Source organism: Malania oleifera, chromosome 6, assembly GCF_029873635.1.
Source record: "Malania oleifera isolate guangnan ecotype guangnan chromosome 6, ASM2987363v1, whole genome shotgun sequence".
NCBI classification, from domain to species: domain Eukaryota; kingdom Viridiplantae; phylum Streptophyta; class Magnoliopsida; order Santalales; family Ximeniaceae; genus Malania; species Malania oleifera.
The window spans coordinates 95,497,466-95,569,554 of record NC_080422.1 but is presented as its reverse complement, the minus strand read 5'-3'; the positions used below and the strand labels follow the sequence as shown (position 1 = coordinate 95,569,554).

The 72,089-nt window shown below is 37.6% G+C and overlaps 2 protein-coding genes and 1 long non-coding RNA gene across 3 annotated transcripts in view; 1 reads left to right on the top strand and 2 right to left on the bottom strand.

The window, feature by feature from the left end:
* Positions 1-28,153: 28,153 nt before the first annotated feature.
* On the bottom strand, positions 28,154-65,779 carry LOC131158831 (protein tesmin/TSO1-like CXC 5). The gene is made up of 8 exons (XM_058113738.1): positions 65,010-65,779; positions 63,751-63,858; positions 59,790-59,967; positions 49,589-49,948; positions 49,172-49,275; positions 48,999-49,093; positions 29,202-29,618; positions 28,154-28,622 (listed from the first exon to the last, which is right to left on the bottom strand). The coding sequence occupies exons 1-8, from the start codon at positions 65,294-65,296 to the stop codon at positions 28,360-28,362; spliced, it is 1,812 nt and encodes a 603-aa protein (XP_057969721.1). The 5' UTR covers positions 65,297-65,779; the 3' UTR covers positions 28,154-28,359.
* On the top strand, positions 38,861-40,527 carry LOC131158832 (uncharacterized). Its single transcript, XR_009137523.1, has 2 exons — positions 38,861-39,092; positions 39,172-40,527. It is a non-coding gene; the product is annotated as an uncharacterized LOC131158832 (long non-coding RNA).
* Positions 65,780-67,219: 1,440 nt separating the features above from the next.
* The window catches only part of LOC131158829 (uncharacterized), a 7,919-nt gene continuing 3,049 nt past the window's right edge, over positions 67,220-72,089 (bottom strand). Inside the window, exons 2-3 of the mRNA XM_058113737.1 lie at positions 68,240-68,534; positions 67,220-68,038 (exon numbers count right to left, since the gene is read on the bottom strand). Of these exons, the coding sequence (XP_057969720.1) occupies positions 67,426-68,038; positions 68,240-68,534 (908 nt within the window). The 3' untranslated portion in view covers positions 67,220-67,425. The remainder of the gene's footprint in view (positions 68,039-68,239; positions 68,535-72,089) is intronic.

Genomic DNA, 72,089 nt, shown 5'->3' with positions numbered 1-72,089 from the left:
TGCCACAAGGAAACCTGATTTTCTACCCTGTGATTGATAGGTGAAGCCTCATCAATCACTGTCTTTCCTACCAAGGTGTATAACCCATTCTTTGGCACCCCTTTCATCACTACCAGTGAACCTCTACAAACTCTTAGGCTACCTCCTTCAGATTTAAACGTGTACCCTGTCTTATCTAAGCTACCCAAAGAAATCAAGTTTTTCTTCAGCTCAGGTATGTACCTAACATCTCTTAGCAATCTTTCCATCCCATCATGCATTAGAAGTCTCACAATCCCAATACCCTGTATTTTACATGAGTTATTGTTTCCTAGGATAACATGACCTCTTTCTAAGCACGTAAAAGACTCAAACCAATTTTTCAATGGACACATGTGGAAGGAACATCCTAAATCTAATATCCATTCTTTTCCCAAATCTGTATCAGAGACATTCAACACTTCCACACTATCATAGCTATCTAAAACTACAGCTGCCTTACCCTTTGATTTAGAGGTGGTGGCATTTGCACCATTTTTCCTCCTAGGGCAGTCCCTCCTAAAATGTCCTTCCTTGTGACATGCAAAACACTTTAGTGCCTTGCTCTTAGACTTTGATTTAGACCTCTTGTATTTTCCTTTCTTGTTCCTCTTTTTAGACCTACCTCTCACATTTAACCCTTCCCCTGACCCTGATTTAGACTCAAACTTAGTGTGCAATTCCCTAGAGTGCAAAACAGCTTGCACATCTTCTAAAGTCAGCCCCTCTCTCCCATACATTATAGTTTCTTTAATATGGTCATATGTGGAATCAAGAGAACTCAATAAAAGAATTTCCTGGTCTTCTTCATCTATACTAATATCAATATTAGCAAAATCCAAAAGAATTTTATTTAATTCATCTAAATGTTCATCAATCGATGTTCCAGGGGTCATTCTAAAGGTGTAGAGTCTAGTCTTCTTATGGAGTCTATTTGCTAGGGATTTTATCATGTACAAACTTTCTAGTTTTGACCACACTCCAACTGCCGTATCCTCATTGGCAACTTCCCTAAGAACTTTGTCTCCTAAGGGCAAGATAATGGCACTATGTGCCTTTTGGAGGATTTCGGGTTTCACTTTATCGACAGAGGGAAAACTTGGTTTCCCTTCTTCTGAAGTGGAACCCCATTTCTTTTCTTCAAAAAGAGCCTTTTCAAGCCCCTGCTGTACCAAGATGGCACGCATCTTAATCCTCCATAAACCAAAGTCATTTTTCCCAGTGAATTTTTCTATTTCAAACCTAGCGGTCCCCATCACATAGTCAGGCTCTGATACCACTTGTAGTGTGTATAACCAGCTGATTGCTAATTCCAGTTTTCATATTTCAATCAATTATAAGCAAGCCACAATAATAATCTGAATTTGTCCAAGCATCAACCACAATTACACCTAAACTTAAACCTATTTATTTTAACGCGTGTGTGTGTGCTAAGCCTGATTAAGAAAAATATATGTTTACCAAATAATATTCAACAAAGCACAAACATGTCACAAGCACAATCCACAAGAACACATTTACGTGGTTCGGTCCAAAAATTGGCCTACATCCACGGTAAAAACTCACCGCCAGAGACACTATATTAAATCCGGTGGAAATAAATATACATACACAGATTTACCCCTTCTTGGCTTTCCAATCTCCTCTAGAAATCAGCCCAAGAATTATCCAAGAAACCCCCTTTTTTGCACCTGCGAAGAACCATAGGTTTCTCCCTATATTCCTCCCTGACTTCCCTACAAGAAATCCTCCCAAGAAACTAAATTTGTGCATTACCTTCACTTACCCTTGTGTGCACATCCAATGGAGGTTGGAGATCCTCCCAAGGCTGACCCTTTTCCTGCCGGCTCCTTCTCTCCCGTGCACCTCTCACTCTCCCATGCGGCTGAAAGAACTCTCGCAGCAGGTGCTCTCTCTCAACTGGGAAAGACTCGCAAATGGGCAATGGAAGACTCCTGCGCTCGGGTGAAGAAGAAGACTCTCACGATTGAAGAAAAGGAAAACGCCTCCCCTCTCAGTTCTGAAGCTGCAAACAGAAATCCCGAAGACCCTCCTTCTGCGCTGCTGTCAAAACAGAAGTGTAAATCCCAATCCCCTGCCCCCCTGCTGTTTTTCATTTCATTTACAATTAATTACACATGAAATTACATCCATGCCCCCAACTAACAATGAGTGAAACACAACAGCCATTAGATCTAAGGAAGAAATGGATGGCCTGGATCTGTCCCAGATCAAGCTTGACACTCCTACAATACCAATTAAAAAATAATTCATTATATCAATTAAAAAATAATTCATGATATCAATTTAAAAAATTAGGGAGAAACAAAACATAGCATGAGTAATGAGTCATATGACTCCCCCTGAATTTAATACATTCAGATTTGATACCAATTATGTTTTTAAAATTATCATCCCATGTTTCAAACATTGATTCATATTGTGTATGTGTTCATGGATACTAATATCAAATACCTATATCATATCAATGTCATAACATGCTCATGGATATAATTATGCTTGCCATGTTCAATTTTATTTGATATATTCATGAATACCAGTATACTTTATAGATATCAATGCTAATGTCACATTATTCACAGCTCATGAATACTAAATTATTTAGATGCAAATTTTTCCATTTATCCAAGTGATCCATCATAAGCATACATGGTCAAGAATTAATTTCATATTCATATATCAATATCATATCAAAATTTATGCTTCTTAATTATGCTTAATAATTTCATGCTCAAATTTTCAATATATAGTGAGCCACAAATTATCAATATTTTCATTGTCTTTAGAGATTTCAAGATACCAATTTCAAGATATACACATGTAGCATATAGCATATCATATAAGCAAGGAATATATCATTATATTGTACTACACTTTTTCTTAGATTGTTCTTATGTTGCTCAAATATATTTCATATTAAACTTCTTTAAAAGTTTTACCTTTAGTCAGTCAGCTGAGCTTATGGTCAGTCGGCTGACCTTTGTTTTCTTTTAAAGTTTGTTTCTTTCACAATTTTTCTGTCAAACTCTCTTCTTTATCAAAATACTCATGCAATAAGCTAATTTGCTTTAGATATTCTTTTCTTTTGATTTCATATGAACACCCAAACTTTATATATCTTAATACTTTCTAATCTTAAGGCTTGTATGATTCATTCATTGATTAATGCCAACAATGTTATTTTTGTTTTTCTTTGTTTCAATAAGATAAGCATTAATAAGCTTGAATAATTTTATCCTTATTCTCTATTTCAGTTTTGTTCAATATCCTTATATGATTTTTCATAGATTTGATATCAATTGAAGGATTTAGTCATAGTATTTCATCTGGTATCCATACTTTCTTGGGTCCGTATGGTTTAACAAAAGATGTTTCTTTTACTTTCCATACTTGTTTAGTTTTTACACCATTTCTCTTTAATGAACATTCAAACTTTATATGTCCCTTTTTCTTACATAGGTAGCTTGTGGTGTGAGTGTAAGAATTTGAAGAAGTGCTAGCATAATTTTTTTATGCTTTTATAAAGTATCCCATGTAAAGATTATTTTTCCTTTTATTTTCAAGTCCATTGAATCCTATGTCTTCTTTATTTAAAGACATTCTTTGTGAGTCAATCATTTTGTCAAAATTTTCTTTTCCTTTAGTGAAATTGTAAATGATTTTGACTTGATCCTCAATTTCTTTCTTAAGATCATAAATTTATGAATTTTGTATACTTTTGCCCTTTTCTTGATTTTGAGATATTTTGCTGATTTTATTCTCTAACTCAAAAATATATAGATCTTTCTCATTTTCCATAGAAGATTGGGATCTTAAGTCTCCTAATTCTTTCATCAACTTTTCATTCTTGTTTTCTAATATCTTGATTTTCAAATCTTTTTCTTTTTCAGCAAGATTTTTAGATTTTAACTCATTTATCACAACTTCATAATTATTTTCTATTTTCTTAATTTTTGAATCTTTTTCTCTCTCCACAAGTTTAAGGGATTCTAACTCTTTCATCACTCATTCATTCTTGTTTTTCAATGATGTGTATTGTTTAGTTACTTTAACTAACATCTTATGCACTTTGAATAAATCTTTTTGTAACTCTTCATAAGATGACATGCTTTCATCATTAGATTCATTAGATGAATCACTACTATAACCATTGTCGCAATGTCCCGAACCCGTTAGAAACCATTGGCAAATGGGTGCGGCTGCGAACTAGGAAAAATGAATGTGAATTTTGAAAAAGTATTTTTCGGGGAAAAACAATGTGTGATGGAGTCGCCACTAACCCTTTGGAGTGCAATTAGAACACTTGATTGCTGCACCGTTAGGGGTAGAATCTGTCTGTGTTACTAGAGTTGGGCTTGGGAGTACAGTTACGCGAGGGGAAGGTATTAGCACCCCCTATGCGTCCATTCTTACGAACGGTACCAAATTAATCGAAAGTAAATTACTCCTTTGACAAATTAATCGGTACCAAAATTTATTATCCCAAAATAAATTTGATAAGCCTTAAAAAAGTACTCCTTTCCAAAAATCAAAGAAAATGCACAAAATAGATACTATATAGGTACTCCCTCAAAACCGGGGTAATCCAAAACTATGAAGAGTCCATGCCCTTTGTTGCAATCATCGGGAAGGAAAAATTAAGAAAATAAGGTACAAAATACTCTCTCGGATCTTGAAATCTCATAGGATTTTTTTAAGTAGGAAAAATAATATTCCGGGAGGTTTGTTTTTGGAATTTGTTCAGGATGAAAATGATTTGCTGGGCCTAGAAAGTTTTTTTTTGTGATTTTTGGTGATTTTTCAATATTTTTTCCGAACCTCAAAAAAGCACAAATAAAATTGAGACAAAAACCATGGAAGTCAAAGTTTTGAAAATATTTTTTGGAATTTTTGTGATTTTTCTGTTTTTGTGGATTTTGGTGCATTTTGGAATTATTCAAGTAGAAATGACGCAAACTGAACCAGCTTAGTCGCGATTTAGAGAACTCAACTGGTTCGAGGAAAAGAACTAGAAAGGTCAACCTGTTTAGGGTCTGGTCAAGACCAAATCAAAATGTGGTTCCCATAGCGCACATGTGTTAGCGCGCATTTTAGTGGGGGCATGGAATGTGTGTAAATGTGTATGGGTGTATGTTGTATGCACGGGTATATGTAAGTGTGGGAATGTATGCATGAATGAAAAATGTGCTCATGTGAGTCTGTACATGCATGTGCATGCATGTATGTGTGTGAGTGTTAGAATGTATGCATAAATGAAGATGTGCTTGTGTGAGTGTGTACATGCATGTGCATGCATGTATGTGTGCGAGTGTGTGAGTTTGTAGGAATTAGTGTAAGTGTGTGAATTTGTATGAATGAGTGTGGTCATGCATGTGCACGTTTGTGCGAATTTTTATGAATAAGTGTGGACATGCATATGCACGTGTGTGAGAATGTGTTGTATGCAAACATGTTTACGCATGTGAGGGTGTACATGCATGTGCATGCGTGTGTGTGTTTGTATGAATGAGTGTGGACATGCATAAATGAAAGTGTACGTGTGTGGGGGGTGTATATGCATGCATGGATGGAAATGTACTTGTGTGAGCGCGTACATACAGGTGTATATATGAGGGTGTGACCTCCAGCATTTTCTGGAGGTGCAGATCCTGTAGTCACTGAAAATTGGATGTAGGAGATTGAAAAGGTGTTGGAAGTATTGCAGTGTACGGAGGAGCAGAGGGTCCTCTTCGCCACTTATAAACTGACAGGGGAGGCCGAGCGATAGTGGACTGCTGTGATACTCTTGGAGCAGCAGAGGACGACGCTGATAGCTATGACATGGGACCGATTTAAAGAATTATTCTTTGATAGACACTTTCCAGCCACTATTAGAAAGGCCAAAGTGGAAGAGTTCCTAAATCTAAAGCAGTGACAGCAGTCAGTCTAGCAGTATGCGGCGAGGTTCATAGAGTTGTCCCGCTTCGCCACGTATGTTGTTCCTGATGAAATAAAGAAGGCAAAACAGTTTGAAAGAGGATTGAAGCGTGGAATATACAAGCAAGTAGTAGTGTTGAAGATACATGATTTTGCTGAGTTGGTTGACAGAGCAGCATTGGCTGAGCCTAGTGAGCGGATGGATACAGAGGAGCAGGGACAAAAGAAGAGATCTACGCCTTTAGGCTTCTAGAAAGGATCTAGGCAGGGTTAGTGGAGGAGAGGAAACTATGGTAGAGGACAGAGGCGGGAGACTAAAGGTTGTGAGTTTCAGGCAGTGCAAAATTTCCCTGTCTATCAGACTTGTGGAAAGAGACACTTGGGAGAGTGTCGAGTAAGGAGAGTCGTCTGCTATCATTGCGGTACATAAGGACAGCTGGTGCGATATTTCCCTACACCACCTAGTACTGCTTCTGCTCCCAGACCTTACTTAGGAGGCTATCAGGCGTCCCATGGAGGCTAGCAAAGGATTGTAGCTCCGACGAGGGTCTATGCTTTGACACCTAGAGGTGCCGAAATCGCACGCGACATCATGACAGGTACCTTTAATGTTTTACCATATCAAGTAATTATTTATTTGATTCAGGTGCTACCCACTCTTTTTTGTGTACGACCTATGTTAAATTGTCCGGAAATGAGACCCAGTTATTAGATGTAGAGTTGTCGGTTGTTATTCCAACAGGTTCAGTGGTGCAATGTCGTAGGGTGCTCTAGGGTTATCCGATAGAAATTCAGGGGAGAGTACTGCCAATTGACCTTATTGAGCTTAATATGCATGAATTCAATGTAATACTGGGTATGGATTGGCTGGCAGCTATCTACGCTAATATTGATTGTCGTCTAAAAGAAGTGATTTTCAGACCACTAGGGAAGCAAAAATTCAGATTTGTGGGATCGTAGGTGAGTTCCTCACCACAATTAGTGTCAGCCATGCAGGAGATAAGATTACTCTTGGATGGTTGTCAGGGCTTTATGGCCTTTGTAAAGGAGGTGTCATAAAATGAGTTGAAGCTTGGTAATACACCAGCGGTGAAGGAATTTACAGACGTTTTTCTAAAAGATCTACCTGGGTTGCCTCCTAACTGCGAGGTAGATTTCGTTATTGATCTACTTCCCGGGACGGCACCGATCTCTAAAGCCCCTTACCAAATGGCTCCAGCAGAATTGGGATAATTAAAGGATCAGCTACAAGATTTATTGAATAAAGGGTTTATCAAACCTAGCATTTTTCCCTGGGGAGCACCAGTGTTGTTCGTAAAGAAGAAAAATGGGTCTATGAGGATATGTATTGATTATAGGAAGATAAACAAGGTAACCATTAAGAGTAGGTATCCTCTACCCCTCATAGATGACTTATTTGATTAGCTTTAGGGCACACTGGTCTATTCCAAGATAGATCTCAAGTCAGGCTATCATCAAGTGAAAGTAAAAGTAGAAGATGTCTCGAAGACAACTTTTAGGACCAGGAATGATCATTATGAATTTCTAGTTATGCCATTTGGTCTGACGAATGCTCCTGCTATATTCATGGATTTGATGAATAGAATCTTTCATCAATATTTAGACCAGTTCGTTATAGTTTTCATTGATGACATACTGGTATATTCGAGAAGCTTTGAGGATCATGAAACGCACTTACAACTAGTACTTCAGATGCTTAGGGAAAAGAAATTGTATGCCAAGTTTGGAAAATGTGAATTTTGGCTAGAGAAAGTGTCGTTTCTGGGGCATGTTAATGCAGGGGATGGTATATCAATGGATCTCAGTAAGATTGAGGTAGTGTTGAATTGGGCCAGGCCGAAGAACGTTTAGGAAATTAGGAGTTTCTTGGGACTAGCGGGTTATTACTGTCGGTTTGTAGAGGGGTTTTTAGCTTTATCAAGACCTCTCACGCGTCTGACTAGAAAGAATGTTAGGTTTGAATGGGATGAGGATTGCGAGCAGTGCTTCCAGGAATTGAAGCAGAGGCTTGTCACTGCACCAGTGTTAATCATTCTGTTAGGGGGTGATGGTTATGTTATTTACAATGACGAGTCTTTGAAAGTGCTCGGCTGTGTATTGATGCAGTATGGTTGAGTTGTAGCTTATGCCTCTCGACAGTTGAAAGATTATGAAAAGAACGACCTTACCCACGATCTTGAATTGGCTACAGTGGTATAAGCGTTAAAAATTTGGAGGCAAGTACGGAGAAAAATGTGAAATATTTTCTAACCATAAAAGTTTAAAGTATTTTTTCATGCAAAATGAGTTAAATATGTGGCAAAGAAGATGGTTAGAGCTTATCAAGGACTATGACTGCATCATCAGCTACCACTTAGGTAAGGTTAATGTGGTGGCTGATGCATTGAGTCGAAAATCAGGGGATGCAGCTCAGTTAGCAGTAGTAATTCAGCATCCAATTATGATGGACTTGGAGAGACTCGACATTGAGCTGGTAGTGGGTGATCACCAGGCATTTATTACCAACCTGGTGGTGCAGCCTACTCTACAGGAAAGGATTAAGACCGCTCAGAGAGATGACGTAGAATTAGCTGAGTTGATAGCTAAGGTGTATGATGGAAAGGGAGAGGAATTCATTGTTTCTGATGACGGGGCCTTGAGGTTTTGTTCTAGGTTGTGCGTGCCTGCAGATATGGGCATCAGGAGGACGATCTTTAAGGAGGCTCACAGGTCTTTGTACACGGTTCATCCATGCAGTACTAAAATGTATATGGATCTGCAAAAGTCTTACTGGTGGAGCGCCATGAAGAGGGAAATTGCCAAGTTTGTGCAGCAGTGTCTGACATGCCAACAGGTAAAAGCTAAGCACTAGAGGCCGACAGACTAGTTGTAGTCACTTTACATTCTAGAGTGGAAGTGGGATAATGTATCTATGGACTTCGTGATGGGTTTACCATCGGCACCGCATAGTCAGAATGCTATTTGGGTGGTCGTTGATAAATTGACGAAGACTGCTCACTTCATTCCTATTAAAGTCAACTACTCCATGGACAGACTGGCGAAATTATATATTCAGGAGATGGTACAATCACATGGTGTGCCAGTGTTTATAGTATCAGACCGAGACCCACGTTTCACGTCGCGATTTTGGAGAAGCTTGTAGGAGGCTCTAGGGTCTTAGTTATCTTACAGCACGATATTTCATCCTTAGACGAATAGCCAGACTAAGAGGGCAATTCAGATATTAGAAGATATGCTACAGGTGTACATTCTGGATTTTGGGGTAGTTGAACCCAGTATATGCCACTAGTAGAGTTTGCATACAATAACAACTATCAGGCTAGCATCGGCATGGCACCTTATGAAGTGCTCTATGGTAGGAGGTGTCGTTCTCCTCTATACTGGGATAAGATAGGTGAGAGGTGAGTGTTGGTACCAGAAATAGTACATCAAGCTTACAACAAAATCTGGCTTATTAAAGAAAGAACATGTGTAGCTCAAATTCGGAAGAAGAGCTACGGCGATACTCGCCGCCGGAAGTTGGAGACCATGTGTTTCTGAAGATAGCGCCATTGAAGGGAGTTATGAGATTTGGAATGAAGGGTAAGCTTAGCCCTAGGGTTATTAGCCCGTTCAAGATCCTTGAGAGAGTGGGGTCAGTTGCCTACAGGCTAGCCTTACCACCTGTTTTGTCCAAAATACATAACATATTCCATGTTTCATGTTGAGAAAATACGTCTCAGACCCCTCCCATGCAATCAGTTATGGTGAGTTAGAGCTTAGGGGTATTTTGGCGTATGAGGAGGTACCAGTGCAGATTCTGGACAGGAAAGAACAAGAATTGCGCAATAAGAAGATTCCTTTAGTAAAAGTCCTATGGAGAAATCATGCGATAGAGGAAGCTTCATGGGAGCTCGAGGAGCAGATACAATAGAAATACTTGCATTTATTCAGTGGGATTCAGCAGTAATTAGGAAAAATGTAAATAAGTATGTAATGTCCCTTTTTGCAGGTCAATTAGTACATGTAATAATATTTTGGTAGTAGGTAGTATTTTGGTTTTGGGAGAATTTTAGTTTATGTATTTGTAATCTCCTAGGACCGTGAATGTAACCACGGTATTCCATTGCCACAAGTGAGGGTAAGTAATAAAATAAGTAGCCCATTTTCTTTAAAGGATGGTGTCAATACAGATAGTAAATTTCAAGGACGAAATTTTTATAAGGAGGGGAGAATGTTGAGGCCCGAAGAATTTTGGTAATTAAATAATAAAAGAAAGGAGATAAAAGTAATTTTAAAAAAGGGGTTTCAGTAGGGTTTTGTTGATAAGTGTAGAAGTGCTCGTCGACAAGCAGGGCTCTTGGGCTCATCGACGGGGACGCTTGTCTTGTCGATGAGAAATTATTGAGAGGACTATTTCCAGAGCCTGAAACTCATCGATGAGGAGAAGGTGTTCGTCGATGAAACTCCTTCTTGAACTTGTCGACAAGGAGATGTGGCTTGTCGACGAGGCCATGTGGACAAGCATTCTATATAAGGCCAAGAATTCATTGTTTCCTATGAGAAACATGTATAATTTTTCCCTTTCTCTCTAAACCCGTCCCCCTCTGCCTTCTCTCTCAGTTTCTGGCCCGATTCTTAGCTTGTTCGACGATCCGAAGCCGCCACGCTACTCCTGGGAAGTTTCTCTTCATATCTGCAGGAGTAGATCATTGGTTAGCCCAACTTGGGCACCATCCCAAAATTTGGTTAAGCTGATTATTTTAAGTTTTATTAGGTTTTTGGTGTTTCTAGACTGAGGAGAATATGTTAGGAAAGATAATGCTGAAATTTTGTTGGGAAAAATGTAAATTTTAGGATGTTGAGCTGGGAAACACCGTGGGTGTAATTTTGGAGTAATTGGTGGGTTTCTCAGTAAGCCAGGTAAGGGGATAAATTAAGTCAGTATTTTCATGAAATTATTTGTTATTATTCAACTTTTATTTCCAGAAAATTATGTATGTTATAGAACTGGGTTTGGAAACAATGTTGTCAACAAGAAAATGATTTTATACATTTTAGTAAGGGATATGATTTTTGTGCAGATCATACCATTAGAACATCATTTACTTTTGTGTTGCATGAGTATGAAATTCTATGATTTTATGTAATATCAGAATATTATGTTTTCAGAAAAAGTATATTATCACTATTTTCAATAAGATATTAAAAATGGTACAGGAACTATGTTTAAAGTATGATGTTGAAACAGTACCGGGATTCCAAAACTTTGTATGTTAAAATATGCTAGCGTAAGGGCCATGGTTTTACATGTTATACTATGCCGGCGTAAGGGCCGTGATTTACAAGATATAATATGCTAGCGCAAGGGTCGTGGTTTACATGATATGATGTGCAAAAGTTCATGAAAATATTACCATGATAGATATTATTATGAAACAACTATGTATCATTATATGAAACTTACTCTATGTTATTAGAACCCGGATGGCTTGGTTTAGGCTTTCATGAACCACGATACTGTAGCTATATGTTCAAGATCATATATATGTTAGTGCTACCACATGTCGTATTGGACTGTGGGAGAACGGTAGTCGATGTGGTTCCATGGTAGTGCAGGCATCCCTCTGGAAGTCCAGACCAGGAGGGGCGGACCCATCGTACTTACAAACTTATGTTAATCTAGCGTGGTTGGCCAGCCATTGCTAGGTCCATCCTTCGGACTGCATAACCTAGTCATGTGGGGGTAAGTCATGACACCAGCCAGCTATCCATCTAGGGCGTTATTTCATGTATAGTTATATAAGATGATTTTCATGTATAGAAACTCAGTATGTTATACCATGTTATGATAAATTATGTTTTATCAACCATTTTTACCAAATATGATTTATGAACCATTACATGTATAACACGAAAATACTCATTGCCACACACTGATGTTACTTTATTTCCCTTACTTTATTTCCCTTACTAAGAGGTGTCTCACCCTAGCTATATAAACCTTTCAGGAAACCCAGATAGTGAGAGCGGATAGAGCTCCACAGCATTATAAGTGGTCTGATCTACCCTGTCAGAAGGGTAAGTCATTATGCTAGGGTCTAGTCGATTTTTGGGTTATGACCCTAGGTCACTTTTTGACCTTTTGGGATGTGTGTATATGTATTTGACAGGTTTTGTAGAATTTTTGTATTGTGTTTGGTTGGGTGGTTTCATATGTATATGATGTATGTTTTCTACTGCTTAGGTATCAGAGGTGTATGACAGGGCTACCCCAGTACCCACGGATCTAGTTGGAATATGTTTGTGGTTATTATGGATGTTTTTATAGAAAAAAAATATATATGGTAAAATAGGTAGGTCATTACACCCCGGGCCCCACCTGGCAGGTTCGGGGACGTGAAAAATTAATGATATTTTTACAAAGTTCACTAACATTATTAATGGTTTGAAATCTCTAGGGAAGAACTACACTAATTTTGAACTTGTGCAAAGAATACTTAGGTTCTTGCCAAAAGAATGGGAGGTCAAGAAGATCACAATTGTGGAGTCAAAGCACCTATAAGAACTTCCTCTTGAAGAGTTGCTTCTTGCACATGAAATGGAAGAAAAGAAGATGATGGACTTAAGAGATCGAAAGAAAATTTGTGCGCTTACCTCAATAAAAGAAAAGGAGAAAGAAGAAGAAGATAGTGATGAAGAAATTATGTCCATCACCAAAAAGTTTAAATCAGTCCTCAAAAAGAAGAAAGACAAAAAGAATGAAGAAGCAAGCAAACAAAAGAAGGTAACTTCTTATGAGTACAATAAGGCAGCGCTATAGAGAGCCGAAGAATTATAGCAATTAAATAATAAAGGGAAGAGAGAAAAGGGATTTTAAAATGGGTTTCAGTAGGGTCTCGTCAATGAGTGCAGAGTGCTCGTTGACGAGTAGGCCTCTTGGGATCGTCGACGAGGACGCATGTTTCGTCAATAAGAAATTACCAAGAGGGCTGTCTTTTAGGGCCTGGAACTCGTTGACGAGGAGAAGGTGTTCATCGATGAACTCCCTTCATAGACTCATCGACGAGGTGACCTGTCTTGTCGACGAATCTGTGTTTTATAAATATCCTAAGTTCGGGTTTCAGCGAAGGATTTGCATGCAATTCTCTCTCTCTCTCTCTCTCTCTCTCTCTCTCTCTCTCTCTCTCTCTCTCTCCCTCTAAAATGTATTTCCCTCCTTCTCTCTTCATTTTCGGCTCCGTCCTTTGCCGGTTCGACGATCGGAAGCCTCCACGCTACTCCTAGGAAGATTCTCTTCAAATCTGTTGGAGTAGTCCATTGGTTACGCCAACTTGGGCACCATCCCAAAATCTGGGTAAGTTGGGTGTTTTGATTTTTATAGGGTATTTAAAACTTCTAGACTGAGGAAAATGCCTTAGATAGAATAATACTAAAGTGTTGTTGGGGAAAAATGTAATTTTCAAGGTGTTGAGCTGGGGAACGTACAAGTGTGGATTTGGTGTATTTTGTGGAATTCTCAGTAAGTTAGGTAAGGGGATAAATTAAGTCAGTATTTTTCATGAAATTACTATGAATAAAACAGTATTTATTTTCAGGAAAATATATACGATATAGAATTATGTTTGGGAATACCGTCGTTGAACAGAGAAATGATTTTAACACATTTTATATGGAAATGTGATTTCATAATTAATTATGAGTTTATAAGGCTATGTATATTTGTGTGGCATGAGTATAATATTTCCATGAAAATTATGCTTTATTGAAATATAATGAGTTTTCCTTGATAAGTATGTTATAACAGTTTTCAGGAAAACCCTAAAAACAGTACAGGAAATATGTTTTAAAGATTATGTTAAATAATGCAAGGATGTATGTTTATTATGTTATGAAATATGCCATTGTAAATGTCGTGATTCTTATGTTATGAAATATGTCGGCATAAATGTTGTGATTCTTATGTTATGAAGTATACCGGCGTAAATGTCGTGATTACGTATGATATGTAAGGAATTATGAAATATGTTTATGTCAGATGTTACTCGGAAATATGATATATTTATGTTTTAACATGGAATGCATTATATGTTATCATAACCTAGATAGCTTAGTTCAGTTTTATGAAGCATGGTACCGTAACTATACGTTCACGATTATGAATATGTTAGTGCTACCACATATCTTATGTAGAATGTGTGGGAGATGACAGTCGATGTGGTTTTATGGGAGTGTCGTAGTTCCCCTGGTAGTTCGGCATAGGTGGAACAGACCCATCGTACTTACAAACCTATGTTTGACTTTGCATGATCGGCTAGCCATTGCTAGGTCCCGCCTTCGAGCCACACAACCCTGTCATGTGGGGGTAAGACATGACAATAGCTAACTAACTATTTATCCTGGGTAATAATTTAAGTATGATATGTTTATATAAGATGATTTTCTAGTACAAGAATTTAGTATGTTAAACAATGTTATGTTAAATCATGTTTTATCCAATTATGATACAACTATTTAGATCTTATATGAATTATGTACTATTTATATGTATATCACGAAAAATACTCATGATGCCACACACTGATATTAGTTTATCTTCATTACTAAGAGGTGTCTCACCCCAATATTACAAACATTTCAGGAAATCCAAGTAGGAGGGCAAATAAAGCCCCACAGCAGTAGGAGTGGATTGAACTACCCTGTCTGTAGGGTAAGTGGATAAGCTAGGGTTAGATGAATTTTTAGGTTATGACCCAAGGATACCTTTTGGTCATTTGGGATGTATGTATATGTATATGACATATTTATTAGAACTCTAGTATGGTTTCTAGTGTTTATGGCATGTATATGATTTTATGTTTTCCGCTGCTTAGATATCAGAGTTGTATAACAGGTATATCCCTGATACCCATGGGTCCAGGTTGATTACGACTATGACAACTTAGCAGGATCATTAGGTTTGTTATTATGTAAATATATATATATATATATATATGGAAAAATATCCAGGTCGTTACAAGTGCGCCTTCAAACCAAATGTCGATATCTCAAGAAAAAAAGAAGAAGATTCAAAAAAAAAGATTTCCAATGCCATTTGGGAACTTCGAATAACAAAGAAAGAAAAAACCTTTGCCTTATAACTTTTGAGGACAAAGATAAGGTAAGATCCTCCTCCTTGAATGAAAGTTTTGAAGATGAATTGTATAATACTCTTAAATTGGAACTTGATTGAAAATAACTTCCCTTGAAAACGAAACTTGGGATTTTTAAAAAATTTTGGCATTTTTTCAAATCAAACTGTTTTTACCCAAGGTTTCATCTAAAATAAAGGATCCAAATAGTTTTTAAACTAGCATTCTTGTTTTTCCCTTAAAATGTTTGATTTTGTGCAAATCTTTTGCTATCTTTTTTAGATACGATGAAAAATTTTGTGATGTTTGAAGATAAATGAAAATTTTGTTGAATGTTGAGCATGATTGAAAATATCTTATGTTGAAATGATTTTGCTAAACCATGCTTAAATATTAAATATAGATGCTTTGATTTGGGGGAAGCATGCTTAAATAAATATAGTGATGTGAAAATTTAGCAAAAATTGAATATCATTTCTTTAAACATTTTGATTTTGAAATGGATGATCATGTTTTTGGAAAATTGAGTATTATGAATTGGGAATATTGAATATTGTGTTTTAAATAATGACCTAAGATGAATATTTTGATTGAATGCTTTATTGAATATTTTATTAGCTTATTGGAGATTGAACTTATTGGATATATATATATGATTCAGTTGGTGTATATTGAGCTTATTGGAAAATTTTATGAAAATTTAACTTGTTAGTATTATTGAGCTTGCTATGAATTTAAGCATATTTCAATATCTTTGTGAATGGTGTTGCTACCAAAAATGTCTATCTGACCATCGATGAGCTTGCCGATCCCGATCACCCGAAAAGGACGAAAGCAAACGCGGCTTGGAGGACCCGGGGTGTGCTCCGGGGGATCTCTCTGATGCCTAAGTAAGGGAGCACTTTAAGAGAGGTTGTAAGCAACAGTGAAATTGGGTTAGAATGAGATAACTTTGCCTCTCCTTTGGACCCCTATTTATAATGATGGAGTTTGACCTTGAGGTGATATGTCATTATGGTGCATGACGTGGATCACTCCGGCCATTATTGGGCAGGCATCAACAGCTCTGGTCGGGCGGTTGACTTGGTAGGTGATTTTCCCCATTAATGCTAGGAACTAGTCTTCTTTTGACTTTAGGGTAGGTGATATATTTGGGGAATATCAGTTGCCCCCCCTAGTTTCGAAGTTTTGAACCATATTCCCAAGGTTCGAAAGGTATCCCTATTGGGCTTTGTGGAGTCTAGTTCTGTGTTGATTCGGGTGATGATCCGATCGGGAGAAATGATGCGTGGTTTCTTAACAGGAGATTTCTTACTGAGGCTCAGTCCATAGAGCAAAGGCTTGGGCTGATAGGTGCTTTTCTGAGCCAAATTCTGGGGTATCGACTAATCCGAGCCAAAGTTGAGGTGCGCACGGCTTTGCCAAGCCGATGTTACTGCGTACGCGACTTCACCAAGCCGATATTGACTTGGGCACGGCTTTGCCGAGCCAATGTTATTATGTACATGGCTTCGCCGAGCCGATATTGACGTGAGTGCGGCTTTGCTGAGCCGATGTTGCTGCATACGCGGCTTTGCCGAGTCGATATTGACGTGAGCGCGGCTTTGCCGAGCCGATGTTGCTATGTATGTGGCTTTGCCAAGCCAATCACTTCATGTCGCTGACTCATTTGAGCCGCAGCTATTGTGTGTGCGGCTTGCCATGCCGAACCCTTTGGGTTGACGACTCATTCGAGCCAATGATGCAGTGTGCGTGGCTTGCCGAGCCGATCCCTTCAGTTCGTTGGCTCATCTGAGCCAATACTGCTTGCGTGTCTAGCTCATATGAGCCGATCTTCATGTATGGGCAGCTCGTCGAGCCTAATTCGTAGGCTTGCTAGCTTATCCGAGCTGATTCGTCTGTGCTCGGCTTTTTCCGAGCCGAACTCTTTGAGAGGCATCCATGTCGAGCTGAACCCTTCAGGAGGAGGTATTCGTGCCGAGCCACTCTTCGAGAGGCATTTTCTGCCGAGCAACTCTTACTAAAGCATTTTTCCTACCGAACAGCTCTTTGTGAGGCATTTCTACCGAGCAGCTCTTCGGGAGGAATTTCTACCCAACAGCTCTTGCTTTGGCATTTTTCATGTCGAGCAGCTCTTTGTGAGGATTCAGCCGAGCAGCTCTTGCTAAGGCATTTTTTTCCTACCGAGCTGGTCTTTGTGGGGCATTTCTACCAAGCAGCTTTTTAGGAGAAATTTCTACCAAGCAGCTCTTGCTAAGGCATTTTCCTGCCGAGTAGTTTTTTGTGAGGAATTCTTCTGAGCAGCTCTTGCTAAGGCATTTTTTCTTGCTAAGTCGACTTTTGAGGGGCATTTCTGCCGAGCAGCTCTTCGGGTGAAATTTCTATCGAGCAGCTCTTGTTAAGACATTTTTTTTTTTGTGAGTAGCTTTTCGTGAGGGATTCTGCCGAGTAACTCTTGTTAAGACATTTTTTTCCTGCCGAGTCACTCTTTGTGGGGCATTTTTGCCGAGCAGCTCTTGCTAAGGCATTTTTCCTGTCGAGCAGCTCTTCGTGAGGCATTTCTACTGAGCATCTCTTGCTAAGGAATTTTTCCTGACGACCAGCTCTTCGTGAGGCATTTTTTCCGAGCAGCTCTTGCTAAGGCATTTTTCCTGCTGAGCAGCTCTTTGTGAGGTGCCGAGCAGCTTTTCGTGAGGAATTTCTGCCAAGCAACTCCTCGTGGGGAGTTTGTCTGGCCTAATGAGTTGTGCTTATCTTTTGGGCCGTCTCCTAGCCTAATTAGTTGTGCTCATTTGTTGGGGAGTCTTTTGGTTTCACAAGTTTTACTCGTCAGTTGGGCCAATTTCATCTAATGAGCTGTGCTCAGTTGTTGGGCAGTCTTCTGACCTCACGAGCTTTGCTCGTCAATTGGGCTAGTGTCGCCTAATGAGCTATGCTTAGTTGTTGGACGGTCTTTTGGCCTTATGAGGTTTGCTCGTCAGTTGGGCTGATTTTGCCTAATGAGTCATGCTCATTTGTTGGGCAGTCTTTTGGCCTCACGAGCAGTGCTCAATGGTTGGGCCGATTCTTCTTTGCCTAATGAATTGTACTCATTTTTTGGACAATCTTCTAGCCTCACGAGCATTGCTTATCAATTGGGCTGATTTTTTTTTAACTTATAAATTGTGCTCATCTTTTGTACTAAAATCAAGTAGCGTGATAGAGAATGCACTTATAGATATGTATGCAAAGTTTGATAATTTAATAAAGGCACACAAAATATTCAAAGATATAACTGACAAAGATGCAATTTTATGAAACAATCTCCTTTCTGGGCATGCTAGATTGGGTCAAAACCCCCTAGGGCATTGGTTCGCGACACGTTTAGGAGAGTGTAGGACTAGAACTTACTTCTATGTCCTAAACCCCTAGGGCTGCTTTGCAACTTGTTACTCTCTTACTTCTTCCCTATTTTAGAGCCCCCCCCCCCCATATCCCTCGAGCTCTTTCTTTTCAAATCAACTCGGTCTCTCCTGGTGTCCATTACTTCTTCCAGATTGATATACTTCTGTGCTCGTGTCATTAGTTCCCCCATGTCTACTGGAGGCCTTTTTCCCCAGGGAGTACAAGAAATTCCCCAGCTAAAGGGTCGTGGTTAGGGCTGCCAAAGCCACTCTCATGTCCAGGTTGCGGATCTCCAGAGTTGCGGTGAGGAAGAGGTGCATGAACTTTTTTAAAGTCTCTCGTTCTCCTTGAACCAAGCTTATCAGATGAGCTGAAGTTTTGACAATTCTTCGGCTGGTAATGAAATGGTTGGTAAATTGCTACTCCATCTCAGAGAAGGAGCCAATCGATCTAGGTCGTAAGGTTTGGTACCAGTCCTTGGAACTACCTTTAAGGGTAGCTACAAATGTCCAACACATGATGGCATCAAGTGTGCCCTGCAATTGCATCAACACCTTGAAGGTGTCCAGATGATTGATCGGGTCAGTCAAGCCCTCGTACCTTTCAAAAGTCAACTTTTTGAACTTGCTAGGCAGCTGGACCTCCATCACTTCTTTGATGAAGGGTGGATCTGAAGACTTCAATGAGGTCTCCCTGCAAGACGGGTTGGAATGAGGAGCCTCCTTCATCATATTTTCTATTTTTTCAATCTTCTTGATTCTCTCCACTAGTTCGTTCGTTCGTTGTTCATTGACTCCCACGTTGTTCGCGTCCTCCACCTTCTTTGTGGGGTTGGTTTTTCCATTACTCTCCTTCGGGTCTTCTACTTTCTCTTGTGAACCAGGATCGACCTGCTGCTGACAAGGAACAAGTTCTCTATGACTCATTTGCTGTAAGAGCATGTTGACCATGTCCTCCATCTTCTTTTGGGAGGCTTCTATTCTCCTTTGGAAGATAAGGAATTCCTCCCTTGTTACTTCTGAATGGTCTCCTAGTGCAGAATGAACGGACTGGGGTGATTGATCACCCGCAGTAGGGTCAGACCTGGAATTGGTGGTTGTTGACATGATGCAAGGATCGAGGATCGAAAATTTAAAACCTCTCATAAGCGTTCCCACATACGGTGCCAACTCTTGTTGCCAAAAATGTCGATCTAACAACCAGCAAGCTTTCTGATCATGTTCACCTGAAAAGGACAAAAACAAACGTGTCTTGGAGGACCTAGGGTGTACTCCAAGGGATCTCTCTGATGCCTAAGTAAGGGAACGCTTTAAGAGAGGTTGTAAGCAACAGTGAAATTGGGTTAGAATGAGATACTTTTGCCTCTTCTTTGGACCCCTATTTATAATGATGGAGTTTAACCTTGAGGTAATCTATCATTATAGTGCTTGGCATGGATCACTCTGGCCATTATTGGGCAGGCGTCAATGGCTCTGGTCGAATGGTTGACTTAGTAGGTGATTTTCCCCATTAATGCTGGGAACTAGTCTTCTTTTGACTTTAGGGTAGGTAATATATTTGGTGTATATCAAATGGTTTTATGAATTTGAAATATTTTTACCCCCTTCTAAAAACCTTTTGATATTTATCAAGAGGAAGCAAGCATGAGTAAATGAAAATTCATTTTGAAAATCATGAACATGATTTTTGAATATTGGGATTCTTGGATGCTGTGACCATTGTGAAAATTGAAGCTTTTGAAAATCATTGTCTTTGCCAAATAGTTAAAATATGGCAGAAGTTCAAAAATCATGAATATTTGCATTTTCTTTGAAACCTAAAATTCTTGGCTCAAACATAATTTTTGAATTATGAACTACTTTGCAAAATTCAGACTCCTTCATCTTTTCTTTTGATAATAACAAAGGGGGAGAATTTTTTCAAGCGTGGAATGTTTGTTTTTAAGTCTCAATCTTCCTTTAATTGACTTATCATTGTCAACAACTAGTATTAAATTATTATTTTTTACAATATATGATCATGCATTAATTTGGTATTATTAATTCATAATTTTGACCATGTTACAAATTTCAATAGGAACATATTGGTACATCTTTTATAAATAACAATTTTTTTTATATAAAATTAAAACTTCATTCTTAAATGTTCAAATCTTTAGTCTTATCCCCTCTTATTTTGGTTTTGATGATGTCAATGTGGGAGATATTGGAAAATAGGAACTTGTGGTTGATTTAATTGTTTCATATTTATTCATTTTTGTGAATATTTTGTCATCATCAAAAAGGGGGAGATTTTTAGGCCAAAGGTTTCATTAACCTTGTTAGCCTTGGTGGCTACACCATTATGGTTTATTGTGTTTTGATGATATTAACCTACTTCTTGTTCCTAGTGGTTTCCATCTTTGTAGATCTTATCTAGTACAGGTACAAAGTGTTGGATACACGAAGGTATCAAATGAGAAGCAAAGATCAGACCGAGTAGACATCAAATAGGAAAGATCAAAAGAACACATACTCGGAAGGACTCAAGCACAACCAAAGGAAGCTTAATTGTAGCATTGTTTGTAATAAGGGTTGTGTCTCTAGTAGAAACTTTTTGTAACTCTTGCGGGTGTATTTCTTGCATGATTTCTGAGCAAGAGTTAAGCATTTCATATGCATACTAGGACGCATAAGTTTATAGGATTGCGCTAAAGTTATAAACACAAACTCACCCTTCATGATTTTCAAAGTTAAACTTAAAGAGTTTGTTAAATGAATCCTAAACTCAAACATGTTTTCAAAAGAGACAAGTTTTAAACATCTTGGTTTCATAAGAATCTTCATACTTGGTTCCATTTGTGTCTAAACAAGCTTTATGTCCTAAATTGTTAAGAAAGTCAAAAATATTTTATAAAGGATATATTAAGCATATAAGATATCTAAATGATCTTTCAAATATGTTTTCATAATTCAAGATATCTTATATTTTAGGAAAATCTCACTTGGATAAGTTTTAATATTCATTAGACTTTATATATTTCATAAAAATTTTTCCAAGAATGTTTTAAATCATTAAAACGATTTTTGTCAAAGAAAAAACAGAGCAATCGTCGACTAACGTAGTGCAGCGTTGAGTCCTGGACACCCTTCTGTATTTCAGACATAATTTTTTCTAAAAAAGTCTAAAAAGGATGATCTTGGTGTTTATGGAAAGCTAAGAAAAAATTTCACAACTTTTATGTTCGTGACTTTTTCTGATTTAGGGTTACAGTTGACGAAAATAGGGAAATAGTCAACCACTACAGAGGAATGGTTGACTAGTAATTCCAGTAGCCATTTTTCCTCACATACCAAGTGAATGGTCGACCAATGCAAGGAAATGGTCGACCATTGGGGGAATGGCGACCATAGAAAGTGAATGGTCGACTAGTGGCCTCATGCCCAGCGCTGTGACGGCTTGAAAACTGTTAGTTTTGTTTGGGAGTTGCTCTTAACGGCTAGTTAACGGCTATAAGGGCTTTTTGGCTATAAATACAAGTCCATAGACTTGTTTAGCATGGTTTTTGTGATTTATACTTGCATTTAGTGAAAAATCTCCTTGATTACAAGACCTAGGCACTTTGCATTTTGTTCATTCATTCAAAAGTGCTTAAACTCTTTTATTCTCCAATTTTGTTTAATACAATCCTTGAGAGAGTGTGTAAGTTTTGGTCTGTAATTTATATCAGCTCATTTGTGGAGCATCCTTTGTATTTCCATCATCTTCTTGGTTGTAAGGTTCTTTTTGAACCAGTTTGTTGGAAGGTTCTTTGTGAGCGTGTAGGGATTTGTTCCCGCATGTAGGGTTGTGTACCCAAGTTGTAATGCTTGCTCCACCGGGGAAGGAGAGTTGATAATAGATTGTGGAATCCTTGACTTGGTGCTAAGGCGTGGATGTAGGCTGGGTGCCAAACCATGTAAAAATACTGGTGTTGAATTTCTCTTCCTACTCTTTATTTTAAGTCTTGTGCATGATTTACTTTTGCTTATATTGTGATATAATTACTTGAAATCTTGCCAAGAGTTTTATTTTGTAGAGAATTTTTAAGTACGCTAAAAGAGCCATTCACCCCCCCCCCTCTGACTCTATACTACATATCCGCTATAAGGCACACGTATATACTCCCAGGCTACGATGTTTAACAACCCTAATTTTGATGGTAAGAAACTATTGAGTACTAGTGGCTTAGGGTTTAAGTTGTGTTCTATAAGATTTAAGTCATTGAGGTAGGAAAGAAGTTAAAGAATTGAGAAAAAAATATTGAAGACTTTATTTGATTCATTTGTAGTGTTTTTCTCTCAATTGTAATGTACTTTAAAGTGTAGAACTATAAGAAAGTATAAGACATAGCACTAAAGAGCTTCAATTGGCGAATTGGGATCAAATGGAAGATCGAACCTTAGCCTTATGCCAAGGGCAGTCGACCAGCCCTAAGGGGAGATTGATCGGCTCAGATAGAGGCCAAAGGCAGTCACCCAGTCTAGTAGCTCTTACCTACAACTGTCGTTTTCTTGTCTCTAACAACTGGTAAACGGTCGACTGAACCCTATAAGTGGTCAACTGGCCTAGCAAGCCAAAAATCTCCAACGAGTAAAAAATGACTAGTTTTTATCCAAAATCTATATATATGTCCTCCTAAACCTTGAAAACATTCGAGAATAGACTATACTGAATATCTAAGTGTACTTACTTTCAATTTCTCTTATTCTCTCTTTATGCTCTATATTGTCAATATTTGAGAGAAAACTCTTAAGCTTACATTTGATTATTCTTTGAGACTTTATTTTGTAAGCTCGAATAGTAAATTTTCCTTATGAGGAATTTTCTTTTGTAAGTTTTGTTGTACTGGTTCTTTGTTCTTCGTAAAAAACAAGGTTGTGTCTTGGTTGTCTTGTCTCTATTAAAACAAGAAGTTATGTTTGGGTTGCCTTGTCTCCATTGAAACAAGGGATTGTAAATGATTCCTTGGTTCCATTAAAATAAGGGTATAGTGAAACCTCAAGAAAGTTGGTCTTGAAAGAGATAGCTAAACCACTAAAAAAAAAATTGTATCGCTCTTCGTTCCTCTATTTTAATTGCTTTTATATTTACATAATTTGTTTTATTGTGTTGGGGATCTAGGAGTAACAATAACACCACAAACAAAAATAAACAAGCAAAATAAACACCAAGATTTAACGTGGTTCGGTTCAAACTAACCTACGTCCATGGAGCACAACGAACTTTACTAAAATTGGGAAAAAATATAAGAGCAGGAGGAGGCAACTGCACTCCGCTCAACTCAACTCACTCTTTCTCACCTCTCTCTCTCTCTCTCTCTCTCTCTCTCTCTCTCTCTCTCTCTCTCTCTCTCTCTCTCTCTCTCTCTCTCTCTCTCTCACACACACACACACACACACACACCTTCAACTCAATTACACTCACATTCACATATATTTTCACGCACACACATCTCCATTTATATAGATGGATGGGGATGAACATAAATAGAAGATGGTAATGAGGTTTAATGGGGTGATTCAATAAGACAAGCTGGGATTGGCACCGACACTCCAGCACATCAAAGCTGGCTTTCCACAACTCATCAAGGTTGTCTATCTCTACAGCTCATCAAGGGCTCATTAAGGCCCCGTTTCCCTTTCAGCTCAAAAATCTCCCACTTGGAGATGGAGACACCATCTGAACCAGTATATAGGTAAATGATGTGCTCAAATCTGTCTTCAAGCATGAAGACCAAATGAAGTTGAGTACAATTTCAGCTTTTCTATAGTTACCACCTTTGTCAACGTATCTTATGGATTCCTACTACCTTGGATTTTTTCAAGTGTCAGCACTTCATCCTCTAACAGAGATCTAACGAAGTGATAATGTAGTCCAATGTGTTTGGTTCTAGAATAAAATGTAGAGTTCTTTGTCAGATGTATCGCACTCTAACTGTCACTGTGAAAAACATTTCTCACCTGCTTTATTCTGAGTTCTGTCAACAAACCTTGAAGCCAAATCATCTCATTACTGGCTTCTGTCACTGCTATGTACTCAGCTTCTGTAGTGGATAGTACAACAATCTTCTATATTTGTGACATCCAACTGACAGTTGTTGTGCCAACAGTGAACACATATCCGATGGTGCTTCTGCTGTGATCAATTTCACCAGTAAAATCGACATCAACATACCCTTAAATTTTCAAATCTCCTTTACCAAAACATAGGCATATCACGTAAGTATCTCAACATCCACTTCACAGCTTCCCAGTGAGTCTTCCCTGGATTTAACATGACCTACTGATAGCTCCCACTGCTTGGTCAATGTCTGGTCTAGTAAAAATCATGGCATACATGAGACTTCCAATGGATGAGGCATAAGGTACCTTAGCCATGAAATCCTTATCTTCATCTGTCTGCGGAGCCTGATCCTTAGAGAGGCGGAAGTGACCGGCTAATGGTGTATTTGCTTTTTTTGCACTGCTCATGTTGAATCCTTGTGGAACATGGCTAATATAATCCGATTGATATAGCCACAATGTTCCCTATTGCTTATCTCTGGAGATCAGCATCCCAAGTATCTTCTTTGCTGAACCCAAGTCCTTCATGTCAAACTCCTCTGACAATTGCTGCTTCAGTTTTCTGATCTCTTCTATATCTAGTCCTGCGACTAGCATGTCATTGACATATAGCAATAGAATCATATAACTAGACTGATACCTCTTGAAGTAGCAACATCCATCTTTGCAGATCAATTTAGTACAGGTTCAAGTGACAAATACATGAAATACTGGATCAAAGGCAAAAATTGAACTGTGTAGACGTTCGAATAGGAAAGATCAAAAGAACACTCACTCGAAAGAACTCAAACACATCCAAGGAACCTAGTATAAAATTATATATAATGGGGAGTATTTAAGGAAGGAATTATAGGTAGGAATTATTGTAACTCGTGCAGTTTTTTTCATGCATGATTTCTGAGCAAGAGTTAAGCATTTGCATATGCATACTAGGACATAAGAGTATATAGAATATCACTTAAATGAAAAAAAAGTTTTTCATTGTTTCATACTTAAGATTTTTCAAAGGAAAAATCATGACTTAGATGGAAAATATCTTATACTGAATTTTGATTAAAATGGGACAAGTGTTAAGTGGTCTTACTATTGTGAACTTTAATATACTTGACCCCACTTGAGTCAAAACTATTTTTATGTACCTAAAGATTCAATTCAATCAAGTATATTTTCATAAGGACAAGTTTTAAATCATATTAGTATTATAATCTTTTACAAACTTAGTCCTAGTTGGGTTTAAAACCTCAGTTATGCACCTATCAAATTTTCTAAACACCCTTCGGTATTTGGGGCATAAATTTTGTTAGAAAAGTCCAAAAATGACAATCTTGGTATCTATGAAAAGCTAAGAAAAAATTCCACAATGTTTATGTTGAATACTTTTAGGGAAAAATAGTCGACAGATCCAAAAAACCGTCAACGGTTTGAGATGGAAACAAAACACCAACGGGCGAAAAACGGCTAGTTTTCAAAATAGCTTTTTATATTAATGCCCAACGGCCATATAACAGCTAGTTTGCCCATTTGCCTACATATACAAGCTAAAGGCTTGTTTAAAGATTGATCAACATAGTTATATATCATTTTGCAAGCAAATTTCAACTTGTTCATCATATTTGTGTTCATCTTCTCTCTTGCTCTCTAATCTAGTTGTGAATCATTACTTGTAGAGATTTGTGTGAGGTTTTGATTGTATTAAATATCAGCTTATTCAATGAGCATTGCTTTTTACTCCATCTTCTTGTTGTAAAGGGATTGGTTCCCGTATTGAAGGTTCTTGGTAAACCATTGTCGAAGGTTCTTGATGGACCGATTTGTAAGGCTTCTTCGTGAACTTTGAGGCAGTAAGTGAGAGTTAAGGGATTTGTTCCCATGTTGTAAGGCTTCTCTACTGGTGAAGGAGTTTGATAGTGGATTTTGGAATTCTTGAGTTGGTCTCAAGTCATGGACGTAAGCTTGGTGCCCAACCACGTTAAAATACCAGTGTTGAGTTTTCTCTTTTCTATACTCTTTAATTGCATCTTACGCATGATTTAAATTTCATATATTGTGATATAATTGCTTGTATCTAGTTAAAATTATTATTTTGTAGAGAAAATTCAAAATATGTGAAAGAGTCCATTCACCCCCCCCCCCCCCCCTCTCTAGACTCCACACCCGAGCCGACAAGTGGTATCAGAACATACCGCACTATCATCCTATATACTTTTATGTCTTATTTTAATCAAAGTTGAGTATAGGATATTTTCCATAAAACTCATTGTTTTGTTTTTGAAAACTCTTTAAGTGTCAAACTATGAAAAACTTATTTTTCATTTAAGTGATATCTTATATACTCGTATGTTCTGATATGCACATGCATTTTGCTCAACTTTTACTAAATAATCATGCGTGAAACAAAACCGTAAGAGTTATAACAAATACTACCTTAGACACTCCTCATTACATATAATTCTACATTAGCTTCCTTGGATGTGCTTGAGTTTTTCTGAGTGAGTATCCTTTTGACCTTTCCTACTCGAACGTCTACTTGGTCTAATCTTTGCCTCTGATCCATTACCTTCATGTATTTGTCATTTGTACCTGTACTTAACGTGATCTGCAAAGATAAGATACACTTGGAACAACAAATAAGTTAATATCATCAAAATACAATGTAGCCACTAAAACTAACAATCTCCCCTTTTTTGATGATGTCTAACCTATTAAAATTTTACTTGATCTTTGCATTTGAGTTTGTACTTATCATAACTTGATTTGTAAAAATTAATTTACCTAGAACCACTAATGGATTGTTATCATTAAAACATGATAATTAAGATCATGTACCCACCAAGGCTAACACAATCCACTCCTCTTGGATTACCACTTGGACCAACAAAGAATGTAATATTTTTATTAGGCAAACGTAGCTTTTGCGTCTTCATGAAAATAATATAGCCTTCTCTAAGGTGGAAAGTGGGGTGGTCTAAACTTTGGAACCCATCAAGGAAGTGATTTGGGTATTAAGCTAATCTCAAAGTGAAAATATGTCTTAGCTCACAAATTAGTCTGGCACATCAATTCTTCATCCCTTTCCTCTTGGGTACTGGATTCTGCTTAAGCTGAGAGGTAAGAACATACGGGCTATAAAAGGATCCTAAGAGCCCAGAATCATATATTCGACAGTCTCATATATAATTTCCCACTCTACAATTGGCACCAACTTAGCCCTTCTACTACCACATTTGGTCCTGACCGGAGCACAAGCAGCCAGCAAGGTCCTTGCCAAAAGGAACTGAGAAATAACACCATAAATACAATTGATAAATATAGAAATATGAATAAAAGTTTTGCACTCGAGGAATTTGTTCATGTCAATTCTGAAGATTATTCAATAGTAGTACACAGCAGGTTTGCAATCCTGTCTGAGAAAATTTAATCAAAAAAAAGAAAAAAAAAATATACTTCAAAAATATGGATCTGGATTCATATGAACCTCAACAAACCAAACGTGTAAAATTAGACTCAATAGTACTTCGTTAGAGTGAGACGAAAAAAAAGAGATAATCATTGGCATGTACATATTTAGAAAACCCCCCCTGAATAAATTCTGATTGAGACTTGGGAAAACAAATTTTAAAATTACTATATTAAAGATTAATGTAAATGGATCAGAACCTGATCAATTTTAACAATGGAGCTAAACACAATCCTTGCCACTGCATCAAGGACGAGTCACAATGAACAATGGCCTAGTATTACAAAGATGCGGCAGCAGACCTTGAGCTGATCCTGTCATTTTTTTTTTCTTTTTTCTATTCTTTTTTTTACATCTCTTTTTCAATCCTTGGTTTTACATCCCCATTTTCGGGGAGGGGTGGAACTTTTGCAAGTATATTATTTGAAGCAGCAGCTGCAGCAGTACCCATCTGTGATGTCTTTGCTGTGGGTGGCATGACAGGTTTGGCAACACCATTGCTAATAGGTTCTTGTTGATTCCCCACTTCATTTCTGAAATTTGAGCTACTATTGCTGAATGGGTCTTTTTGATTCCCCGTCTCAATTTTGGCTAATGACGAACATTTTGTTTCTGCAACATTGAACAGAACTTCCTTTTTAAGTCACAGATGGTTCACAAAAGTCTAAAATATATGTCCAAAAGAAAAAAAAAAAATTTAAATGCCATTTAGGATATAAATCATGCAAAATCATGCTATTTGGGTACTGTGCAATCAAAAAGTCCAGTACCGTTACAAATGGTCCGGGCTTTACCAAATGAATCCTGGTATATCATGTGATGTCACTTTTCAAACAACCAATGGATGGAACATGTTATGACTCTTGCCAGTGAAGAATGGTAACACAAGATGTCAACATTTCCTTTTTGGTGATAACTAACCAATTTTAGCGGGCAAACTTTCCCAATTTTTGTATCCAATAGGAGAGCTATGGGTCCAAAACATACATTACAGATCTCTATTTAAGTAATTCAAATTAAATGATCCCTGAATCATTCATTCAGAAACAAATATCTGGAGTCTCTAGGGCTGTTTTGGAAACCATCATCATCACCATGATTATTACCAGAGATGGCAAAACTCGCCTACCTTGTTCGTTGAAAAAATTCAATTAGTAACCATTCAAAATCCAGGACAGGACAGAACAATACCTTTGATTTCTCCAAAAGTGATGAGTCTGTTAAGACAGTCCCGAAACTTTGTCAAAACAATTCTTTCCTGCTCTGCATATACCTCTGTCGTGCCTTGCCCATAAGGCAACTGTGAAGATGTGTTTCCATGGCCTATTAATTCAGGAGGCGAAGTAGCTGCCATAAACATTGTGTCCTGTTCATCACACATTAATGCTAATGTTCCAGGAGACATTGGCCTTCCTTTTGGCAATTCAGCACCATCCGAACTTGCATCATCAGGGCAAATTTTATCAGCCTCGTTTCTACTTGAGCAATCATCAGATGCAGTTTTCTCAGCATCAGATTCTTTCTGGCTTTGCAACCTTTCTTGGGTTGACGAAGCAAGGGATGTTTCTATCTGATCTTCTGCTGGTTTTTCCATTGCATCTTTTCTGTCTGAAGTATTCCAATGAAAAATTAAAGACAGTCCCATTTGGTCAAATGATGATGTGCGATAACATTACAGCAAAGCTCAACTAAGAGAGAGCCTCAAGCATTTAGACAAATGTAAAAACTACTGAACAAATCTTATAATGGCTTCCATAGTCCACCACATACGTTCACTATTAATTATTATGAGTGTTCCCCAACACCTTATTTTTTCATATGAAATAATAAAAGATGCTTTTAAAATAAAAATATGATTAAGGAAAGTTGTAATGACACAAGTCATACAATTCATTAGAAAACTAATGGACTAACACTCGAGAGTCAAAAGCACAAACCCATGCCCTGAAGAGCAGATCTGCCCGATCACATAACCTCTGAAACAGGAGTTTGCATTTCTGCTTCCAGAATGCAGATCCCATCATTTTTTTCAAACCCAATTTGCAGACACAGTGACACGCCATTAAATCTTTATTTTTGATTTTTTTCTCACTAACTTCAGATTAGAAAAAAGAAAAAGAAGCAGGCAAACAATAAGCACAAAAGAGGTAAGCAGCAATGAAGAAGATGATGGGGATAACTCAATAAACTTTTCCAATAATGCATGAGATCCATGCTCTCCTCTTGCTCTTCATTCTTCACCCCCCTGGTCTTGCAACTGTTCTGTAGTCTCAAAACCTCGCAGATCCACATGTTTCTCTTGATTTCTTCTTATTCCTCAAAGATTAAGGTCTCTCTGATCCAATTATTGGGAAGGGAAGGAAGACCTCCATTACAAGCTACTTATTTACACTAAATAAATTCTAACCCTCTGCAAAATTATATCCGGACAAAGTATAAGTGTCCATATCACCTCTGTATGTTTGCAATAACATCGATAGTTGTCAAATCGAGATTTGAATTGCGATGAAATTCCAATTTTGGGAATTGAGAATCAAGAAATGGATCAAATTGAATCATAAGAATTGGAACAAATTCCCAAAATTGATTCTAAATGACATGAGCATCTTGATATATGAGCATCAAGATCAATGGTAAATACATTTAAATTTTGACAATAAAAAAGCCGTGTATGCTTTCCCTAAACAATAACAAGGGAATGAGTCAAAAAAAATTAATAAAAAGAATGAACTTATGCTGCACAAGAGAAGGGCTCAAGAAAAAATAACAAAATACTGAACATTTGGTGTTTATCAACAATTTTTTTTTTTTTTTTAAATCGTATTTCATGCATTTTCTTTCTCTAATTAAAAATAAAAAACAATTAACTTAAAAAATTGCTAATAATTAACTTCTACTACTAAAAAAACCAAACTTTTTGAATTTTAACAGCACAACAAAACATAGCATCACCTTAGCCTATGAGTGCTCTGCCCCTTCTCCTCAATGGCTGAACACCATACTCCGAGAGTGAAGAATGGTTTTCCGAAGCAACATAAGATCTAAAGTTCTATTTTCTTCTTGCTTTTAGCACCAAAGTGACAGACAATAAATGGAAGGTAATCGTATAAAAATAAAAGCAATATAAAATGTTGTTTTGGGGGTTCTAAACCAGTCGAGTCTGCCAGGATATCATAGGTCTAGAATCATGTGAATCGATTCACATCAATTCATAAAATTTACAGGGCAAATCAGTTGATTCAACAATGATTCAATTGTTTTTTAAGATTTGAACAATTTTGGTGTGGAATTGATAATCACAAAACATAAGTTTCTAACAACCATAATAACATCCATATGCATATCTAAGTACACACACACATACATACACACTTTGCATTTACAGTTTCACATATATCACCCTACACAGTGAATGCAATTGCTACATTTGAGTTGAGCTTACAGTTTCATGCCGATCACCCTAGATGGTCACTTTTCATCTCAGTTTCTCTGTGCAGCATACTTGGTAGAATGCTGTGTGCTTCATGGTGATTTGTTGATGTTAAGTGACACTGTTTCTGGTATCGTTTGCTGTGTTGCTGTTCACTGGTTGGTTATGGCATGATGATGCACTTTTCGTGATTGATTGCTGCAATCTTGTATCAGTTTCTGGTGGTTTGATTGTTGTTCAATGACTTTATTTCCTGCTCTTTCCGGCACTCAGTTCTAGTTTTTGCCACCCATCAAACCTATAGTTACTGTGCTGCCAAGTTGTTTATCAAGTGCCTGTGGTGCTTGCTGTGGTCTGCCCACTTCTACATGGTCAAGTCCTCTACGATATTGTAACTTATGTTCCATGGTCAGAGTAGCCCTCCTGATGTTATGAAGTTCTGCTCTGTGCTTGTGTGTGCTGCCTGATTTTGCTCTGTTACTGTGTTGTTCACTCCGGGAGCTGGTCTGCACTTATTGTAGTGTATTGGGGGTGGTTCTGATGGCCTCTACAAATAGAGCTTCAACTGATACTGTTAACATTCGGATCATAGCCATCAAATTGGTTGGATCCTCCAACCACCTGCTGTGGTCTCCGACAGTGCGTGTAACGCAAAAGGGAAGTCCAAATATTTGTTACATTCTCCACCATATCCCAACCCCAAGGGTTATGAAGATTGGATGAAAGAAAATTGACATTTTCTTGTGTGTTAGTGGAATAGCATGGAGTCACGAATTGCTGCAAACATGATGTTTTATAGAACAGCCAAGGCCGTGTGGGATGATCTTTGTAAAAGCTTCTCACAAGATTAAAATCAAACTCGTGTTTTTGACCTATATGGGAATTTTTTTTTCAAATATGACCAAGACAAGGGCTTTGTCGTGGCAGTTCTCACATTTGCACACATTGTGGCAAGGACAATCATACTATTGATCAATGGGAAACCTACTCAAAGCCAATAAGTCTCTTGCCAAGGGTGATTCTATTGTTGACACTTCAAGTGCACCTGGCCACTCCCTTGGGGAATTGGGCACATAATCTACTGTGCCTCAAGAGGAGAATAACAATCTTGCCTGCATGGTTCAACAACTTCAAACTCTTTCTTCTACATCCAGTGCCACTATGGTCTATTCAAGTACAATTGGGCTTCTTGCCTCTTCATCCTCCTCACCATGGGTTATTAACTCTAGTGCCTCCTCCATATGACAGGAAATCCTAACTTATTTCAGTCTATAAAACTCACAACTATACACTCCAAGGTTACTCTCGCCAATGGTTTGGTTACTCCAATCTCTAGTTGTGGCAATATTCTTTTGTTTCCTTCTATTACTCTTTCCGTTGTCTTATATGTGCCTAAATTGCCCTTGAACCTATTATTAGTTGGTCAATTAATTAAATCTCATAATCGTTTTGTGACCTTTCCTTCTATTTACATTATTCAGGATCTCCAGACAAAGAAGAGAATTGACAGAGGGTTTAAGAAGGATGGTCCATGTTAGAGGCTATTTATGTCTTTAAGTATTATTATTGTTAAGTATGTTACCATGTTAATTAGTGAGTTAGTAAGGGTATTATTGTCATTAGAATGTATTTAATTTGTATTATAAATAGAGGAAGAGACCTATCTTCAAGTTAGGTCATTTATTTTAATCAAAATCTCAACATGGTATCTAAGTGTGATCCAACTTAAACCCTATCCTCCACCCCTCATTATTTCACAAAACCAACAATATAACCAAACACAGAACCCTCCAAGGCCTAACCCCACAAAACCCCATTGCTGGAAAAGCTCCCACATGCCACCACACGCCGGCCAATTTCCGGCAATGCCAACCCCACAAGCTTTGGCCACCTTTCCTTTTTTTTTCCCCCTCTGCCATGTTCTGATTCCTTCTCTAGACAATAGCATCAAGCTGTTGGGCCTATTTTTTGCCCAAAAATCCAACCTTTTCAATCATGCACTCTCAATACTTCGTTAATCTTGGTTTGGGGTTTGTGAAGGCTTCTTTGTGAGTTTCTTGGAACAGTGGCAATGTTCGTATGTCCAGTTGTGAGGCTGTGACAGATCTATATCAGTTGGTGAGTCGTTCACCTTGTCCATGGTTGTGTTGGTGCTTCACATAGTTTGTGATTGTTCCGATTGTTCTTCTTGTTTGACATTGGCGTGGCTGCTGGTTTGTGAGTGTTGGAATGGAGTCTATGAATCCCAAAAATATGTTTCTTACATCGCTGCCACAGATAACGATTTAAAAGTTGGATGGAAAGAACTATGTTCAAAGATCTAAATCTATTCGGGTTTATTTAGCAGGATTAGGAAAATATGACCACTTACTCCAATATGATCCTTCTTATGAGAAAAGAAAAGAAGTGTGGGTTCAAGAAGATGCTTTGACTATTTCCCTTTTATGAAATTCGACAAAGCTATAAATTGCGCGGACGTGTATGCATCTAGATACGTGCAAGGAGACTTGGGATTATGACAAGCTTGTATACTCTAGTAACATTACACGTATGTATGACTTATCCCAGGAGTACTTTCAATTATAACAAGGAGATAGGAGTATTGCAAATTATTTTGGAGAGATTAAACGTATTCATGAGGAGCTTAACGTCATACAACCTATAATTGCCGACGTTCGTGAGGCACAGAAGCATAGGGAGCAGATGACAGTCCTTCGTGCTCTAGCGAGCTTGAGACCAAGTTTAAGGCAGTCCAATCCCAGACACTCAATATTGTCGAGCTGCCATCATTTGCGAATGTTTATTCTCATGTCCTTCATGCTTCCTTTAGCATGCATTCTCTTGCTCTGGCATTTGGCTCTAAGAGAACAGCTTTTGCTACATACGGTGATTCTAGTTCTCTACCAAAAAATTGCAATAGTTATCAAGGTGCTTCGAGTGGTCTTGGTGGTAAAGACAGAAAAGGTAGAGGTACTCGTCACAAGTGCACTCATTGTGGACGAAATAATCATACTATTAAGCAGTGTTGGGATCTCCACAATAGACCTTCACGTGTTGCCAATGCAGCCACCACCGACTCCTCACCATTGGGGCCAAGTGCGGGGCAACGTACTGTATCCATGTCAGAGGAAGACTATTCCATCCTAGTAGTATCAAGTGCCACAACAAGCTTCTCTTCCCATTGCATCTCTTGCCCAAACAGGTAATCCCACAGTATTTTGTCATCCAATACTTCTCGTCCTAGTCCTTGGGTCATAGACTCCCCTGCCACGGATCAAATCGCAGGTATACCTAGCTTCTTCTCCACTCTTCAATATCCTATAAATTTACCTTGCGTTACTCTTGCTCATGGATCCACCACTTCAATCAAGGGAATTGGGACTGTAAATCCCACTTCTTCTATCTCTCTTCCTTCAATTTTGTATATTCCCAAATTTCCTTTCAATTTTGTCTGTTAGCAAGATTACTAAACCCATGAAATGTTCAGTGACATTCTTCCCTGATTCTGTGGTTATTCAAGATTTGAAGACGAGGAAGACAATTGGTAGAGGGCATGAAGTTGGTGGACTCTCACTTTGAGCTGCTATCTCCTTCTACCGCCTGCACTGCTGTTGCCACACCTTTCCAAATTCATTATCGCCTTGGTCATCCTTCATTAGAAAATTTAAATGTCTTATTCCTCGTTTAAGTTCTATGTCTAGTCTTGCTTTTGAGTCTTGTCAGTTGGGAAAGCGCCATCGTGTTCCTTTCGCTTCCCGAGTCAATAAACGGGCTACAAGACCTTTTTAGTTCATTTTGATGTTTGGGGTCCTAGTAGAGTTGTGTCCAAGTTAGGTTTCCGGTACTTTGTAACCTTTGTTGATGACTAATCAATAGTAACTTAGTTATATTTAATAAAAGATCGTTCCGAGTTATTTCATGTTCATTATGAAATAAAGAATCAATTTGGTTTGCTAGTTTGAATACTTCCAAGTGATAATGCTAAAGAGTACTTTAGTGCACAATTCACTACTTATATGACTCAGTTTGGTATTGTCCATCAATCATCCTGTGCCCACACTCCTCAACATAATGGGGTTGCAGGGAGGAAAAATAGATATATTATTGAAATCACTCGCACCTTACTTTATCAAATGCATGTACTGAAAGTGTTTTGGAGTGATGTTCTACTTACTGCTTGTTAGCTTATCAACAAGATGTCCTCTATTCTTAGAGGTAAAATTCCATACTCCATTTTTTTTCCTAATTCACCTTTATTCTCTCTCCCTCCTCGTATATATGGGTGTGTCTTTTGTTCATCAACTAACTCCTTGGGAGGAGAAGTTGGATCCTCCTGCTATAAAATCTGTCTTTCTGGGCTCTACTCGTATACTCAAAAGGGTTATAGTGCTTCTGAGTCTCTTCCTTTGCTTAATCTTCTAAATTTTACTTTGTTGTCCTTGCCCAACCAACCATCTATGTCTCCATGTTATTCAAGCCCTTCTCATCGTCTTGATCATCCTAATTTGCATGTGCATTCACGACGGCAGCTCCAAGGAAGAGAGTCCATGCTAGCTTCTACTGCCACACCTTTGGTTTCCTCATCTGATGATCATATTCCCTACGATATTGATCCTCCCATTGTTGTTCGAAAAGCTAAACGCGCATGTACTCAACATCCCATTTCCAAGTATTGTTTGTTATGACTTCTTATCACCCTCCTCTTACTGTTTTGTTACTACGCTATCATCTACTACCCTTCCTAAATCTGTTTCGGAAGTCTTAGCCCACTCTGGGTGGGAAATGCTATGGTTGAAGAGATGAATGCTTTACATGACAAAAGCACCTAGGACTTGGTACCTCTTTCTCCTCTAGATAATGTATGGTAACTATTTTGTCACAGAGGAAGTATGTTCTTGATTTGTCAGATGACACTAGATTGTTGGGATCTAAGCCGATTGATACACCCTTGGATCCTAACAACAAGTTAGTGTCAACTCTGGGTGATTTGCTACCTAATCCTCAACAATACCGAAGATTTGTTGGAAATGTTGAATTATCTCACAATCACTTAGCCGAATATATCTTTTGCAACAAGTGTTGTGAATCAATTTCTAGATTCTCCGGGGACAAGTCATTGGGACGCAGTATTCGCATCTTGAAATATCTCAAAGGTGCACCCAAGAGAAGTCTTTTATATCGTGATTAGGGTCACACTTATATCCATGGATATACAAATGTAGATTGGGCTAGGTCGCCTTCCAACCGAAGATCCACAATTGGGTACTGTATCTTGGTTAGCAGTAATTTGGTTTCTTGGAAGAGTAAGAAACAAACTATGGTGGTCAGGTCAAGGGATGAATCAGAATATAGACCTATGGCTCACATTACTTGTGAACTTGTTTGGTTGAAGAATATATTGGAAGAATTGGGTATTTCACATTCTTAGTCTATGAAGTTGATGTGTGACAATCAAGTTGCTCTTCATATTGCCTCCAATCCGATCTTTCATGAGAGCGGTTGAAGCATATTGAAGTTGATTGCCACTTTGCTCAGGAGAAACTTGTGCATAAGCTCATTACTACCGCTTATGTGAAGTCTAATATGCAGCTTGCTAATTTGTTTACCAAAGCATTGGGGGATGCTCGTGTTAAATTTTTTTGTAACAAGCTACGAGCATATGAAATTTATGCTCTAGCTTGAGGGGGAGGGTTAAGAGGTTATTTATGTCTTTTAGTATTATTATTATTATTGTGTTAGTATGTTAATTAGTGAGAGTTAGTAAAGGTGCAATTGTCATTAAAATATATTTAATTTGTATTATAAATAGAGGGAGAGACCTATCTTCAAGTTAGGTCATTCATTTTAATCAAAATCTTAACAGCCTATACTATTTCCACAATGGTGGTCATAGGTTCAGTTCTTGTCATACAGCTTCTACAATTTCTACCCATGGTATTTCTCTACATCAACAGCATGCTAATTGGGTCATCCATCGCTTCAAAAATTGCAACAAGTTTTTTCTATGTTCAAGTCTATTTCTCATTTTGAGATATTTGCGCATCAAATAAGAAAACATACTAGGACATCTTTTCTATCTAGAGTTGAGTCTCATAGTAAATAATTGTTTTTTCTTATTCATTCAAATATTTGGGGTCCATATAGCATCAAGAATTTGATTAGTAATCAATATTTTGCGTCTTTCGTAAATGATTCTTTGCATATAAAAAGACAAGTTTGAATTTCTTAATGTATTTACTCAGTTCTACAAGGAAATAAAAAAACCCAATTTAGCAGTAGTATTCATTTTTCAGTCCAAAAATGCACTTGAATATGTTCACAATGAGCTTCAAAATTTTTCTGGGCCAAAGGAATTATTCATCAAACATCATGGTTACATACACCTTCGCAGAAAGGAGTAGTTGAAGTGTTGAATGGAAAAATTGACATTTACTTGACATAGCATAGTCAATACTCTTTCATATGCAAGTTCATAAAACCCTTTGGACCGATGCTTTTTTTACAACTTGTTTTCTGCTTAATAGAATGCCCTCCAATGTTCTAGGGGGACAAATTCTTTTTTATATAATGTATCCAAAAACATTTATGTTCCTTGTTGTGTCTGGCATCTTTGGGTACACGTGTTACTTCATGTTCCACATAAGGGTCAAGAAAAGTTCTCTCGTCATGTTGTTAAATGTGCCTTTGCTAGCTACTCGAGAACTCAAAGGGTATCGATGTCATGATCCCTACACTTGCAGGAAATATGTTAGTGCAAATTTAACCTTTTTTTATGGGGAAAGCTCATTTCTCTAATCTCTAGTGCCAAATCCTCTTTAGATGAACATATTTTAAGTCCATCTATGACTTCTGGCTCCCCCTCCTGCATTGATCCTCTTATCCCTACCCTTATCCCTCTAGAGAAAACTTCTACTCCTTCAAATCCATCAATTATTAACCCAAAGAAACAATTGAGAGTTTATAAATGACAGAGAGCAAACCCAGACATTACTGCCACTATGCAGCCGCCTCTTCTACCCTGCAGTGATTCAACCTGTAGCTCTGGAGATTTATCCCAGCATGACTTGGATTTGCCAATAGCATATAGGAGAGGTACCTGGACATGTATTCAGCAATCATTAATTGCTTATCCTATTGCTCCTTTTTCTCTAATTCAACACCCTCCTAGTCCTATGCTGAAGCGGAAACAAACTCTATAGCAAACCTTTGACTGAGCTTTGCTAGGAGAGCCTTTGAGATCCAAGCAAAGAATGTGGAAAACAAATTGACTCACTGTCTGTCTCTGCAGAATGGGAGAGCCTGTAGTAACCCGACCCAAAAAAAAAAAAAAAAAAGATATTTTGGAGAAGATATTTTGAGATATTTATATATAAATATCTTGGAGGAGATATTTATTTAGATTACTTAAGGGCTAAGTAAAGATTTATTCTATAAATTCTCTTATTCTCTTTCATTCTCTCTCTCTCTCTCTCTCTCTCTCTCTCTCTCTCTCTCTCTCATTTTCTCTCTCTCTCTCTCTCTCTAAGATCCTTCGCCGTTCGTCATCCGTTTCCAAAAACGGAGGGTACTGCGTGGATCAGAAGAGAAAACTCTACACTTTTAGTGGATCGGATCGTCGTTTCGGAGAGTTTCGGGTTTTCCCAAGAATCGAGGTAGGAATCTGATCCTAATTTTGATTGGATATTTGGATAGCAGTAGAAAACATAGTAAGGTTATGTTCTGTGGTTTTAGGTTTTCGGGATCTTGAGTTGTCGTTTTGGACCGTTTTCGTACGAAGTTTCATTTTGAATATAAGGTAAGGGGAATTTGATTACAACAGTTATTTTGGAAAACTAAACCGCTAAAAAGCTAGTTTATGTTATTATGTATGATTTAACTGCTTATTTGTGAAATTCTACCGAGTAGAAATGCCGGTTTGACGATTTTACGATTTTTGGTAAAAACGAGGATTTCGACGTATGATCTCCAAATTTTACAAACATCGTTATTTGTGTTTATACTATAGTAGGAGAGGCTCGATTCCTTTATTTATTTAGTTAAACTATGTATATTGAATTTCTATCATTTAGCGGGTTTTTGTATTAAACTTGTGTGATATATGTTGAAATGAAAATGAATGTATTTTCTATACTACTGATATAGAATATGGGAATGAAATTTCAATTTGTTATACTGACAATGTGATAAACAGAGGCTGGTGATACACCGAGCCGCATCAGTAAACAAAGAGGGGTAAACTGAGTGGAAAGACGCCGGTTTGAACCCAATGGAATTATTTCTATACTATTGATATAGATTATGGGAGATAAAATCATATTTGTATAAATTGAATTTATGATACACGGAACCACAGCTTGAGAGTCCCGGGAGGGTTGAAAAATACTTTCTTTGCAGAGTTGAAATAAACTACTGTTATATGATACGGCACGATATCGTAGCTAGATGTACACGTGCAACCACACGTACTAAACGATGTGGGTACCAAGATGGTCGGCTAGCAGGGTGAAACCATTGGCTGATATTGGGCCAATGGAGGCAGTCGGATCGTATGTAGGTACTCGACAGTGTCTGCACGAACAGGGCATTGGACGAGTACCAGTGCACAACCCGAGCCACGGGGTAAAACTGGTTATAGGGATATTTTGCTGTTGGTCATCTGATAAATCATTAAATGGTCAAAAGACAGATGTGGGAATTTTGTAATATGAATAATGATATACCTGATGCATTACTGTATTGAAAATATTTGATTTATATTCCAGATGTTGAATGAAAATATGCATGTATGCAGTCACACACTGTTGTAACTCCTTCTTCCTTACTGAGAGGTGTCTCACCCTATCTTACAACCTTTGTTTTCAGGTCCATCCGTGCGTCGGTCCTAGTAGATAAAAGGACTAGGGAGGTTATTTTGGTTAGCTTACGTAAGCATCTAAATTTTTGTACTAAACTTGATGAAAGTCCTTTTTGGAGGTTGTAATATGACGATTACTCTAAGTCCGAATGTATGTAAATTATGGATGTATTAGTGAACTCTGGTATAAGGCTAGTAGTAATCCCAATGGATGTTTATGTTTTTCCGCGACATTTACATCATGATTATGTATGTTTTACACCCGTATGTCCCTGTTTAGGGCGGGTTGTTTCCATATCTTGAACAGGTATAGGTATTTGATGTATGTGAGTGACACCTGAGTTCGTGTAAAGGGCCGGGTCGTTACAGAGCCTCTCACTTCAACTCCATGAGCCAAGAATTTGGAAAACAAAGTTCTCCTAACATGTTCTTTAGCCAAATAATCTCACATGTAATGTGGGCCATGGCCCAATACTCTGACCCAACACTCAAATGAGCCACCTTCGTTTTTTCTTACTTTTCCAAGATACGAAGAATATTTTCTTTCAGTAAGAGTTGAGCATCATATATTAAACAAGCTGGAAAAAGGCAAAAGCCTTACAACAGTTTTTGCTCAAAATCAACAACAAACTCACAACCAAGAAACTCAAAAGCTGGAGGTACAGCCTGTTAGCTTCTTGCAGCCATTCACTCATTCTTCATGCCAATAGAAGATCAAGCACCTTGTGCACCAAAAAGACAAATTTTGATATCACAAACAACCTAAGCAACTATAAACTCGGGGTTGGCATATTTACCTTCAAAATACTAAATCATTCCTCGGGCTTTCCACGAGTAACATTTAGCAACACCCCATAACACTTTCTATTTTTATTCATGCTTAGTGTTTCCCATAGCAGAAACCATCCTCAAATTACCATCCCAGATTATAGTGCCTCTAGGAGATTTAAGATTGAATTTAGTTTTTGGCAAGCCTACCATAAAGTTGGGCATTAAAAAAAATTGGTTATAAGAAACCACAAATTTCACAAACAGAATCAAAGCTTCTACCTCATTTAGCAACTCAGCCCGTAGTGCTTAGCCTGTTCTAAATAGCTCGCCATGCCACAAATGAATACTTGAGAATACAGTGTATCTATGCCTAGTCCACAAAGTATTAGCCCAAGGTACAGAGCTACTCCTTCTACCAGTACTGTCCCAAGTAGTGGAAAAATAAAATAAAAATAAAAATAAAAATAAAAATAAATAAACAAATAAAATAAATAAAGGAATCAAAGACAATCAGCTTCCAAAGAACTTTGTCTTCAACCCCATTATTTGGGTAAAACCCAATAGCAGTTTAAAGGGTGATACATTTTCAATTCTGTATATTATGTTTGGATAGCGCATTCCCTTGCTTTTAGTATCCTTTTCCATGTCCAAAAGCACCCAGAAACTGCATTTAACTGCCCATAATGTTTTCCCTTTATTTGTTCGGAGTTGGGCAAAATTGGATAGGGTCCTCTATAATTCGACTCTTCTTCAATCTTTGCCAAATATTTATTTTGAGTATGGAAATAGGAGGACTTCAGATCATAACCCATCGATTATTCGGTTTCATAGAAATTTGCATCGATATGGCCCTTCTCCCTTCAGGTATCAGAATATGTGGAGCACTCAGCAATCTTTTAAGTCTTGCGTGGAGGAAGCCTAGAGGGAGGAATCCCATGGCACAGGTTTAGTTAGACTTGCTGCTAAATTGAAGCATACGAAAGTTGCAATCCGAAACTAGAACAAGCAGGTATTTGGACGTGTGCGTCAGAACATTAAAAATCTGGAGGAAAGTATGGAGGTTGTAGAGGCTCAGCTTCAGGAAGGGTATTTGCCATAAATTGAGGAAGATTTCTTCCTTTCTAAACTCAAGTTGGAAGCTTGGGAAAAGAGGAAGGAGATTCATATTTTTCAGCTAGCCAAAAAGAAGTGGTTGGAGGGGGGGGATAATAATACAAAGTTCTTTCATGCATTTGTGAACCAAAAGAGGAAGAAGGCTATGATTCATTCATTGAAGCTTCTGAATGGAGAAGTGCTGGATTCTATGTAGGCTGCTCATGAGGGTGCAGTAAGGTATTTTCAAACTTTCTTAACAAATGCAGGACCTAGTCGAACAGCTTACCTTGATGATATTATATCTCCTATGGTTTCTAAAGAGGAGAATATTGCTCTTTGTCGTGCTCCGTCCGAGCTGGAGTTAAGGGATGCTATTCTTTCTATCCCGAGAAATAGTAGCCCAGGTCCGGATGGTTTTGGTTCGGCTTTTTTCCATGATTGTTGGGATATTGTAAGAGAAGAGGTGATCGATGCAGCTAGAGATTTTTTTGTTGGGTCTCCTCTTCCTAGATTTTATTTTGCAGCTTATATTGTTCTAATCCCAAAAGTTCGAAATCCCCAAAGTTTTGACAAGTTCAGGCCTATTAGTCTTTGTAGTGTTATCTACAAATTTTTTTCAAAAATTATTGTTGCAAGGATGACAAGTTTATTGTCTACATTGATTTCTCTGGAGCGGGGAGCTTTCATTCCCAATAGAAGTATATTTGAAAATATTACATTGGCACAAGAAATGGTTCATTCTCTGCATAACAAGTGATCAAAGTAGACATGGATAAGGCTTATGATGGGGTCGATTGGGATTTTTTAAACTTGGTTTTGAAAAGCTTTGGATTCTCCCAGAGATTTTGTGGTTTAGTGGCGGAATGTGTTTCCTCTCCTTAGTTCTCCATTATGATGAATGGCACTTATAAAGGTTTCTTTAAACCTTCTTAAGCTTTGCCAACGAGACCCTCTATCTCTTTATCTATTTATTATTTTACAGGAAGTTCTTTCTCGGTTTTTAAAGAAAAATTTTATGGAGAATAAGATAGGAGCATGCTATCATCCTCGTGGGGCGCCTTGGTATCTCACCTACTCTATGCGGATGACATTCTTATTTTTGCCAATGGTAAGAGAAGTTCCATTCGAATGTTTATCAAGACTCTAAAGAAATATGAGGATTGGTCAAGCCAAATGATAAATAAAGACAAGTCAAGTATTTTTTTTTCAAAGAGAATTACTTATGCTCGGAAGCGGTCCTTGTTAAGGATGACTGGCTTTGCGGAAGGAGGGTTCCCTACTACATACTTGGGTGTTCCTTTGGTATCGGGTCGTCTTACGGGCCCGTATTTTAGAGCCTCTAGTTGCTAAATTGAGGAAAAAGATAGCAGGTTGGAAATTTAAACTTTTATCTCAAGGGGGGCGCTTAGTTTTAATTAGGCATGTATTATCATCAATGGTGGTTCATCAATTGGCAATAATTAACATTCCTAATATTGTCTTCATAAAGTTAAATTATATGTTATTAAATTTTTTTTTGGAGTGGAGTAAATGATAAAAGAAAAAGGAAATGGTGTTCCTGGCCTAATATATGTAAGCCTGTTTGCGAGGGTGGTTTGGGTATTAGGGATTTTGAGGAAGTAAAAAAATCATTGCATATGAAGTTTGTGTGGAGATTGTTAACTATGGATAATTTGTGGACTCAATTCTTTAAAGCCAAGTATTTGAATAATAGACACTACTTGAGAGAAACAAAGCCAGATAAAGGAACTAGATTTTGGAGATCGATTGCTCGTGTGATACCTGAAGTATTAGAGCATGTTCGTGTTCAAATTAAAGAAGGGTCGGCCTCTTTCTGGGTTGATCGATGGTTAGCCTCCGGTCCAATTTGTGCTAAGGTTTAGGAAATCAGAAACCATACGCTACGAACACGAAATTGTTGGGATAGAGATGGGTGGAATGTTGATTTATTAGTGGATCTACTGGGTGAAGAATAGGCTGAGGAAGTAATGAACTCTACTATTTCTTGCAAGGAGGGTCCAAATACGGTGATTTGGGAACCTTCAACAGATGGGAAATTTACCACGGCAAGTGCTTGGGAAATTATAAGAGAGCGTAAAGAGGAATTCTTAGTTTCAAAATGGATCTGGCATCCTATGTTGCCAAAATGGGTGTCAATTTGTATGTGGAAGTCTTGGTTCGCTTGTCTTCCGGTTGATACTTGTATTCAAGAAGTAGGTGTTCAAATGGCCTCTTGGTGTGATTGTTGTTCAAATGCCAAAATTGAATCTCTAGACCATGTGTTTTGCATGGGATCTTTTGCTCAAGAGGTACGGAAACAAGCAGTAGTGGTGTTGGGTGTTAGTTGTTTGGCAACGAATACATGGAAAGCTAGAGTTAATTTCTGGTTTAGTTGTGCAAGACAGGCCTCACAGTTCGGCATTTTGGTAGGTCTCATACCTAGTCTCATCATTTGGAGACTTTGAACTCGTCGATGCAAAGCCAAGATGGAACTAATTCATGATTCGGTGAGAACTGTGTGGCTTGATATTAAATATTAGTTGAGATCCATTTCGGACAAGTTAACTAAATGTGCACTTGCTTCTTGCACGGATATTGTAGTCCTTCGTGCTTTGGATATTCAAGTAAAAAATGTGAGGGTTCGTCTTCCTCGTGTAGTCAAATGGTGTAAACCTGGGACAGGTTGGGTTAAGTTGAATGTGGATGGAAGCTATAGAGGTAACCCAGGTAATTGTGGTGGTGGAGGCGTGATAAGAGATGAAAGAGGATTTTTAAAGCAGCTTTTTCCTTATTACTGGGTTATGGAACCAATAATATGACTGAATTGTAAGCGATTATTACAGGGATTAATCTGTGCAAAGATCTCGGATTTGATCAAGTGGAGATTGCCTATGACTCTGCTTTGTTGGTTCAATGGATTAATTCTGGAAAGTGTTCGGCTTGAAACTTATGAGAATTGTGGGAAGAGCTTGTGTTAGCATTGAGAGGCATACATTACAAAGTGGAACATGTTTACAGGGAGGTGAATCAAAATGAGGATTTATTTGCCAAGCAAGGTGAATCTGGTATATATCGACCATATAGTTGTCAGGATGAGCTTCCACAACAAGTCAAGGGAATGATTCGATTGGATTTGTTGGGATTTCCTTCCTTGCGCTCGTGATGCTTTGTGCTGGTGTTTGTGAAGGTTGTAGTTGTTGGTTTATTCCTCGAGATCTTCCGGAATTTTGTTTGTTTTTCACTTATAGTTGTTTATTTCTTATTTATTTGTTTGATTGTTGGTCATTGGTTTATTGGTTTTGAATAAGTTGGTTAAGTCCGTTTTACATTTTTGGGATTTGATTTTGTTTTCCCTAAGTCTCAAAGTTGGAATCACGGTATTCCTCCGTCATAAGTGAGGGGTTTTATAACAAAGTTAGGAGGTGCCGCCCTCTTTTCCACAAAAAAAAAAAAAAATAAGGTGAACTGTGAATCCAAATCACCCACAAAAAAGACTTAGAAGCGCAGATATGCCATATCAGCTTAATTGCAAATGCCAAAGTCCATTTTGAGAGCATATTTATGTTAGCCCAACGGCACCCCCAACACACCCCCCCCCCCGGGGAAGCGGGGGTGCGAATTGGGTTTAAATAAAACTAATTGCTTGATTACCAAATTTAAAACAAATCAAACAATGCAAACAAATTATACATAAAGTATATTATAGCTATTAAAACAAAGAGAGTAGGGATAGAGAGATGTGCAAACTTTTAATAGTGGTTCGGCCATCCCCACCTACATCCGCTCTCAAAGCCAACCACCTTGAAGTTCCAATAATCCCCTTGCTTTAATAGAGACAAGGTCACCAAGTCCACCCCTTGCTTTACATAGAGGCAAGGACACCAATTTACACAAGATTGATTACAATAGAGTTCTCCTCACAAAGAAGGATATACAAATTGAGGCACAAAAATTAACTCTCAAAGAAATCTCCAAGAGATGGCACAAGAGTCTCAATATGAGCACGTTAAGGCACAAAGAGTTTGAGAGAGAGGAGATTGATTTAGCCTTTGATAATTCAAAATAGATAGCTTGGCTCCTATTCCTTGGTCTTTAGAGGGCATATTATAAACTTTAGGGTCAAACTAGCCATTTTATGCCCATTGGAGACTGTCCATTGCTCAAACCAATCGACTTGTTTCATAAGTCAGTCGACTGGGCACTAGTCGTTAGAGTAATGATCAAACCATTGGGGTCTCTAAAAAGCAAGGTCCTTGTCCAAAATGGCCACTTACTGTTAGAGTGCTAATCAGACATTGGGATCTCTAAAAAGTAGGGTCAGTCGACTTATCCATTGGACCGGTCAACACCTTCTGCCAAGGCCGGTCAACCAACCCATGGCGCATGGTCATGGGCCCTGTCATCCGCTTGGGGATTAACAATTAAGTTTTTTTTTTTCTTTGTTAAGTTACTTTTGCGCCATTTTCAAGATACTCTAATAGATTTACACAATACAACTCAGAGAATATTAAAAATAAAACGAATGCATAAAATAAAACCAACCATCTTGAACAAGTCTTCAAGCATTGTTTATTTCTCCAACTTGAATTCTTTGAAACATGTTAAGCACAACTCAAACTCAAAAGTAATTAGTTCGAAAAATGTTTGTTATCGTCAAAATTAGGCCCCTTGGAACCTTGGGGCTAACACTTTATATCCAATCCACCTTCATTAACAGGCTTACAAACATCCTTCCACTTAACTTTCTTTCCAAATTAATAATTACAGCTTACGGGACAAACAAGGCTGAAGCCCAATAACCAAAGAAACTCTTAAGCATAGATGTTAGATTATTACTTTACCTAAAAGCTTAAACTATTAAGTTGTGGCTCAACAATGTATATCAAGCCTTTAACACTCCCCCACACTTGCAGCTACACTTGCAGCTCGATAGCACGTGGAGAGATAAACTTGCGATAAATAAAAACACCAATTACAGGGAATAAATTTTTTTTTAAACACCACACAATAAACATGGGCAATGAGACTAGAACCTAGGATCTCCTTCCAACTTGGCTTTGATACCATGTTAATTACCACTTTACCTAAAAGCTTAAGCAGTTAGGTTGTGGGCCAACAATGTATATCAAGCTTTAACAATAGATTTAGTTAATTGTTTGATGCAAGGGCAGCAGGGTGGCATCAAGGATCTATAGCCATTGAAGAGATTAGAAGAAATTGAAAATAAGGAAGGGAAAGAGAGGAGAGAGGAGATAAAAAGGGTGGGAATCACACATTCTTCAATTCAAATTCATTAACATACAACATGGATTTCACACACTATTTGTATGAAACCTCCCTCACATGAAATTACATACCCCTAAAACTACATTACATTCCAAACTCACCCTTATAATACACAAATATCGCAAACAAGCCCCCAAATACACATAATACTACTCTAATTAAACTAAATACATAATAAACTACTAACTAAAACCAACAACTCCTTGACCTAATTCTTCTTAACTATTCTCCAACAAGGATCTTCCCAAGGTCTTGCTTCTTGTCCTATATCAAATCTCCCCCAGTTGGAAAGATTTAGCCTTAAATTTTGAAATGTTGGAGGATCAAAAGTAAGAAGAACTTGGATTCTTCGAAAGCTAGCACTCGAGTGATACAAGAAACCACGATCCTTCGGCAGCACCATAGACTTTATTGATGAATAAACACATCTGCAATGACAAACTTAAAAATAGGAATGTATGAAAGACTTTGGATGTCTTCAAACATATTAAATTCCATGCTTGTAGTGTCTTCAAGTTGAGTAACTCTGGTAGATTCTTTATCTTGGTTGGTTGGTAGAGAAGGCTTCGAAATGATCTTTTACTATTATAGTAAAAGACGTGTGTTCTCAAATCCTTGACATACCCAAATCATCTAACCAAGGAGAACCAAAGAGTACATGGCCTATTCGTAGGATTGATATCACACCAAACAATATCAAAATAATAATCACCCATATGGATTTTGCAGATCTACAGATCGGAGGGTTCTGTCGTTGATTATATGGTTGGTTTTGTGAAATATGGAAGGGTTTTGAAGGTCCCAAGAAGGAAGCGATGGCCAGGGAATTTTCCAGCAATGGCTGAGTTCTCCGGCATTCTCTGGACTTGTTTCTAGGCTGTAGGAGTGTGGCGATCCTCCTGTACTAACCGATTTGCATAGGATGGCTAGGTTTAGGGTTTGGTTTGGTGGGAAGGGCTTAGGGTTTGATTTGGTGGTGGTGTTAGTGTTTAGGGTTTAGGGTTTAGGTTGGATCTTGCTCTGATACCATGCCGAATAATTGGGTAAAATGGAAGACCTCATCAATGGTAGGTCTCTCCCTTTATTTATAATATATGTCAAGTAAAATTCCAATGACCATAATACCCTTACTAACTCACACTTAGTAACATAACTCTTTAACACATACTAATAATGCTAAATGACCAAACAACCATTAACAGCATTGTCATCACCTGTGTATTCACAACACTAAACGAAAACAAAAAACAGAAATGACACAAAACAACCCCTTAAGTTCTCTTACAAATAATCTGTTGTACCAGAATTGTTTGGTTTGGTTCTTTTGGAAATGAACATTTGTGTTTCCCCCAGATCCTTCTCTCTCCCTTAGATTTTCCTTCTTCCTCTCTCCCCTCCCTTCCTCTATTCCTGATTCCACATCAGATCTTGAACATTCTTCAAAACTCAATAGAAAACAGGATAGTTTTCCCACACCTCAAGGAGATTTGTGTAAGTTAACCTCAATTTTAAGCATGTCACTTGAATTTCTAAAAGAAGTATGGGATTATACCTGCAAGTGTCCTAGCAGCTTCTCCCGCAACAACAACCAAAACTGAGCAAAGTTCCTTCAAGTCATGTGGTTGGATGATATCAGCCAAGAGAGACCTTCAATCATGATACGCGGTCAGTTCTGTAAACAAGAAAATAGTAGTAATAACAATAATTTCACAAAAACAACCACACCTGTATGTAAATTTTGAAGGGCCCAATGCTGCATTGTTTCCGGAACGATTAATAGGAACAGAAGACAAAGAAGAGGAGGGTGCAGAAACTTTACCATGGTTCGTCTGATAAACATAGAAAATATTCACTTAATTATACCATCAGGAGTTGTCAAGTACTAAAAAAAATAGAAAGATATCAATTAGTGGCATGTAGAAACCACCATAAATGAGAAAAAAAAAAAAGGGGGGGGGGGGGGTGGCGAATGTGAACTGCTGTCATGCCTACCAAAACAGATCCAAGTGGTCAACTAATTGATAGGAAATGAGATGAGATAATTTAATGTGAAATCATATGGCGATACTGTTTGTCAATAGCAGGGAATAACAAGCCCATCCAGAAATATTTCCCAAACAAGGATGCTATGATCAAATTTACCTGTTGATATTGTGCAAGCCTTTGAATGGAAGCATCCTTTGCTGTTGGCCCAAGGAAGAGTTCCTGACCTTTTCTTTTCTTGGATACTGGAGGGGACCCAAAGCCAGAGGATCCAATTGCTCCGGTGATAGCAGCATTTGCGGCCTGCTGGATATACGTGAAACTGTTTGTATAGTCTCCATGGAAGAGAGCCTGTCTCTCTTCACTGCCTTCAAAGTTTTTGCAGTCCATACACTTACAATTTTCGGAGCAAAGAATGTTGGCTTGGAAGCACTCACAGTACTTTTTAAGGCACCCTGACTTCTTGCAATGGCATCCCTTGTTGTGTTTTCCCAAAATCAAAACATCCCCAGCCTCCTCCTGCATTATACCAAAAAAGTCCATAAGCCTTGTAAATAGCAGATAAAGCATGCACAATGTGAATATAACATTGGCAATATTCCTATTTTTTACAAACACATAATTTCTGATTCCAGCATCATACATAGTTTGTCTATAAATGCAGAATATTCACAGAAAAGAAGAACAAGTCAAGGCGATGCTGCACAAAGAAATAACATCAGAAATAGTTTGTCTATAAATGCAGAATATTCACAGAAAAGAAGAACAAGTCAAGGCGATGCTGCACAAAGAAATAACTTACCTTCAGAAGAATAAAGACTGGATGGGCATGGGCAGGGAAATACAAACTTTGATGCAATAAATTCAGGCGAGTATTCATTTTTTTAACCTAAAAATATGTTGTAAACTATAATATTCGGACCAAGAATATTGAATATTTCCCTCTCTACGGACTTATTCAAATATCTTCCTCTGCAGCTTTATGTTTTGAAATTGCCGCAATAGTGCAATTTGAAATCAAGTTTACACTTAACTTCATTTGTTTTGCAGAATGGAATTGAAGATAGGAAAGAAATCGGTAGGAATGAAATCAAGACATTATTGGAATCCCTGATGGAATGTGTTTACTACAATTGATCCATAGCACAAAATATTTGCATAAATCACACTTTTTATTTCTTTCCAATGCTAGATATTCTTCAATGCTGGATATAATGAAATTTAAAAAAAAAAAAGAGTAATTTTAATGCCCCAATACAGAATTATTTAATTTTGTAATATTTCAAATATATGACTTCAAATTTTTATTCAAAATTTATGCTTTTTTTAGATCATAATATTTTTTACATTTTATAACAGTAATAATAATATATTATATGTTTGCTTCTGTTTTCATGTTATCTTTCATAAGTAAGAGTGGCAGCAATAGTAGTAGTAATAATAATAATTACTACAATAATTACTATTATTATTACTACAACAATAATAATTGTTACGATTACAAAAACAATTAAAAAATAACAACATTATTGTTGTAGATGTTATATTATAATAATTTATTATTATTGTTCTTTCTTCTTGTTTTTTTATTTTTATAAAAAGCAGTTAGGTGCTGTGAGTAGGGGTACTTTTGTCATTCAAGATTTTTTATTATTAATCTAAAAATCTAAAAGGGCAGACCTGGTGCTGATCTGATGTAACCCTAGGAAACTGTTGCCTCCTTTCTCTTGTTTTCTTCTTCTTTTCTCCTCTTTTTTCTTCTTCTCATCTCCATCTCCAACTTTACAACAATTATTATTTATTATTATTAGTACTGGTATTATTGTAACAATAGTTGTTGTTGTTGTTATTCTTATTATTGTTGTGTTATTGTTAATCTTTTATTATTTTTACAATAATAAGTATTATTCTCACAATAATTTTTGTTATAAAGAGATGGTTTGCTTGCATTTTTTTTTTGAATTTATTATTTAGTGATGGTTATAATTGTTTTTTAGGGGAAAAAATTCACTAAACAGGGGAATTAACATTCCCAGAATGCGATTCCACCCTCATTTTTGCAAATCAAACACGAGAATGGGAATCAAGGTCAAAATTTTGATTCCATTCCAGCTTAAATCCGCAAACCAAACGGGGGGTAAGTAAGCATTTGGCTCAAGTTGTCCTAAATGCCCTACCCAAGAATGAGATTACTATGAATATTTTGTTTGATTAGCTTATCATATGTTCTTGGAACACAAGACTTTAGTGCTTCGCAAAACATGGGTATTCAAATGTTATTTCATTAAGATTACGGTAATACCTCCAAAAACCTATTACATACATTCTTGTAATGTACATATATGCACATAATAATAGAAACTATTATATTTTTAAATAATATTTTAAATAATAATAATCATAATAATGAAAACAAGCATTATGAAATTATTTTTAATATTAATAATCATAAAAATGCAATTATAATCTTGTCGCGACGTTCCCGCAACCAGAGCGAGTGCGAACTTGGGACGAAAAGGTGGATTTAAAAAAAAAAATGATATTTTCGTGGAAAAACAATGTGTATGGAGTCGCCAATAACCTTTTAGTGTGGTTAGAACGCCTGATTACTACCCAATTAAGGGTAGAATTGGTCTACGTTACCAGAGTCGGGCTCGGGAGTTCAATTACACAAAGGGAAGGTATTAGCACCCCCTACGCACCCATTCTTGCGAACAATACCTAATTAATCGAAAATTATCCCACAAATCAAACTTAATAAACCTTTGAAATTACTCCCTTTGAAAAAGTGTAAAAAAATGCACAAAATAAAATACTATATAAGTATTCTCTCATAACCGGGGCATATCGCACTCCGAAGAGCTCAATGCCTCCCATTGCAATCATCGAGATTGGAAAATCAAGAAAATAGAGTACAAAATATACTTCCGAGGTTTTTGAAATTTGTAGGGTTTTATAAGTATGAAAATAATATTCCGGGAGGTTTTGAATTTACTTGGGGATGAAAATTTTGTAAAGATGAGTTTTCCAACTCAAAAATATTTTTTCATATTTTCCTATGATTTTTATGAATTTTTATGTGATTTTTCCAAGTATAAAAGAAATTTTGATCTCAAAAATATTATTTGTGATTTTTTTTAATCGAAATAACACAGAGACAATTAAGCAAAAACAATAAAAATCAAGTCAAAATATTTTTAGATTTTTCTCCTAAATTTTCTGATTTTTTTGTGATTTTTCTGACATTTTTATGATTTTTGTGGATTTTTAAATGAATTATTTAAGTATTTAAATAAAATAAAATAAAGAAAACCGGAAAATACCGGTTTGAGGGGGTAAACGGGTCAACTTTGACCGGTTTGAGGGAAGACCGGTTTTAAGGTCCGGGTCAGGACCATAGTCGTGTGTCAGTACTCAGTATTTGAACGGCTGGGAGCACGCGAGTTGGATTGGCTTCGTGGCATCATCCTGAGCGTTCATTGAAGGCGGGGATCTGACGGCTGAGGGAGCTGCTTCGTGCATTAGTTGCTGAGGTGGCCACGTGTCGCCTCTGAGCAGAGGCGCATGAGGGTAAAGGCCGCAGGCATCATCATTGAGGCTAACACACGTGATCTCAACCGTTGATGAAGATTGGAGATCCAACAGTTGATATGCGAACGTTTTTGCACATTAAAAGTTGAGGGAACAGGGACTCCACGTGTCGAATGGCGGGTGGATACGCAGAGATCAAAGGGGGTCACCAGTCCTGGGATCATTTCGGCCGTTGATGGAAGCCAAAGATCGAACGGCCACGGAGAGATTTTCTACGCAGCTCGAACAAACGAACCACAACACGCCACATGGAGAAATCCTACGGTCCCAAGGCTTGACATATTTAAACTGAAATTTTTTCCTCTCTCATTTTCACTCTCTCGCAGTGTTCTCTCTTCCTCTCCTTCCCTCTTCCTTCTCTTTGTTTGCAGGCGAGCGAACCCTAGGGATTTTGGTCTGCTCTCTGATCTAACCAGCAACTCTTCGTCAATTTCCCCCTTCTTTTTCCCTCTCAATCTCCTGTACCATGTGAGAAAACCCTAGACCCTAACCTAGAGACTAATTCTTAGCCTTGCAACCCCCTTTGGAGCCTCTTTCCTTCTTTTTTGTTCTCTATAACTCAAGCCCGAAAACCCTAGCCTCTCTTTATCTCTCTTCCTAGCTCCCTGATTCGAAACCTAAAAGGAAGTCCCCCATCCTTCTTTGTGCTCTCTCAGGTACTCTTTGTTGCTCGTTCACCCTAGAAACCTCAAGATTTCTCTTGATTCTTGCAACTCTTTCACGAAGCCCTCTCCCTATCTCTTTCCTCTTCCCTTTTCTTCTCTCTGGTCTTCTGGTTCGGCCGAATACTCACTTAAGCTACTTCAAGCTCCTTGCCCTCTCCTAAGATAGTGAAACTAAAGTTTGTGGCTCGAACACCCCAGGACATTCCCGGGAGCAAGATCAAGTGCAAGATCTGGGAAAGGGTTCAATTTACGAACCAGACTGAGCTAAGTATCCCTTATTCCCTTTTTAATTGCTGTTTTTCTCTTTTTCTTTTCTTGTTTTGCTTATGAGATCTTATGGTGCTTTGTGGTTGCTGTTGGTTTATAGGCTATTGTTCTGAGAATTCTTGGGGTTTCGGATCTTTGGGATCAGCCAAGCTAGGGTTTCGGGTCACTGGGTTAGGGTTGAAGACGAGCTAACTCGTCTCAACTCAGGGGGTGAGTGTGGGTTGACTCATAGAGTGACTGTGCAGGCTCGAGTTGGTCTGAGTGGGCTTGGTCAAAAGGTTTTGGGCTTTCCAAAATGGGTCGTGGGTTAAGTTTTTAAAAACGGACTGGTTTGAGTTAATTTTCAAAATGGGCTTGAGTTGGATTTAAAAATGTTTTTGGGCCAGGGTTAATTTTAAAATTGGCTGGACTAGGGTTGTTTTTGGAAAAAGGGGCTTTGGGTTTTGAATTTGGGCTTCGGGTTTTGAAAAGGGTTTGGGAGTTTAAAAATGAAATTGGGCTGAGGCTAAGTTAAAAAATTTTCAAATGGGCCTAGGTGAAAAATAAAAAATGGGCTTGAGGTAAAAAAATTTTAAACGGGCCCGAGGTGGCTTTGAAAACCGGCCTGGGGTTGATTTTAAAAATGGGCTGGCCTGGTTAGATTTTAAAAATGGCCAGGGGGTTAATTTTAAGATGGGTCGCGGGTTAGCAGCAGTAGGCTTGGTGGGGGTTTCCAAACGGGCTTGGTTTAAAAGAAACTGGGCCGGGGGCGTTTTGGAAAGTTGGGCTTGGCTTTTAGTTAGAAATCTGGGCCTGGTTTTTAGAAAGTTGGGCTTGGGGTTTAGTTAAAATAATTGGGCCTCGGGTTGGAGCTGGGGATCGGGTTTCAAGGGTTCGGTTCAGGGTTTAGGGGATCCAAGTTTCGATTCGGGTGCAGGTTGTGGGACTTGGTTCGAATCAGAAGATCCGAATCTTGGTTCGGGTTTGGGAGAACTGGGGGTTGATTTGATTCAGAAACAGCTCAGGTTTAGGACTGAACCTAAGACTAGTATGGGGCACCTGCATTCTCCTACACATATAGCCAATAATGAACTTAAAGATTGGACGAAAGAAAAGGGGGACTGAATGCTTTTACCTCCTCTTATTATCTCCTCCTGTCTTCTTTCCCAATCTCTGTGTGTCTGAGTGATTGTTCTGGTAGTGGTGGGCCTGTGAGTTTCTGAATTCCTACTTCAGGTTCTGGAGGCTGCCCTCTGAATTGCCTCCGGACCCCAACGAGGTCCTTCTGCATTTTGCTCTGATTCTACTCTCTTCCCTAGCTCTTTTCTATTCTCTGCAATTTGGCAGAGTTTCTCTTCTCCTTTCCTTCTTCAAACTGGCAGAACCTCCCCTCTCTTTCTAATTTCTTTCTCTCTCAATTCTTGCAGGATTTCTATTCTCTCTGCGGGTTGTCTGGCTATAGTGCGAGACTCCCTATTTATAGGGAGTCTCAAGGCTCAATTTGGCGCCAATTCCTTTCTTCCAGCATGGATTATTCCAACACAATTCCCTTCTGCCAGGGAATATTGGTGTAGTCATTTTTATTCTGCACATGTGAATTCTGTTTTGTATTTTATTTTATTTTGTGAATTTTCTCCTAACAAACTGATTCCCATTCTTGTGCGCAGGGGAGCTTGGAAGATCCAGGTGGCAGCTAGAGAATGGAGGGCTTTGAGAGATGCTCCCAGGTGGCACTGGAGGGCTAAGAATTTTCTCTTTGTGTAATTTCTGTATTTCTCCCCATATAGTGATGTACCCACGAGTTTCCTTTTCTGCAACACTTGTTTGTACCCTTTCATTTTCTTTGTATTTTGCAATTGTAACTTTGGTATTTTTGGATTTTCTTACTGCATCTGCATTGTAGCTTGTAGTCCCCCCCCCCCTGTGCCCTTATACTGTGCACCCTTTCAATATAATGTAATTTTATACATTTTTTGATTTTGTCCTAGAATTGAAATTCTAGTTGACCAATTTTGACCCAGGAAGCCCCTAGTCAATAAAACATGACCTTAACACCCAAACAAAAACCCGGCTTTGAAATTAAAAATACTCAATTTAAAAACCAACAACTTATTTTGAATGACTTTAATTAACAAATTCCTAAACTTGAATTAGGAATTTGAAAAGCTCAAATTTCCAAAAAAGGATAACAGAACTTGGTTTTTGCAATTTAAGGATTTCCACTAACAATTAGAAGAATTCAGTTTTCGGATTCAAAATTTTGGAAATATGGGACTTATTTCACAAAACCGAGCCTAATGAAAGAGATTACGGGACATCAACTAAAAATAGAAAAACTTGGTTTAAAATAAAAATTGAAAGGAACTCAGACTTGAAATAGAAAGACTATTTTGAAATAAACCAGGACTCTAAAAATAGGACTTCAAACTTAAAACTTAGGACTCAAAAGGCTTATTTTTTTAAACTCAGGGTTGTTCGGGATTCAAGGTCAAGCGTTATTACGCCAAGTCTTTTCAGGAAAGCCTGGTAAAAATTGGGGTGTTTACAAATCTATAATAATATTTTTAATGATAATAATCATAATAATGAAAACAAACAAGAAGAGCAACAATAGTAGGTAAGGAGCAATTTTTTCCTTCAATTAAGTTGAATTCCCGTGGGAATCCAAGAAGAGGTGGGTATTTAGTGCTCATGTTTTGAGTTCTCTTGCATTCCTAGTGAATCCAAGATATCTACCATGGATATTCCAATATATTCCCACACATAGGCATCCATCGTTTTAAAGGCCACCCAAAGGACACATTACCTTCAAGATAACTCAAGCCGAATGCCCCCCAATAGCTTCTTCCCTCTAGAGAAGATCCCTCGTGTTTCATATAAATCAAGAAATTCAACACCAGCATTTTAAATGAGGCTAAAATGGGCCATGCAATAGGCCATCATGGCTAAACTGAATAGATAAGCCATGGCAAATATTTATTTTATCAAAAAAAGAAATATATTAAGAAAAGAGAAATAAACAATGGAAAGCTATTAAAAGAGATAAATAATATAAACCAACTTAGAGAGAGAGAAACCAAATTAATTTAATTACTGATGAGGATTATTATGCAAAGGATTTATTGGATAAAGAAAATAATAAACAATTATTACGAGAATAACTAGCTAAAAAATAATATTGCCTAAGACACATCTATACATTAGGGCAAGCGCAATTAAGAGAAGAACCTAACCTTTTTCCATCTCAAACAAAATACACTCTCTCTACTTCTCTCTATGAAGGCAACCTGGAATGTCACAGAAGTAGCAACTATCCCATCTATATAATATATACATTTTCCTTTACTTTTTTATCATGGGGAAATAGTAGCAAACTACTTTGACCAAGAATATTGGATCTCTCTATCTCTATCTCTATCTCTCTCTCTCTCTCTCTCTCTCTCTCTCTCTCTCTCTCTCTACTTGATTAATTTTCTAGGCTGCTTTATGCTTTGAAATTGCTGCAATTTAGTTTACACTAATAGTTTTTGGCTTCTGCAGAAGATGCCATCATGTTTCAAACTGGTCAACAACAAATGCAACACTAGCATCACAAATGAGCTACAAAGGATCACCTGACAGGCCATCTCAGCCAAACTGAATAGATAAGCCACAGACAAAGATATTAAAAGTGACAATTAATATAAATTTATAAACTGAAATTTAAGAGAGAAAGAGAGAGAGGAACCAAATTAACTTAATACCAATTAATATATTGTTCATATCATTTAATAATTTGAAATAAGAAAATTATTATTTAAAGAAGCCAAATAAATAAGTTCTTTAGTTTTAATAATTCAAATATAATTCAGTATTTAAAATAAAACATACCATTAACATTTTGGGAAAAATTGCAGTACATATTAGTAAAACTGATTAGAGAAATAATATGAATGAATATCATATTTGTATTATTACAACTATTTTTAAAAGTGGTTTAACCTAAGTTGGTAAGTTGGGACATACTTGATATAAACCAAATTATCCTAACCTATTTGTGAAAGATGAATATTCATAATACTATTTAATGACTATTATGCAAAGCATTTACTTGAGGGGCAAAAAAAAAAACAGTTATTATGAGAATAATTAAGAGATTATTGTAAGTGCTCTGTCTCTCTCAATATGTGTATGTTTTACTTCTATTACCCCGAAAAAGGAAATGTGTGCTGCTTTTACTTTCCATCTTGAGAAATAGTTTCAAAAAAATAGAAACTTCTGAAAACAAGAATTTCATGTTCTCAAAACTGTATTTATTTCCTATCTTAAGAAATAGTTTTGAAAAATTAGAAACATTTGAATACAAGAATTCCATGTTTGACATTCTTAAACAAATGTTACTATGACAGGAAACATTAAAAAAGAACATTGTGCGTATGGCTACCCCACTATCAAATGCCCCAACCCCCAGAAACCCCCACCAAGAAAACTAAAGCAACATAATACCACTGCTACACATACATCAACCACCAAACATCTCAGCACCCTCTGTTGTATCAAACCCAAAACTCCCTTAAAACCACCATGATTTCACTATGCCACCAGTGCAATAACCGCCAAACTCCAATAACTGCTATGAATGCTTACCCTCCACCACCACAACCCATACCACTGTCACACATGATCCCCGCAATTATTTCGCCACTGCCACCAACACACCAGACACAACCTTGCCGCCCCCACCACAGCTTAACTGTTTCTTTCATCATGAGCAACTCTATCAATACATTGAATTCAAGTAACCCTCCAAATATTTTAAGATTTTTTCCATGTCTTAACACATATAAAGTGATTGAACTTCAAAATTCTAAAAACTGAATAGGAAGTTTGTTGCATACCTTTTGTTTCCACAAACAGAAAAACTAGAACCAATATGGGCCCTATTAATTGAGTACATATAGATGGTTTAAAGATAAGATCAATATCTACTGAAAATGAAATGAACATGCACAAAGACACGAGAGAGAGAGAGAGAGAGAGAGAGAGATGGATTGCGGATGACCGAAATATTAAGGATTCTTTTGCCTTTCTCTCGGAACGTTAGGTTGGGGTTATTAACAAATGATTGGTAGGCTGAGTCCTCATGCTGCCTCAACAGAAGGATCCATGTCACGAGCTGACTCCCTCTCACACATACAGTTCGTTTGCAACCCCGTAATTCTTCATTGTTGTTCCTCCTCGATTTCCACATCATAGTGGGAAAAAAAAATACAAAAAAAAACAATGTGGAGATGATATATGAAAAAGGCAGTGATTTCTTGTTAGTTGCAATGTAATGCTAGGGTAAAAGCCAAAAAAATGAGCAAAGATGCATGAAAATTGTATAAATTGCTAAATTGTGTATGCAGGCAACTCCAAGAATTGATTGCAGATGTACACACAGAAGCAGGAAGCTGTATTAAGACTTGATTAAGTTGCTATCCACAACAGCACCACATCAAATTTCCTAAAGAATGCACTGTTTCCGCAAAGCCAAGCTCAAATTTACACAAAATAGGGCAATCTTAATCGAATTACCCCAAGAGTTAGGCCACACTAACTGAGTTACTAAAATTATTTTTTTTAAAAAAAAGGGGCAGCCCGGTGCACAAAGCTCCCGCAAATGCGGGGTCCGGGGAAGGAGCAATATTTAAAATATTTACTGTTGGGCACATGTTCAACAATATTGCTTGTGGTATATTAAGAGCAACAATAACTAAATGTTAACTAAATAGAATAATTAAATTTTGTTACTCTAGCTATGCAAGTGATCTCGGTACTTTGTAAACCAATGTAAGGAGGCATGTTAGCTTATATTGAATTTGGGACAACCAACATACCCTATTATCCCGAGTTCCATGTGGACTGCTCGCAATTTTTGGCCTGAAGGCATTTGGATTTCGCTCTAAGGTAGCTTCTACAGCATCTCGCCGAGCAGCCTCATTTTCGACATTATTTGAACAATTAACACAGTTGCATCCATCACAATATATGCCAGATGCAAAGCATTCACAATACCTGAAAAAAATATATATATATATATGCCAGATGCATGGCATTATTAGAATAGTTCAAATTCATACCACAACAAAATTCAATACCAGCAAGTAGGTTACATACAATCCTGATCAGTAGAGGCAAATGCCTGCCCCCATAGGAATTTTGGAAAGAAGGGGCGGGCTTATAGGAAAATTTATGAGCTGCCAATAGTAATTAGAATACTACAATTCGCAATTTGATTCATACGATTTGTATCAATTCCACACCAAATTGATTCGAATCTTATTAGTGAATCTAAAAACAACCGAATCATTGTTGAATCTATCGATTCACCTCGTGAATCTAATAAATCAATCTAAATCCATTGATTCACACAATTCAAGACCTATCATAACCTGCTATGACAAACTAGAATGTTTAAAAGCCCAAAAACAACATTCTATTTTTTTCTTTATTGCTGTTATTTTTACACAATTACCTTCCATTCCTTGTCTACATCAATTTTATGCTAAAAATGAGAAGAAAATGAAACTTTAGGTCTCATGTTGCCTTCATAAAACTATTCTTCACTCTTGGAGGAGTATAGTGTTCTACCATTGAGAAGAAGGGGTAGAACACTCATCAACTAAGGTGGTAATCATAGTTTGTTGTGTTTTTAAGATTCAAAAGTTGGTTTTTAAGCAGTTTGTTCAATTATTATCATTTTTTAGGTTAATTACTTTTTTTGTTTTAAATAGAGAAACAGTATGCGTGAAATTTTTTTTTAATTGTCGATAAACACCAAAAGTTATGTTTTTTATTATTTTTTTCTAGAATCCTTCCCTTAAACAACATAAAGTTCATTTTTTATTAATACTTCTTAATTTATTCACTTGCTTTTCATTTGTTTAGGGAAAGCATACACATGGAATATGTTTTTTTTATTATCAAAATTTAAATGCATTTTACTATTTTCCTTGTTGTTCAAGCATCAACATATGCACATCATTTGGAATTGATTTTGGAAATTTGTATTGAATCTTACGATTCAATTCGATTCTTGATTCCAAAAATTGGAATTTGATTCAAGATTCAAATCTTGATTTGACAACTATGGAGCTGTCCCACAGAAAATATTATCATGCACCCACACTAAGACAGAAAAAAAAAAAAAAATAATAAGGGATTTTATGTAAATGCATATTAAATAAAGATAATGGATTTATCTTCCCCCACTGAAAATTTTTGTGGCACCACCACAGATTCCTTTAAAAATTGGTGCAAAACAATGAAAAATGCTATCAACCCAAAGTAATTAATAGCAAAAAATAATTTGTCTTGGCACCATAGAGGCAGAAACCGAGCCTCATAGTTGTCAATATGCTATAATCTGTAGACATTGACATGGATGCCCAGTTGCAGCATGGACAAGAGATGTCTGACATGACAACCAACCAAAATCTAGGCACAATGATAGAGCTATACCTGGTTGTGTTTGCAAAGTATTTATATCAGGCATGTAAATTGGCCTACATTAGCTATGTGCGTGCAGGATACCATAAAGAGTGAAATAATGAAACAAATAAACCAAATTTAACCAGCATTTGAGAAGCAAATAGCGCCACAACTAAATAAATTTTGTAAGCAAATAATTGTGGACGCATTTTAAAATGTCCAGACAAGTCACACATAGGAAATGATACATTTATCATGTCAAAGATATCATGCTAGCCTAGGTACTTAACCAGTCCATCTGTATGTGTCTTAATGTAAGAGTACAAGTTGCACCATCATTGTCAAGTTGTCTCCATATCACGTATTTCAAAGAAAATTAGTCATATAATAAAAATATTGGAAATCAGCTCATATAAAGAATTACTTTTCTTCTGAACAAACAAAACATATGAAAGGACATTAGTGTATAATTACTCACAAAGTAGCGATGAAATTCAACAAATTTCTCTACATCTAACAAATGAATCATGGTCGTGCAGCCAAAACAAGCAATGCAACAATAACATCCATTGTAAATTTCACAAAACAACATCAATTAAACACTTCATCAATCAGATGCACAGAAAAAAGGAAAGAGGGGAGAAGGATCGTACTCGGTTGAATTAAAGCACATTTGATGATTTTGATTTCCATTTATTAGTTTTATTATTACCTTTTATGCAGAGTGCAAAGTACTGTGCACTGAATAACACACATCATTCCTTTTACTTCTATATAAATCTGAAATATATTTATAACCACTCAATAATATCCTAACTTTTCAGTGATCACCTGGTGACTAACAGCTTACTGATGAACCTACAGGTATGACCTAACTCTGCAGAATTGCATATTCTAAGAATAGGTGGGCATTCAATTTCCAATGCATTTATAAATAGTTCTAAGTGCCCAGGCTCTTGCCCAAGATAGAATGATGATGAAACCCCCAACAAATCAAACCACTTCCAACAACAACAAAAAAACCAAGCCTTAAGTCCCACTAGGTGGGGCAAACCCCTTACAACACATTTGCCAAAATAAGAGTTTAAGGAACAGGAAGGCTTAGTCTTTATCTCTGTTCACCCCTTCTTTTTTATTTTGGTTCTTCCTCAAAAACTTTAAAACTTGGGTTTTATTACAAATTTTAAGACATGCAACTGTATAAACTAAAAGTGAAACCATGTTAAATCCCTGCACAATTAGATAGTTGGGTCAGACCACGAGGCGCAGCCACTTCTGACAAGCCAATCAGCACCAAATCTGGCATCTTTTAGGTATAAATGTCTAACTACATGACACCAAAGCTGCTACAAAGATTGGTTCATATAATTGTTTAACAAAGAACACAATACTGTAGTACCTCATGGATTTGAGATTTGACAAAACAAAAAAGGAAGCATAGTTTTTATTTTGGACACAAGTTTCTCTTACTGTAATTTTTAACCAACCTATACAAGCATGCATGATCCCAACTATTTTTAGTTTGATGTGAACAAAGCTTGAGCAGAATTTTCAAAGCTTGTGCTTTTGGATGAAGACCAAAGAATGGGTTGGAGGCTTGAGGCCTGGGCCAACCCAACGTAAGCAATTCAAACAAGTAATTATTGATAATGTATGTAATTTACAGATAATATTCCATTCATATGCAAGGTATAATACACAATCATCATTATTCATAAACATGAAAGAATATTTAAAATTTGAAGACTATAATTAAGATATGAAGCCATAGGCTAAGCTTGAATAAAATGTTTCCTATTTTGTGTGCATTAGATTACCACTTTACCTAAAAGCTTAAGTTGGTAGGTTGTGGACCAACAATGTATTTCTTTATTTTAATAGTGTCATTGTAGATTTTCATTATGTAATTTTTTTCTTTTTTGTAAGAATCCTATTTTATAACAGTCGTTTAAAGTTCCTTACTCTCGTTAAAGTTTCATAAATTTTGTATTATGCACCCTGAGTTATGCTTGATAAATGGAGTTACATTATTATTGTGGTACTAGAAATGAAAAATCAAACAAAGTTTGCCAAAGGCGGTAAGCAAGAGACCTCCAACCTTGCATATTTGGATCCACCTTAAAAAATGTGAAACCTTTTAGTTAAAAATAAGGAATTTAAAACAGTAAATTAAAACATATTCTTCATGTGTAATATAAAACAGAATGATATCAGCAGCCGGAGATTAAACTCTTGAAGAAACACTGCAAAGGCAAAATAATACAATGGCAATTTACACACATAAAGGTCTTTTAGAATGTGTAAACAATCTGAAAGTAAAGCAGGCTTAATGCCAAAATACATACAGAGAGAATGTAATGTGCTTACAACTTTAAGCATTTTGAGTGTTTGCAATTGCACTGTTTTTGCTTCTTTGGAGTACCCTCTTTTACCTCAATATTGGATCTTCCCCTTGATCTTGGGGATTCTGGTTTTCTGCAGAAAGAAAGAGTTGTATCATAAGGAAACGTAGATACAGTTCAACCTCTATGTAAGCTCACAACACCTTATTATATGTCTTAACACAAGCATTGATAACTTGAATTTTGCATAAGAAAGTGTAAACTAGAAGCATCAAAGGACTCAATATAGACCAGCATTAACAGAAGTAGTACATCTCTTGCACAGGCATAATTTTTCAACAATGAAAGGGGAAAAAAGAAAAATGAGGATGCCAAACCTACTATTAGTTCGGTGACCAGGCAACCCTACTTTTTTTTTTTTGGATTACACACCGGGTTTCCACATGTCCGTTTTACGGTCCACGTGACTAATCCCGCGCCCCTTGAAGCCAACCCTACAACTCCAAAGGGAGGTAAATTTCAGGAATCCAGGGGCGGAAACGAAGGCAAGTGGTCAAGAAAGTAAGATTATAAATATAAAAAAAAATTCATACTACTTAAGGTAGTGGGTGAAATATAAGCAATAAAAAATGGAGATTAGTGAATTTAATACAACTTGGGTAAAGCTAGAGAATAATAAATATTTATGGATTGGAGAATCAGATAGGGGAAAATTATCAAGAAACTCAGTTCTCAAACCAAATGGGTAAAACGCTAACTAAAGAATTCAAAAAAAATTATCAGAAGACTAAAACGTGCTGAACACAAATAAATTCCAACAAAGTTATTAAAATTTTTCCTTGTTGCAATTAAATTTGAAACCAAGAAAAGAAAAAAAGCACAAAGAACAGGAAAATTTGGCAAAATTTCAAAATTAAACAGCAAAGGAGCCCAAATCAACCAGTTCAACCAAACAAGATTCAACGAAAATCCCCAACACCATCAAATAAAATAGTGAACGTATCAAGTACAACATAGTTGAATTGTCCTTCAAAAGAGAAAACAAATAGCAAACAAGCTACTGAAATTGGTCTTGATAAACGAAAAAGAAAAAAGGCAAACAAACTAGTCTTTCCCTCCCCCCTTCTCTACCTCTATGTGTGCGTGAGGGGAGAGAGAGGGGAATGCTAATTGAAACCCTCGAAATTTGCACAAAGCTTACAAATTTACGCTCCAAGGCCAAAATCTTTCAAACAGAAAGGAACGTCAATGACTGAAGCCACAAAGAAAGTAGCAGAAACTTACACAGCCCTGGTAGAAGGGTGCGGAGCCTGAGAGGGCACGGGCATAGACACCATCTGCGATGACGGCTGAGGCTGTGCGGGAGGCTGCGGCTGCAGCTGAGCCTGCACTGGAGCCAACTGCGGGTGCTCCGGCAAGACGACACTCGTCGACGCGGTCGACGCGGCTGAGGAGGATGTGAAAACCAGCTGCCTCGCGAGCTTCTTCGCCGGGAAATCAGACGCCGCCGTTGCAGAAGTATCTGATTGAGTCTTTTTTGGAGGGAAATCCCCTCCCTCCCCTTGGTCCATCGAATTCAAATTCAAAGCAAATAAAAATTTCCAAAAACGCCAAACAAATTCAAATCTATTCTTCTCACTGATACACTCAATCCACTGATATTCCTCTTCAAGAACTGCAGGAATTCCGCAAAATCTTCTCAAATTCGCCAACTTTCAGATCGAAACACCTTCTATGATCGTATAATTTTCAAAGCAAAGTCGGACATTACACAATAGATATTTAAGCTGGAGTCCGGTGAATGCCGCCGTAAAAAATTGAAGACTGACTGGAATCAAACAAAGCTCGATCCCGGGTTAGAGAAAAAAAAAAAGCCAGAGAGAGAGAGAGAGAGAGCAGGGTTTTTGTGAGCTGTAGGGAGAGAAAGAAAGAGGAAGGGATTGCGAGAAGGGGATATGAGAGAGAGAGAGAGAGAGAGAGAGAGAGAGCGAGCGAGGAGCACAGGACCTTCATCGCTCCTCCCTCTCGAGCTTTTGAAATTCAATTTCGTAAATATTGAACGGTGAGATTGCGTGGGTGAGTACATCTGACGGTAAGCGTATAAAGGATCGATCGTGCGGCTAAAATTCATAGGGGGGATGAATGGATCATTTGCCACCGTCCGATTCAGGAACATAATGTAGTTTCAATGAAATTGGTGTGAGCGGATCGGCATAAGCGTTCGACGGGTTAAAGATCCCATACATTTTAGAGAAGTGAATCCGATGTTCTTCAAATGGTAGCAAGCCACGTGGTGTAAAATTTGTTCCTCGGAAACCTGGCAGAAAAGTATTTGAGAAATGTATCAACATAAGAAATGTGAAAAGCACTGGATAGTTGTTGGTGCGGACTGCGGAGGGCGTTTCCTAAGAATCTTGTGCTTCGTTAAAAGTAAAAATAAGATAAATAAAAATAAAAATAAAATTGGCGCTAAAAAGGGCCCCGTCGCTGAAGCTGTTGACTTGAGCCATTGGTGAGTCCTCGGACGTACGGTTATGATCTGATGCGTCGGTACGATTAGAATTAATGGACGGACAGGATATAAATGCTGTAAAATGTGAGATACTTCCCCAATTAAAAACAAAAAAGCCCATTTAATGAATGAAATCCCTCGCATTTTTAAAATTCACAAAAGATTTGTATTTAGTTGACACTAATAATAGCAAACAAAGCTTTGCATGCTATTTTAGCTTTAAAAAATATTAAAATAGCTATGAGCAAACTTAAGTCCAATCCAATAGTTTTCAACATAAAATTTAAGTTAAGTTTACACAAGTATCTCACGGGACTCTGCCTAAGATTAAGAATAACAACATAAAGCCCGAGCCTCGCTAAGTAGGATCGATTATAGGAATTATTTTTCGCTAGTTTATAGTCTAAGATTAAGAATAATTCTACAAAATCTCAATTTACACATATTTTAAATTCAAAATAACAAGAAAATGGGTTGCTTTTATATTTAAAATAGAGAGAGAGAGTGAGAAAAAGGGTGCTGCTAGATTAGACCCCAAAGACCAATGTTAATGCACATGACAACAGCGCCTGATCCAATGAAGGAAAATCATAATCAGTACAATTAAAAAGAGGGGGGTGAAGTTTTTTGGGCAAACTCGGGTCTAATAAAGTGGGAAGCGCATTGGATTCCGATTGTGGTGTTTCAGCACACGCGATGACACGCCCACTCATTTTATGCTCTGTGGAAGTGCCAGAAACATAGCCGCCGGATGAAGAAAAAATAAATAGCCCAATATTTCTCACTCCAGAACTCCGGTGGCCCACCGGTGAGAACCAACAAAAAAAAGGTTGGAAACTGGTGAAAACGATAGGGGGTTTTGTGCCGACTTGAAGAAGAACCTGGAGAAAATATAGTCTTCGGGGCAGCGCAGCCTCCACACTAAAGTAGGCAGTGATTGAGCATATTATATTTTCTAAAAAGTAGAAACATCACCCTCCAATTCAAAATTCTAAAGGGGTCTTTGATCTGTTTTCTTTTAAGATTTTCCACAACACAAAACCAAGGTGTTTCACAAATCATAAACCAAACACACAACAACAGTGTCAGCCTAAGCTACTCAACTCATAAACAGACGAATAGAACTCTAGTTTGATCAAAAACAAAATTATCCTCCCACTAAATCATTAATTCAACTTTCAACCCCTGCTAATAGGCATTGCCAATCCGGTCTCGCATCACGCCACGACGATCCTCTCTCCCCCGATCCATGTACATATCCCGGCGGTAGTCCTTCGCTGGTGGTCCCCTAATTGGTGATCGGCTTCTCTCCCTCGCATCGCGTGCCCATCGACCACGGTGAGAAGGAGGTGGTGGTGGTGGCGGCGGTGGCACAGGAGATGGTAGCCGTCTCTCATACCCTTTCCGTTCATTTAAAAAGCTATCCCTTCCACGTTCTCTAGGGCCCCAATCCAGCGGCACAGGCCTATCAAACCTGCTCCTCTCTCGGTAGTCTTCTTCAACATAATCTGGTCGATCTCTCCGCATGTGATGATCAGGAAACCTGCCCTCGTGCCTGGAATATGGTGGGCCACCAACGAACTCCCTAGGGCCATCTCTGGCCCAACCACGAGACGGAGATCTATAGCCATTAGCAATCCTGCCAGGGGAAAGATCCATTGAGGGGCCAGAAAAGCGTCGAGGGTGAGCCTGTGGAGGCGGTGGGCCAGGATAACCCCTCCGAGGGCTCCCTCCAGCTCCAAAACGAGATCTGTTGCAATTGTTACAATACTCCCGCCTTGCAAAGTTGAGGTTGCCACACCTTAGACATCGGAAAAACATAGCAAAAGACCATCAGGCTTCACAAATGCAGAGTGGGAAAAAATTGGCATGATATTCAAAAAATAAAGCATACTGTTACAACTGGCAATAAGAAAATTCCTATCACTAATTGTCCCACAACTAAAGGCTGCAAGTATGCAACATTTGGCACTACAGAAAAATCAACAATACAAAGACTTACAGGGGATCAGGGCAAATCCAATCTCCTTCTCTTGGACGCACATTTGGATTATTTCTACCCGCGCCTTCACCTCTGAATGACCCAGGACCAAATTCAGGTCCATCAAAACCTCTAACAAATGGCCTGCCGCCACCTCGTCCTCGACCATAAGGGGGTGAATTGTCTCGATATCTACCAGAATCTCTTCCACTGCCAAATCCACGGCTGCGTCCCGGATGATCATAATCAGAACCATAGTGATGATCTGCATTCCTGCGGTGCACAGGAGAGATAGAACCTACACCAATTCTATATCCTGAAAAAAGCCAGTGAAGCCCAAAGTTACACCTAACTGAAGACAGGGGGACAATTGTAATAAGAGCGTACATAAGATGTCCGAAGGCTCATGACCCATGAAAGTATCACTAATCAATTCAACTTTTTTGCAAGGCAGTTACCATTATTCAAAGTGTTTCCCTGTCTTGAAGTACTAAAAATGAGATAAAATCTTGGAAAGGTGTAAGAAGCTCACCCAATAACAGCCCTTATCCTCACCTCCCAAGCAACCAGCTCATCTTGCCAGCAAAGACTGGATCAATGAGCAATTGAAACCATGTCTACCCATTCTCACCAAATATCATAACTGGTCAAAATGCTCTGGGTAAAAAAAATCCAGCCCAATATTTCTAAAATTTGAGAGCACATATCTTGCATATTGTTAGATACTTGAAGCTTGCTTTTTTTAAACCTAAAATTTGAAGTTATCAAACCCAAATTCATTGATCAAGGGCACAACCAAGACTTAATGAGTGGTGCCTTGGTAGTAATTAGAAAGATAACTCGCATCTGCCACCCGCAGACAAAGAAAACAGGTAGACGCCTACTGAATAAGTACCCACCACCAAAAACAACGATCCTCGTGCAGACTTGTTCCAAAATCTTGTGTCAGAACACATGCAAGTAGGTGTAACAAAAATGACAGAGCCAACCTTCCCAGGGGGAACCACCATAAAACCCAGTGGAGAACCAACAGCACAAAATGATTCAAAAACTCAACCACCACCATTCCGTCCACTTCTTTTCAGATACTGTCCCAGCATCTTGTACGAAGAGATCAGCAATGAAACATTAATTGACGAGAACAATGCATACAAATAAATATCCAACCAGCACTTATCATGTGAAGATATTTCCCAAACAAATGATTGGCAGAAACCCTACGGCCCTGTCCACTCCCCAGAATGCAATTCCTCATTATTTCAGTAAAAAGTCCCTCTTAACAAAGAAATAAAAGTAATATCAAGGCAAGGAAACTCCACTAAAATGTTCATCCAAAAGTTTATGCCATTAGCAACAATGTTCAGTACCATTCCATGAACCATTGAGCACAAAAAACAACAAAAAACCTATGAGAACTCAGCAGAAGCTAAGCAATTAGCATGTAAAGAAGTTCCTCAACTTCCCCGTGCACTCAAGCAGCCTGGTAGCAGCTCCGGAAATGTTGAACTGCACACTAAGATATTTTAACCAATCAACTCAACCTCATTTATCCATCCAAAACATGAGTCAAAATAAAAATGAAAAAAAACCAGCCAAACCACTGAATCCGAAAATGATAACCTCAAACCACAAAACTGCAAACAAATGAGAAGGGTTATCGATCACAAGAAAACCCAGTAGCAGGCGCTTTCACAAATAACAACCTGATGGTACGGAAAACTGAATTGAATAACATTCACCAATAAATATCTCCTTACAAGACAAGAACACCAGCTTCCATGAAACCAATTTACTAAGCCCTAAACAATGCTCCATGAGTTACATTATCACACTTAATGTAAGTCAGCCTCTGTTCACTACAATCTTAAATGCTACCATCAACATAGCAAAATGCCCCTCCTCCTCATATTGTTGATGATGGTGGATATTCCAACTTTTCCCTAACTACATCAAATAACCACTTCAAATTCTTAAAACCAAGTCTTGATGAAATGATATTTATAGTTCGCCAAATTTTAAGCCCGTAATCATCTAAATACTACATGGTAAAACCAGAGTCAACATTCCCACAACGTTCCAAACAAAAACACCAGAAAATAACTTAGTAAAAAAAGGCTGAGCAGCCCGAGCATACACGTACTTTTAGTGATGGAGGAACCATGACTTCATATTTCAGGCATGATATTCATCAATACCATTTCCCACCCCACATGCATATTTTCAATACCAGAAAAATACGCCCAAACCATTCTCAAGACCTGCCCTCATACCAACACACCTTCCACCCCATGAGTTCATGTATCGGACATGATATCCATCGATGTCATTTCCCACATGCACATTGACCCTTATATCAAAAAGAAATATCCCAAACCACGCTCTCACACCATCATGCCTTCCTCAACACCCAGGTTCTTGCACCAGGCAACATTCAAAGCTGTAAGACACAACAGCAAAATTCATTTGCAATTCGACACTCCAAAATGATAGTATATCCACATGCTCAACATGCAATATAAGGCAGACGAAAGGTTGTTAAAAAAAAAACATGAAAAAAAAAAAACTGAAAGAAAAAAACAAACAAACTTGCACCATAACTAAAACTCACCATTCAATTTCTTTTGAAAGACTGCTTCTTAATCAGGCCATGACAACAAGCAATTAAAAATTGAAAAAGCACTTGTTGACTAAGGAGCCTCTATACATAATTCAGTGAGCAGCCAATACAAGAAAATAAGAGAACCATTGTTCTTTTAAGAAGAAGTTTAACTACTAAGGAAAAGGTGATCCGCACCATATCAAGACATGAAAAAAGGGATGCATGCAGCAACAAGAGATAATGGAAAAGAAACCACCATATTCAATTGACTTTAGGATACATACAAAAGATTAATTTTAGGGCTACAAACCAAATTGCAATAAAAGTCTATTCTTATAATCACTCTCTCTATCCATTTTCTACTCGCTGTTCACAATGTCATAAATTCTCAACAGATTGGACCAAGCTCCCTTTCCCCCATCAATCAATTAATCTACTAACACTCACAGTGACTAATAATAGGCATGCCAAGAGCCTACCCCCTTTCCCAAACATAAATAAATAAACAAAATAGAGCAACTTCAAGGGGAGAAAGAATAGATGTAAACTCTTTCATTGTAATGTAAGCATAACCACCACCACCACCATGCATATGCACAAAATTTTTCTTGGAGCCTAAGAACAAGGCAAAAGGCAAGGCACAGGCCTAAATGAAATAAAGAACGCATATTATACATATTCTATGCGTATTCTGCATTGCATAAACATTCAAATAAATCAAATGATAATGCAAATATGCAATGTGCAAATGGTTCCACCAAAATATTTATAATATACTTAAGCACAAATACCTAGAATCTTAAACATTCTACATGATAACAACAAAATAATTCAGAATTTAGATTATATAAATATAGATTAGTATAGTCAAAATGGAAAATAAATCCAAGTTTATTATATGTAAAGGAACCAAAAACCAAATATCTTTCTGAGAGCCACCGAAAGGAACAAGCATCACATGCTAAAGCATCATGAGTTAGAGGCTTCATAAATCTACATTTTGTTTTATCACTCACTTCCCCCCTTTGATGTGTTTTAAGCCATGGATCAATTTTACAGAAATAGGCAGGCCCAAATGCGCAAAAATAAATTCAAAAAGCAAAAGAAGCTTACTCAGTCAAATAAAAGCTGAAACTGACCAGCAACTAAAAAGACAAATCTCATCGAGGCCTACCACAGGATGCACAAAGTCTTGCAAATGAGTGCTTCCCAATGAGACACTAGCCAAATTAGAATGGTCCAGGGGAAAACAAATATCAAATAAGGGAGTAT

Coding starts and splice junctions, on each gene's coding strand:
- LOC131158831 (XM_058113738.1), bottom strand. CDS start 65,296: ATGGACCAAGGGGAGGGAGGGGATTTCCCTCCAAAAAAGACTCAATCA. Junction 59,968..63,750: donor CACTCAAAATGCTTAAAGTT/GTAAGCACATTA, acceptor TATTTTTTTCAG/GTATTGTGAATGCTTTGCAT. Junction 49,276..49,588: donor GGCTTGCACAATATCAACAG/GTAAATTTGATC, acceptor TATGTTTATCAG/ACGAACCATGGTAAAGTTTC.